Here is a 71,221-nt window from a genome sequence, read left to right as displayed (position 1 = left end):
TTCACCAGCGGCCTCATGCCACCCAGAGGAGCCTCCTTCCCGGCGCACAGCGCCATCCTCCTGGAGACCCACACATCCACAGCCAGCAGCGAGCGCAGCGCCACGGCGGGGAGAGACGGACTCGGGCGCGCGGACAACACGAGCGCCGGTGGCGCAGACGAGGACACTGCGCAGGTAATGCTGGAGGATGACCGTCGGCGTGACACCGAGTCCAGCACGCGGGACCGAGAGGAAGACGAGGAGGAGGAGGATGAAGAAGAGGAGGCAGGCAGCTCGAGCCTTCCGTTACCTGCCACCACTACACCGCTGTTCCTGCGCATGGCGAGCGAGACTGAAGCGCACAGCTCCGGTTAGTCCTGCTTCCTCACGTCCACGCAAGGGCACTAAAACTTTATTTTCTTTCTTTTTTTAAACTCACCTGGCTATTTATAACCTGTGCGTGCGTAACGACAAGCTGCTGAGAGGTCAGAGGGTCAGGTGACCAGAGAGAGAGAGAGAGAGAGAGAGAGAGAGAGAGAGAGAGGTTAAAAAAGGAAATCTGCCTTTTAAAGTATTTTTACACAAAACACAATAACTAATCGTGGCACAATAAGTTCTGGCCCCCTTTAACCCATGTCCATCAATGGGAACTGACCAGATGGTGTTAATTCTCACTGACACTATGCTTCATTTAATCCCTATAAGTATTTACATTTATTTAGATGTACAGTAAATACCTCTACAGATTATTCCTGCTATAAGGTGATTAAGAAATTAAAACATAATCCAGGATACTAGTTGACTGACATCTGGAGCAGAAGGTTAAAGATCCAGTCCAAGGATTCAAGCATGGCAGTTTAACTGGGAGTGCTGGGATCTGGTGTGAACTCAATGCTTTAACCAGTCAGACTCCAGTGCAGAGAAACTGTAACGCATACTGTATTAATATACTGTATTATCGAACTCTGAGGAATCATCAACGCGCGCATCTGATGGTCAGGTGCATAAATGAAAACACACACAATAACTCAAGCTGGCATCAACAACTGTGATATTTACATAGTTCCATGGCGACACGTAAACTCCTGTACACGTCAAACCTGTGACGAGGCACGAGGAGGCGTGCGGGGAGCGCGCGCTGCATCCCTTCTTCCTTCTCCTCCTCAGCAGCAGCAGCAGCACCACCAGCAGCAGCAGAAGCATCATGCCGGCTCCTCTACTAGGAGAAGTGTTCCCTAACTTTGAAGCCGAGACCACCATCGGGAAAATCAGACTCCATGACTATCTGGGAGACTCGTGAGTGCTTTTTTTTGTTACACCGCAAGCACGGGCGCTGTTTAGAAGCGCGCGCACGCGACTCGTGAGCTTGATTAGTCGATATAATTAATGCAATTCAAATATCAAACCAAGACAATCATACACAATAGGACATGCTTTCTTATACATAAACCCAAAAAAATAAAAACGTGATATAATGTGCTTGTTATATTCCAGACAAGCCTTAAAATAAATAAATAAATAAATAAATAAATAAATAAATAAATAAATCCCACATTCTTCATTTACAGTTTCCATTGAACAGTGTTAGAAAAACTGTATTTGTTTTTATTTTACTTTTAATGTTTTATCCACCGGGAAATTTGGGTTTAAAGCTGCACTAGATAAAGCTTTCTGTATACACTGTACGCTGTTGTATATACAGTATATCTTTTTACTGTGTACTTTGACTGCACCCTTTCAGCAATAACAGAAAAGTAGACACCATTTCTCTAAGGGCATGGACCCATCATTGTCATATCTCTCTCAGAAGCATGTCTCGCTGTTTCTAATCATGTAACGGTGCAGTAAATTCTGGGTGAAGGTAAAGTAACTGCTGTCTGATCTGATCTTTGATGTGGGCTTTCGAGTTTCTACTAATGTAGGTCGTGGTATGAGGGAGGAAAGCCATGCGGTGCTGTATACGCTTTTGTTCACACAGCAACTGCTGACCACATGACTTTTACTGACTTTATCTTCTGTTTGTGGCATGGGTTTAAAAAAAAGAAAAGAAAAGAAAAGGTGCTTAGTGATGCAAACTGGACTGCTTGGAATCACATCGATTGTGTAATCATGTAACCTAGATCAGATTTAGAAAAGAAACCCCTCAAGGAAATCTATTATGTATGATCTATTTCTTCAAAACAGAATATACACACATAGAAATTATCGCTGCACTTGTCCTTGTTAGAATACTTTTATGTTGGAATCGAATCGAATAGAACAAAAAGACTGAAAAGAATCAGCAGTGTAAACAGAAAAAAAGGCAGAAATATGAATCAAAAGAAACACAAGTTACACTGATCAGGCATAACATTATGACCACCTGCCTAATATTGTGTTGGTCGCCCTTTTGCTGCCAGAACAGCCCTGACCCGTCCTGCACTGTGTATTCTGACCCCTTTCTATCTATTAACTTCTTCAGCATTTTGAGCATCAGTAGCTCGTCTGTTGGATCGGATCACACGGGCCAGCCTTCACTCCCCACGTGCATCAGTGAGACTTTCACCGGTTCACCACAGTTCCTCCCTTGGACCACTTTTGATAGATACTGACCACTGCAGACCGGGAACACCCCACAAGAGCTGCAGTTTTGGAGATGCTCTGATCCAGTGGTCTAGCCATCACAATTTGGCCCTTCATCAAACTCTTCCACTTACACTCTTACACTTGTCCATTTTTCCTGCTTCTAACATCCACTTTGAGGACAAAATGTTGACTTGCTGTCTAATATATCCCACCCACTAACAGGTGCCATGATGAGGAGATCATCAGTCTTATTCACTTCACCTCTCACTGGTCACAATGTTATGCCTGATGGGTGTATATAATCGTGCAAACAAGTAAATAAATAATAGTTTATTGCAAATAAGCAGTACAGAGTGTGTGTTGTGTCTTCCCCACCAAGATGAGAGATGTGTGCAATCCAGGTCCAGGTGAAGTTACCACGTAGTAAGTAACACGGAATTTAAAGCTCTCTACCCTCAGTATCTCCTCACCATGTATGCAGAGGTGGCTCAAGAGGTTAAGGCTCTGGATTGTTAATCAGAAGGTCAGGGTTTAAGCTTCGGCACTGCTAAGCTGTCACTGTTTGGCCCCTGAGCAAGGTCCTTAACCCTTTCTGCTACAGTGGCACCACATCATGGCTAACCCTGTGCCCTGACCCCACAACCTCTAAAGCTGGGATATGCAAAGAATTTCACTGTGCAAAAATAAATACTTTGTATTCATAGCGCTCAATGTGCAGGTTATTGTGGGAACACCATTCTGTCAGATTCGGAACCTCCGCCTTGTCTCATTATCATTGTTATTATCATGGTATCATCAGCAAATTTGACGATGGTGTTGCCTGAGGGAATAGTCAAGGGTACAGAGGGAGAAGAGTAGGACACAGTGAACTTTAAGCCCATGTTGCTCAGTATGCCTTAAAAAAATTCAGCTTTACTCTAAACCTTAGCCACTTTAAAGGTAGCAACAGCACAAGTACTGTTCATCCATTATTACTATTACAGATATTAATTGAGTTGCTCTCGGCACAGCAGTGACATGAGGATGGCATGGTATCTATTTCCTCCTAACGTATAAAATGCCCCTGTTTTAAACAGATCAGGGTTGTGTAGCATTTTGAAGCCCTGATGTAGCAATAGAGAGGTACGGTACTCCATTATGAGGCAAATTGAATAAAAAATGATGGAAACATATGAAAAAATCCTGCTTATTATATTACAAATATCTGTGAATAAATGTAAATGGGAAAAAAGACACAATTTTTTAATAAACATTTTTCATGGCTTTGCAAAATGTTTTAACGTTTTTCAATTTAAAAATATGTAATAAATCAATGACAAATATGTAAAATATTCAAATCTTTAAAAAGGTTTTTTAATATAATTCAGACTCCTTCAGTTAGAACTAGTTTGTTTTCCATGTTGTAATGGAATTTGATTAATACATTTTCTCCAGCAGAGTAGACGAATAAACTCTCAAATAACCAACAGAGAATATTAATAATTGTATAGAATAATATTCAAGTACATGCTGGAGTATTTATCAGACGTGAAGTATCTGGTTTCACTTCGTCTCAAGCCAATGTGTCATGAGTAAAATTTACATAAACACTCGTTACTTATCTTATATCTCGTTACTCGTTATATCTCGAGGACTTTCAGTTTTCTTGTCCTTGCAGTTTTCTGTCAGGATTGAAGTTTATGTCTGTGAAACTCTTGCTAATCTTTCCTTCACTAGCTGGGGCATCCTGTTCTCGCACCCGCGGGACTACACGCCGGTCTGCACCACTGAGCTGGGCCGAGCAGCCGCCATGAGTCCACAGTTCGCTAAGCGCAATGTGAAGATGATCGGTTTGTCCCTGGACAGTGTTGAGGAGCACCACGGCTGGAGTAAGGTAGACTAAACCTCCTCAACTCCCATGTAGCTGCTAGCAGTAGAGAAACTTTTAAAGCCTGAATACTAACCACGTAGTTAACCTGAGACCTTTTTTGGAAGAAAATATGAACTCGACATATTTTTCCCATGTCCGGTCCATCAGGGGGTGTTTAGTGACTGAAGTTTTTTGTTTTTTTTTGGGAGAAAGCAACATATTACATTGTTTGCATTAGAATATTAGTACATAAGCAGCTTAATAAAAACCAAAACCAAAAATAAAAAATTAATAAAAACCAAAACCAAAAATAAAAAATTAATAAAAACCAAAACCAAAAATAAAAAATTAAATTAAATTAAATCCATCCATCAACCCACCCATCCGTCCATCCATCCATCCATCAACCCATCCATCCATCCATCAATCCACCCATTCACCTATACATCCATCCATCAACTCACCCATCCATCCCTCCATTCATCCATCAACCCAACCACCCACCCACCCGTCCATCCATCCATCAACCCACCCACCCACCCGTCCATCCATCCATCCATCCATCCATCAACCCACCCATTCACCTATACATCCATCCATCAACTCACCCACCCATCCATCCATCCATCCATCAACCTGCTCATTCATCTATAGATCCATCCATCAACTCACCCATCCATCCATCACATTACATTTTTATTCTTCTTAAACAAAGCAATGTGTTAACAATCACAGTTTTGTATTTATTAACAAAAGTAACATCATACTTTTTATCCAGTTATATTTTCATTTAATGTTTAATGTCCATAAAACAAGTAGCCAGCCTTAAAGATGTTGCAAAAGCTTTCCATCGGAAAATAAGTGTTACAAAGTGCTGACAGAAGACACCTTCCTTAAATGTGAAATAAACATCACCCAACACATTCTGTCCAATCAGGATCCAGAATTCAACAACATAAAAAACACTTCAAACATTCTCCACTGTAAGTGTTCCTGTAGTAGTTAGCTATGAGGTCTGTAGCTACAGAGCAAAATTAAACAAACTCCAGACTCCAAACGTCTTGGCTGTTCCATTAGATTTTAGTGAATTAATCAATTAAATGAAGTAAATTTGACAAATCTGATCCTTTGACAAAACCATCACGCGTAGCTGCTGTTCATCTCCAGCTGTGTTTTTCGCATCCACTCTTGATTTAAGCAGATGTTTCCATTGATGATTTTCAGGACATCCTGGCCTACAATAATGACGAGACCGTCTCCATCTTCCCGTTTCCCATCATAGCAGATGGAAAGCGTGAGCTGGCAGTGCAGCTGGGCATGCTGGATCCGAATGAGATCGATCAGAGCGGTATTCCCCTGACTGCCCGATGCGTGAGTATCCAGTAACTGCCCCTACCGTCTACCATCACTGAATGTTTAGTGCGAATAAAATGGCACCTACATGTATTCCAATCTCTCTTATGTGCCTTTCAGGTGTTTGTGATCGGTCCTGATAAGAAGTTAAAGCTCTCATTGCTCTACCCCGCCACTACGGGGCGCAATTTTAACGAGATTCTACGAGTGATTGATTCCTTGCAGTTAACGGCCAATCAGCGGGTGGCGACGCCTGTAGACTGGCAGGTCAGAGTAGACGACCTGTTGTGGTTTATTTGATTTCTAACGAACTGTTTATATTTTCAATAACATGAACCAGTTAGTCTGACCAGGATAAAGCAATGACTGAAGCCTACATCACAGTGCTTTTGACTTCTGGATTTTGATTGGTCAGGAGGCATTCATTAGTTTTCTAGAACAGTAGCTTTGACAGAAGCACAGGTTTATATAAATGTGCTTGTTATTCTATCTATAGCAACATGTATCTAGTCATCCACCCATCCATCAACCCACCGATTCATCTATACATTCATCCATCAACTCACCCATCCATCCATCCATCAGTCCACCCATCCATCCATCAACCCACCCACCAATCCATCCATCCATCTATTAACCCACCAATCCATCCATCCATCCATTTATCTATTCACTCACCAATCCATCCATCCATCCATCCATCCATCTATTCACCCACCAATCCCTCCATCCATCTATCCATGCATCCATGTTTTCTTACCATCTGTGTTTTTTTCCCCCAATAGCCTGGAGATCGGGTCATGGTTCCACCTAACATCCCTGAGGAAGAAGCCAAGAGCCTGTTCCCTGCTGGAGTTTACACTAAAGAGCTTCCGTCTGGGAAGAAATATCTGCGCTACACACCACAACTGTGAACAGTGGAACCTGGACAAACCCTCAGACGAAACCTCAGACGAACCCAAACCACCCCTCAGAGGACCAAAACCCTGGACGAGACTGAGAGACCAAACACAAACTGATGACATAGACAAACATGCAGGACACTGAAAATCTGTCGAATGATTATCTTTGTGCTAGATTAGGGATTGAACTCAACAAACTACAACGAACTTGAACGACTCAGGCATAGCTACTGACCAATCACCAGCGAGATATCTTCTGCACCTCGACTTCCATAAAGACGTGACACAAAACTCACCCTGGCTTCGGATACAGTTATACACCGGACTGCAAAAGTCTGTACACCCTTAAGACAAGATAAAAATAAGAAATTTAATGTACTGTAGAACATTCTGGATCATGTCCACCGTTCCACAACCTCAAGTTGCATTATGTTTTTGGATTGTTGCAGGACAATTAGATTGTTGTGCTACAAGTTGATCTGAATTGTCCCAGAGTGACCTTCTCTATTCAAATAAAAACACAAAGATTCCTCACTTCACATTTACCAATTATTTAAATACATTTTTTTTTCATTCAAAAATGTTCATCATTTATGTTAAGGCTGAGAGAGCATACTGTCAATCACAATGACAGCAGCCAATCCTGGGAGTCTGTGAGCTCTTGTATGTGGAGGAGGGAGGACACCAGCTGCATTTAGAAAAGATCTCTAAGCAAGCATGTGATGGACTTTACCCTTTCTGGTTAGTAGCTGTAGTTAGTAGGACAAAGGTGATGAGAGCTGGCTGGTGGGCGGGAACTGGCTAAGAGTGAGGCTACGTCTCGTCAGGGCGCTGATCAGGAAGTCAGCCATTTTAAGAGCAAAATTCAGTTGAACATTCACTCGCTGAAATGATCCCACAATGCAGCACAAGAAAAGAAAACCAGAGCATGTTCCAGTCCTGACAGGAAGTCATGATGTAGTTAGCTAGAGAGCTGATGCCTGGAAATTTCTTGAGGCCAGTGAGAAGATGGGAGGCTTTTTTGGTCTTGGTTTTAAAACTTGATGCATATTTCTTTCCTCAAATGGCTCCATGTGCATGCTGAGGCAAAAAATTATACAATTATAATGAAGGAAAAAATCCCAGAATTTTGAAATACTGTAAAGTTTATGTTTAATGTGGAAACCCTATCAAGTCCGGGGTGGTCGTGTACCTCTACCCTATAACGCGGGTCGTGTCTGTATAGGAAAACCACCAGCACAGGAAATCAACACGCATACTAGTCAAGCTGTCACTTCCTTTAGCACGTCTGAACCGGTGTCCTTTCACCTTGCTGAATAAGAACAAACAGGTGGAGAATGACCTTTATTTTCATTGTGTGGGTTTCGACATGGGTATAAAGACGTACTGGTTTACATGGGAATTAGTACAGATCTGACTCGAGCTGCTCTGATCTTCAGGATGGAAATGTCAGTGATTAAAATCAGCTCCTGAACGTGTAGGGAAGCGAGTGGTGATGATGATGAGCAGGATGTTGTGAAAACTTTCCAGCAGTGTGCTGGAAGAAAATCGCTCGCTCAGCTGTTGGTGGATTTGTGTAAGCTTTAAAAGATTTACAGAACACTGGTCGGCTTCGTGGTTTTGAGCCGGTTTTAAACACACACACACACACACACACACACCTCTCTGCTTCCGTCAGCATTCACCATGCTGAGGGTTGTGAGGTAGCAGGAATGATTTCACTCAATTATTTCATCGATCTGTCCGTCAGCAGCAGGAGGAGGAGCAGCAGGGCCTTGGATCTGATGCCTACAGAGCAAACACTAGATGTGTGTTCACTTGTGACTTTCACTTCCTGTGAGGAGAGACAGGGTGAAAAGGGCAATCGTTCATCAGCGCCACGTACTCTCTCTGATGGGCGAAGAGACGCAGGAAGACGGCGTACTTCTTCCTGTAAAAGCTGACACACACACCAATTTTTTTTTTATCAAGCAGACCACGTGACATAATTACTTAGTAGGGTGATTCAAATAAATAAATAAATAAAAAACAAACTCTGATGTCATGCTGCTACAGCTAAGTGATCTGAGAGCAACGGCAACTTTCCTCTTAGACAACAGATTTAACTGAATGACACGTTATCCTTTTTATCCGTTTATTGTTACATATAAAGTCGTTGAACCAACATGAAGCAAGTAGGATCCTGTAAACAGTCCTCTCATGAACAAACCCACAAAGCACTGACACTGGAGACTCCTTCCCTAAATTTACAATTTCAATTCAATTTTATTTGTATGGCGCTTTTAACAATGGACACAAGCAGCTTTACAGAACATAAGAAACATAAAAAACATAAAAAAAACCCCCCCAAAAGTCCTAGATGTTAGACAAAATCATCCCTAGTGAGCGAACCTGAGGCGACTGTGGTGAGGAAAACCAGGAGGAACCAGACTCCAAAGGGAACCTCATCCTCATTTGGGTGACACCAGAGAGTGTGATTATAAATGATTATAAACACAAAAAACTCTCCGGTGTTTATAATCATGTATAATCACACTCTCCGGTGTTTATAATCATGTATAATCACACTCTCCGGTGTTTATAATCATGTATAATCACACTCTCCGGTGTTTATAATCATGTATAATCACACTCTCCGGTGTTTATAATCATGTATAATCACACTCTCCGGTGTTTATAATCATTTATAATCACACTCTCCGGTGTTTATAATCATGTATAATCACACTCTCCGGTGTTTATAATCATGTATAATCACACTCTCCGGTGTTTATAATCATGTATAATCACACTCTCCGGTGTTCATAATCATGTATAATCACACTCTCCGGTGTTCATAATCATGTATAATCACACTCTCCGGTGTTCATAATCATGTATAATCACACTCTCCGGTGTTCATAATCATGTATAATCACACTCTCCGGTGTTCATAATCATGTATAATCACACTCTCCGGTGTTCATAATCATGTATAATCACACTCTCCGGTGTTCATAATCATGTATAATCACACTCTCCGGTGTTCATAATCATGTATAATCACACTCTCCGGTGTTCATAATCATGTATAATCACACTCTCCGGTGTTCATAATCATGTATAATCACACTCTCCGGTGTTCATAATCATGTATAATCACACTCTCCGGTGTTCATAATCATGTATAATCACACTCTCCGGTGTTTATAATCATGTATAATCACACTCTCCGGTGTTTATAATCATGTATAATCACACTCTCCGGTGTTCATAATCATTTATAATCACACTCTCTTTCCGGTGTTTATAATCATTTATGACTCCGTGTCACTCAGATGAGGATGAGGTTCCTGGCCACAGTCTCCTCAGGCTTGTTCATTACAGATGATTGTGTCTAACATTAATTAGACTTTTCTACTATATTTCTTATGTTCTGTGAAGCTGCTTTGAGATAATGTCCATTGTTAAAAGCGCTATACAAAAAAACTTGAATTGAATTGAATGAAACGAATCGTCAGCCAATCAGAGAGCTCAGAATACGAGGACAAGGGGCGCTTCAGTGAAGCGTGTGAAGGTTCGTCTTGGGGGGTGGGGGTCATGCCGCAGGGAAGCAGAGGGGTTTACTTAGAGGTGTGAAAACCACAGGTGAGTTTTATCTCAGCTGAATGCAGCCTGAGCGTCCGACTAAAACCACAACACCAAAGCACCTGAAATCTTCATACACTAAGCTGTTGCTTTTTATATACCGCAATTCAACGCGCGTATCTCTCAGTGTTTATTTATTCTAATTTAAATATTAATTTAAAAAATAAAAAAATATATATACTGAAGTACACGAAGAAGGGGATTCATATTATTTAAAGAGAAATATAGAGAAAAGTCATATTATTTTAGTCATAAAAAAGAAATAAATAATAAATAATAATATGTAATAAATAAAAACTGAACAGAATTTTTTATTAAATAAATAAATACAAGCATAATTAAATCAGTTTCAGATTTCAGCATCTTACATCATCACACAAGGAGAAAATGTTAGCGGTGGTAGCTCAAAAGGCTTTGGGTCGTTTACTGGAAGATCGGGGTTCAAGCCCCAGCACCACCAATCTGCCACTGTTGGGCCCTTGAGCAAGGCCCTTAACCTCCTACTCCAGGGGCAGTGCATCATGGCTGACCCTGTGCTCTGACCCCAACCCACCAGGATGGTATATGTGAAGAAAGAGTTTCACTGTGCAGTAATGCATATGTGACAACTCAACTTAAAAGGTAGCAATAGTGTGTGAATGGAATTCTTCCCTCTGATTGGACGAGACATCGGTTACTCAGGATGTACCGGAGGTCCAGCAGTAGAAAGTGTATTGGTGTGTGTATGAACACAGCTCTGCTCTTATAGCGCTCCTTACATCCTTTAATCTGGAACATACCTGCGTTCTTCAGGTGTGTTTAGACATCGCAAACTAATGATCAGGATATCTGTCAGTAAATCTGTCACTCAGGATATACAAGCAGTAAGAAACTGTGTATCTAGATGTATCGTACGTTTTGGAGTTCTTTCGATCGAAGAAAATAAACATATATATTTACATATTTCTAAGAAAATGGAATTCATTCAGCGCTACTTTGAGGAAGGGCGTTATCATACAGCGTGATTTTGGATATCCTGATAGCGTATCATGGAGTAAAGGTTAGTCTGCGATCTCTAAACACACACCTGAGGAACGCAGGTATGATTGGAAGACCAAACTATTCCAGATTAAAGGATGTAAGGAGCGCTGTAAGGGCAGAGCTGTGTTCATACACACACTAATCCGCTTTCTACTGCTGCAGCTACTGCTGGACTTCCAGTATATCCTGAGTGACCGATGTCTCGTCCAATCCAAGGATTCCATTCGCAAAAACTATACCCAGCTTTTCCGCTTTGTCTGAATCGTTGTTGTGTTTTCGGATTTGTTATGTTGTTTCTCGGCCATCGTACGTTTCTGTAGCTAAGCGACACGGCGTTGTGTCACACTGAAGCGAACACTGTAAAACATAGTGTTTTATTCCAACATAGAAATCTAGAAATGATGTATAATTTACTGAAGTAACTGTAGACTGATCGTCAGATGGATCAAATCTGATTGCAGTTCTGTTAGTTAGTTAATTAGTATGTACTCATTCTCACCTCTCGAGCTCGAGGTTAGGTCGAACCACATGTCCTACTTTGCCCATTTTCTCCATGGCTTCCTGAAAAACACAAAACAAAACCCACACACGTGTGATTTAGCTCAGCAGACGTTGCTACACGTCTTTGATCTTTGTTTTTTTTTCCGTCAGCACGATTCAATGATCCTCAGCAGAAATCTGCTCCCTTCGCTGACCTTTATTTAGATTTAGGACGCTGACCCAATAAAGGTGGTTTGGGATGTGGGTTAGTGGTGTCATGAATAAAGCACACATGCTCCATGCTGCACGTCTGTCTGACACGACAAGCCCGAGAACGTGAAGCACAGCTTACACTGAAGAACATACGCCTTTAGAGACAGAGAGAGAGAGAGTGCTCGAGTGAGGAGAATAAATAAAAACTGAACAAAATATTAAAAACTCCTTAAAAAAAAAAAAAAATTAAATAAATATTTCTTTTAAAAAACGTGATAAGTAATAAGAAATAAAAATTAAATGGGATATTAAAAAAAAATGATAAAAAACTGAATGAAACACTTTTTTAAAATAAATAACAATGATTAAAAAAATAATAATAAAGAAAAATTAAACAGAATAAATATGACATCAATTCACAAAAATTACAATAAATATAACAAAAAGAAGTAATAAATAATGAAAAAAGAAAAATGAAAAGGAATGTTTAAAGAAAATACATAAAAATAATAAATGAAAAATAAGAACTGAATAGAATATTTATTTAAAAAGTAATACATGATTAAAAAAATAAACAAATGAAAAGGAATATTTAAAATAAATAAATTATTAAAAAAAAATAAAATAACAAATAAGAATGGAAGATTTCCAAAAATGTAATAAATAATAATAAATAAAAATAAAATGGAATATTTAGAGAAATAAATAAAAATAATACATAACAATTAAAAACTGAATAGAATATTTCTAAATAAAAAGTAATGAATAATAATCAATAGAAATTAAAAGGAATATTTGAAAAAAAAAAGAACTGAATGTAATATTTCTTAAGATAGAGATAATAAATAATAAAGATTAATTAAATTGAACATAATAATAAATTGAATTGAATAATAATAATAATAAATAGATAAACAAATAAAAAAAAATGGAATCTTTATCTTTCAAAAATGATACATAAATAACAAGAAATAAAACCTGAATGGAAATTTAGAAACATGAATAAATACTGAATATATAATGTAGGATTTTTTTTTTCTTTTAATCTCTGACCATTATACCATTATACAGTGAGCACAGAGTCACCGCTGAAGACTGGAAGGGTAGTTATGAGCTGCTTCTACATGATTGGCTGTGAAGTGTGTGCAGGTGGACACTGAGTGTGTATCAGAATGATGATGATGATGAAGTTTTTCAATTTTTAACTTTACCTGAATGGAGGTGTAGTCGTGTGAGGCGCAGGCTCCCAGAACAGCAGCACCGACCAACACGGCCTCTCTCTCTGCAGGCAGGACCATCGGCAAACCTGCACATCATTACACAGAGAGAGAGAGAGAGAGAGAGAGAGATAGAGAGAGAGGGAGAGAGAGAGTGAGAGAGTGAGAGAGAGAGAGAGAGAGAGAGAGAGAGAGAGATGAAGGATTCTTCTACCCAGTCTACAATCAGCACAGTGTAATCTGCTGGTCAGTATTTTCTCTCACTCTGTGCTTTAAGGCTCTTACCCGTGACGTTGGCGTGCATCCTGACGAACAGAGGGTTCTTACTGAGTCCTCCACACAGGAACACGGTCGTGATGTCATGTCCTGCTTCTCTCAGTGCTTCCAGGATGTGTCTGGTGCCGAGCTGCGACCAGCAACAATCAGAAATCACGGAGAAAAAAAAACACAGCGAGAAATAAAAGCGTGTGGTCAGTGCTGGTGTGTCACGGGTCAGAAGAAACTCTCAGTGGAACTCACAGCGGTGGCTTGGACAGTAGCGAGGTAGAGAAGAGCCAAGTCTTCCAGTGTGTGAGATAAAGACAGACCAACAACCTGCACACAGCAGCAACACCATACAGGAATCATTAACTGAACGCAGGAGAAAATAAATCAATCAAGAAAATATATAAATTATAATTTATTAAAAATAAATAAATTTAAAAAATACTTAAAAAAACAAAAATTATTATTATTTATCGTAGTGGTGGTCGTAGCAATAAATAAATAAATAAAATAAAATAAAATAAAATACATTCCTCATAATCACACTGCTGAAAACAATCTAAACTCTGTATCTGTAAATGTATAAAAATCACCAAACTTATTGTAAAACAATAAAAAAGTAAAAAGAAACAAAAACAAAAAACATACAAATAATACAAATTAAAAAAATCACCAGATTTAAAAGTTAAAATAAAAAAAGTATTTATTTATTATTATGCTAGAAATTATATATATATATATATATATATATATATATATATATATATATATATATATATATATTAAGCTATAAATAATTTTGTCTTATTTTTATTATTAAATATAAGCCTAATTTAAGCCCCATTTGCTTGCTATAATTTCAGTCTCTGTCACCAATTTTTAAACAAAACATGAATTTTTTATTATTGTTTGTTTTGTTTTGTTTTTTTTAATTAAATGACTTAGACGCTTACCATGCCCTTTAAGCTCTGGTCAGCAAGAGGGGATCGGTTGCCGTGGAAATCGGGCCAGACGTGCAGGCCGGAGGTCAGTTTGTCGGGGTTCTTCAGGTCTTTGGCCATTTCCTCGAGATATCCGTTTAGGAAAGAGTAAATATTCACTCCACTGAGAAGAGAGGGGAAAAAAAACATTAAGTATCAGTACATTCCCTTTAAATCTAACCCTGTAGGTAATAATAAATACTGTTGGACATTCCACTGACCATTGAGTGAAGAAAAAACCCTGTACCTTTTCTCTGCTCGCTCCTTCAGCTGAGAGAAAGCAGCGTGTCCGGTCACCACATGGTCAATCTGTGGGGAAGAAATCAACAGGAAAAAACATCCAGACGCTCTGTTTATAGACTATATGACCAAAAGTATGTGCACCCCTGACCTTCACACTGTCATCAGTCTCCATATTGGATTACACACATAACAGAGAGGCAGAAATCAGTACATCCGTCTGTTTGCTGTAATTCCCCTTTAATGGAACTCAAAGCTCCAACCCTGCCCGAGCATGACAATGCAGATGTGCACAAAAAGCGCACAGCTGCATAAAGACATGGTGTGGAGGTTAAGGTTGGACTGGAAGAGCTCTGATTCGGACTCAACCCCACTGAACACCTCTGGGATGATCTGGAACCTCAACATCCCAAGTCTGATCTCACTCATGCTCTGGTATCTGATTACGCACCAGTTTTCCTGTAGCGCTCTGACCGCCTTCGTTAAGCCACAGGTCTGGAACCATGGCGGACAGGTAGGGACCCCACACACCTGGAACAAACAGAGGCGTCTGGCTCACCTGCAACACACACACACACACATACATACACACACACACATACAGCCTACAAGGTGTGTCTTTGGACTGAAGGAGGAGGAAATCGGAGAACCCTGAGGAAACCCCTGAATCATGGGGAGAACATGCAAACTCCGCCCACACAGGATGGAGGCGGGATTCGAACGCCCCAACCCTGGAAGTGCGAGGCAATCCACAACATTAACATAATTATCAAGAAATAAAACTCACAGCCATGTGACAGGAAGAGGTTCCACAGATCAGAGCAAGGCGCGATGTGATTGGCTGATTTTCACACGGCAGGTGATGGCCGCTCACGTCCGCTCCGATAACGCCTAAAAAAAATCACATCATTCAGCTGCACTTCATTACACATTTCCCGTGATGCCTCAGGGAGCTTTCATGAACAACCCTGTAGAGGTTAATCAGCAGAAAGGGCAGTTCTGGTATAACTGACCCAGTCCTCCCGCGTGGGCGTCGATCAGAGACGCTCCCACGGCTGTTCCCGCCTCCAGACCCAAATCCTCTGCTGCCTCCGGAGTCAGTCCTTGCTGGAGTGGGTTGCCGGGACGACACGTGTACCGTCCTACACATACACACAGGATGTGTGACACAGACAGGAACACGTGACAGTTACGGCTCCTGAGAGGAGCAATACAGAAGCCTTCAGAATCTCACTGAGAGCAAGGGAGAGCGCGCTCTCTCTCTCACTTTACTTTTCTTTTATTATGTATGTCTCTCTTTTTCTCATTAATTTTCTTTCATTATGTCTCTCTCTCTCTCTCATTACTTTTTTCCTCATGTCTCTCTCTCTCTCTCATTACTTTTTTTCATTATGTCTCTCTCTCTCTCTCATTACTTTGTTTCATTATGTCTCTCTCTAGGTCTCTCCATCACTCTCTCTCTCTTTCTTGGTTTCTCTCTCACCCTCTCTCTTTCTCTTAGTCTCTCTCACACTTATCCACTCCTTCTTTCTTGTTCATTCTCTCTCTCTCTCTCTCTAGGTCTCTCCCCTGTCTCTCTATCACTCTCTTTCTTTCTTGGTTTCTCTCTCACCCTCTCTCTTTCTCTTAATCTCTCACACACTTACCCACTCGGCTCTCTTACAAACCCATCCTCTCTCTCTCTCTCTCTCTCTCTCTCTCTCTCACTAGTTCTCTCCCTTTTCTCTCTTTCAGTCTCAATCCTTCTTTCTTGCTTTCTTTCTCACCCTCTTTCTTTCTCTTAGTCTCTCTCGCCCTTACCCACTCCCACTCTCTCTCTCTCTCTCTCTCGTCAGTTAAAACTGTAGATCCAGTTTTGACTCATATACAGAAACACATGTTTGTGGTTTATATACAGTGTTTTTTTGTCTTACCGATTTTTGAATATTTATTCTCAGTCAAGTCCTCAAGTCCGATGCCGGCCCAGAAACTGTCGTCCCAGCCGTCTAGAGGAGAATAGGTCCACTTACACACCAGAGTACACAGTGATCTAGGACACAGTGAGACAGCAGAGAGGTGAGACGTCTAGGGCTTTAAAGCAGCAGTGAGTAACCTGCCACTGTGTGACAAACACTTAAGAGACGGAAGCACAAACCTGTACACACTCCAGACCTCCACAGGTTCAGGTAGGGGTGTGTGTGTGTGTGTGTGTGTGTGAGAGAGAGAGAAGAAAAACTCACCTTGCTAATGAACCTGTTGCCTTCCAGGATAAAAAGTCTGGCAGGTCGAAGAAGTGTGCAGCTTCCTTCCAGCAGCTCTGCCTCAGATTCTAACAGAAACATATATACATATAAAAAGGACAGAACAAACAAACAAATAAATAAACAATCATCCAGATTTATTGTCTTTTCAAGATGCCCCCCCCCCCCAAATAAACTCTTCCCCCAAAAGGTTACTGTGTTGTATAAAGGGAAATGTATTTATCGATAATATAGTGGAATTGCTTTAATGTACAAATAAATACATAAATAAATAAATAGAATTTAAACAGATTTAGACACTTTATAGCATATCTATTGCTGATATCTATATCTATAAAGCCAGCAAAATTTTAAGTGTCTCTATTGGTAGAAACGAGGACCATTAATGACTTCAAACAACAACAACAATAATAATAATAATAATAATAATAATAAAAATAAACGTGAACCTCTTTCAGCCACAGTAACTTTGGCGGCTGCATTTCAGGAGACATCACTCCTCCCACGGCGCTCAGGACTCGGTGAGCTGTGGCTGTGATGCGAGACGCCTGTTCTGTGGCTCTGTGGTCCATCCACATCACCACGTTCCTCCCTGTGACACCTGCAGGAGAACGGAAAAGAGGCGTTGAGGAGACAAAAAGGAGATGTGGAGGAGACGTAGAGGAGACATAGAGCAGACATGGAGGACACGTAGAGGAGTCAGAGCAGACTTAGAGGTGACATAGAAGATGAAGAGGAGACATACAGCAGGCATGGAGGAGACGTAAAGGAGACAGAGAGCAGATGTAGAGGAGACCTGAGGGAGACATAGAGGAGACATAGAAATGACAGAGCAGATTTGGAGGAGACATAGAGCAGATGTGGAGGAGACGTAGAGGAGACATAGAGCAGATGTGGTGGAGATGTAGAGGAGACATACAGCAGATGTGGAGGAGACATGGAGGACACATAGAGGAGACGTAGAGGAGACATAGAAGAGACATGGAGAACACAGGAGATAAAGAGCAGACATGGAGGAGACGTTGAGGAGACAGAGAGCAGACGTAGAGGACACATGGGGAGACATAGAGGAGACATAGAAATGACAGAGCGGACTTGGAGGAGACGTGGAGGAGACATAGAGCAGATGTGGAAGAGACATGGAGGAAACATAGAGCAGATGTGGAGGAGACATGGAGGAGACGTAGAGGAGACATAGAGAAGACATAGAGCAGATGTGGAGGAGACATGGAGGAGACATAGAGCAGACATGGAGGAGACATAGAGCAGATGTGAAGGAGACAGAGGAGATGTAGAGGAGACATAGAGCAGATATGGAGGAGACATAAATGAGATGTAGAGGAAACGTAGAGGAGACATAAAGGAGACATAGCACAGACGCAGAGGAGACATGAATGAGACACAGAGGAGGTGTAAAGGAGATGTGGAGGAGACATACAGCAGATGTGGAGGAGACATAGAGCAGATATGGAGGAGACATGGAGGAGACAAAGGAGATATAGAGGAGACATAAAGGAGATGTAGAGCAGAAGTAGAGGAGACATGCATGAGACATGGAGGAGACATAGAGCAGATGTGGAGGAGACGTAGAGGAGACAGAGCAGATATGGAGGAGATAAGGAAGAGATGTAGAGAAGATGCATAGGAGACATGGATGAGACATAGAGGAGGTGTAGAGGAGACGTAGAGGAGATGTGGAGGAGACATGGCGAACATGTAGAGGAGACATGGAGGAGACCTAGAGAAGACATAGACCAGATGAGACGTTTACAGTAACAGCAGTAAATGTAACGCAATGCATTTTCACACACGGTGCCTACCAGATAGAGCCAAAAGTTTCAGGATGAAGAACCCAAGCACACTCTCATGTCCTGAGCCACTCACCATCTTTATTAACAGCTACAGCCTGAAAATTCTCATCCAGAACCACCAACGAGCACGTGGCATCGAACCCAATCCCTCTTACACGCTGCTTCACTATGCCTTCAGTCACTCTCTACACAGACAGAGAGAGAGAGAGACACACACACAGAGAGAGACACACAGAGAGACACACAGAGAGAGACAGAGAGAGAGATAGAGAGACACAGAGAGAGACACACAGAGAGAGAGACACAGAGAGAGAGACAGAGAGAGACACAGAGAGAGAGAGAGAGAGAGACAGAGAGAGACACACAGAGAGAGAGAGAGAGAGAGAGAGAGAGAGATAACACACACAGTAACAGTCAGAGTGTATGAACAGTGAAGGTAAGCTGTAGGTATTAAACCACTTGTGGGCGGAGTTACAGAGGAGTCACCTGTGCTCTGTCTTTATACCTTCACGGTGCTGCAGCATTTCCTCCAGATGTCGTCTGAGGATTGTTCGTAATGGTCTGTCTGAGGCTGCCAGATGTGTATGGCCTCCTCTGCCGTGGCTATAACGCGTCCATCATGAGAGACCAGCGCGGCTCGAACGCTGCTGCTGCCCACATCCACGCCCACATAACACCGGTCCTCTACTGGAGCAGGGCTCGTCATTTAACCTCCTGTGGATAAAGAAGAAAGAGACATGTGTGTGTGTGTGTTATCAAACAAATAAATGGTTCATTTCAATTTCCTGGAATGATTGAGCTCTCGATGCTGATTGGTCAGGAGGGGTTCATTCCTTTTCGTTTCTATAGTAACAACCTACACATAGCCTCTAAGGACACCATAAATAGATAAAAAAAAAACAAAAAAAAAAACATGACGTGTCATTATTTAATCGATTGAAATAAAAATTATTTCAATTATAGTGGGTGACATTAAATGATGAACGGATTAAATGCTGAGATTAGAGATTAGATTAGAGAGTTCAGTCACATCAAAATGAACGATCACCCATTTTCAGTCTGTTAAAGGTTTCCTCCTTTTTTTTGTCTCCCTCTTCAAAATATTTTACAAAAACCTTTAAATATTTTTTTTACAGATATCTAAGTGAGCTGGTCTTAAGCAGCATGATTTATTTCAAATAAATAAATAAATAAATAAATAAATCTTCACCTTTCACTTAAATTATACCCAATACTATATATTTTATAGACCATAACTGAACAAACAAGACCAGTTTGTAAAGTTTTAAAACAGTAAACATTTACAGTAAACAAAACTGAAATGCAAAATTAAACATAAAAACAATTTTTAAAAAATTAATATAAAAGTATGTTTTCAGTAGGCGGTGCCGGCTGGTCACGTGACCAAACCCCTTCGGTTCTACATGCAGGTTCAGGATCAACATAAACAAAATAAACACGAAAGAAAAATGTATAAATATATATTTTCTTTTCTTTTCAGGTTCACTACAACTCTGAACATTTTATTCATAGGGTTAGAAATCCCAGAAATCTCATTAGTCAGAGTTACAATAACGGAAGTACTGGTTTAACTTTTTTTAATGTAGCTCAATAATCAGATAAACGCAAAAAAATAAAGATCTTTTATATATATGTTTTAATAACAGGGTTATTTCATAAGAATTGGTTTAAATTATTGTTTTACCCGGAAATGGCACGCGCTGGTTTTAAAACACACACGGCATCAATAAACTGTACTAAACTTTGAGCAACGGAAAGAGAGAAGGTGCAAACCGCGAAGCGTAAAAAAACCCACAACGCGCTGACGTCAGTGAGCCAGCGTCAGGGGAAATGAAAAAAAAAATTAAAATAACATGATGTGAGCTTTATTATTACACAAACATACAGATAAACAAATAATAGATAGATAGATAGATAGATAGATAGATAGATAGATAGATAGATAGATAGATAGATAGATAGATAGATAGACAAACAGACAGACGGATAGATAGATAGATAGATAGATAGATAGATAGATAGATAGATAGATAGATAGATAGATAGATAGATAGATAGATAGATAGATAGACAAACAGACAGACGGATAGATAGATAGATAGATAGATAGATAGATAGATAGATAGATAGATAGACAAACAGACAGACGGATAGATAGATAGATAGATAGATAGATAGATAGATAGATAGATAGATAGATAGATAGATAGATAGATAGATAGACAAACAGACAGACGGATAGATAGATAGATAGATAGATAGATAGATAGATAGATAGATAGATAGATAGATAGCCTTTAATGTTTAATAATACAAATCTATAAACAAAAGTGTGCATTAATATTGAACTATAGTACAGCTACTAATAATAATACTAAAATATCTAACAGTAAAATTGTATTGTATTAAATTAAAATAAGTAAAAAAACAAAGTTAAAATAAAATAAAATTAAATTAGATATAACGAATTCAAAAGTGAATAAAAATAACCAGATTTTTAAGCTACTGTCCACACTTTCATTAATGTACTATGTACACATATTTCCCACTTTTACTAGTTTTTAATAATAATTTTGAATGAATTTAATAATAAACACTTTATTTAATAAAGATTTGTTGATTTAGTTTAATAATGAAGCACTGATGTTACAGTGTAGGATAAACCCTATAAATATCTGCTCCATAAATACTGAAACTGATTCAGTGAGTCACTTTTAAACCAAATCACCAGAACATGATGATAATCTACTTAGGTTGAAATATTTTAAATGAAACGAAAGTTCACGTCCGACACGTGAAGAAGGCCACGTGATTTACATTTAGAGTTTTCCATATGGCAGACGTTCTGATGGAGAGAAACCTGCCAGCACACGAAGTCGTAGGCGTTCATAAACAGACGAGTCGTCTCAGTGATTCATCAGAGTGATTCATCAGAGTCATTTATCCCAGACATGCAGTCAGTCTACAGCAGGAGTGTGAGAAAGTCTGGGCATCACATCACAGAGCCGAGCAGTGTGTGTGTTACTGTGTGTGTTACTGTGTGTGTTACAGTGTGTGTTACAGTGTGTGTTACTGTGTGTGTTACTGTGTGTGTTACTGTGTGTGTTACAGTGTGTGTTACTGTGTGTGTTACAGTGTGTGTTACTGTGTGTGTTACAGTGTGTGTTACAGTGTGTGTTACTGTGTGTGTTACAGTGTGTGTTACTGTGTGTGTTACAGTGTGTGTTACTGTGTGTGTTACCGTGTGTATTACTGTGTGTGTTACTGTGTGTGTTACAGTGTGTGTTACTGTGTGTATTACTGTGTGTGTTACTGTGTGTGTTACAGTGTGTGTTACTGTGTGTGTTACAGTGTGTGTTAGTGTGTGTTACAGTGTGTGTTACTGTGTGTGTTACTGTGTGTGTTACAGTGTGTGTTACTGTGTGTGTTACAGTGTGTGTTAGTGTGTGTTACAGTGTGTATTACTGTGTGTATTACTGTGTGTGTTACTGTGTGTGTTACTGTGTGTATTACTGTGTGTTACAGTGTGTATTACTGTGTGTGTTACAGTGTGTGTTACTGTGTGTGTTACTGTGTGTGTTACTGTGTGTGTTACTGTGCGTGTTACTGTGTGTGTTACTGTGTGTATTACTGTGTGTGTTACTGTGTGTATTACTGTGTGTGTTACTGTGTGTATTACTTTGTGTGTTACTGTGTGTTACAGTGTGTGTTACTGTGTGTATTACTGTGTGTGTTACTGTGTGTGTTACAGTGTGTGTTACAGTGTGTATTACTGTGTGTATTACTCTGTGTGTTACTGTGTGTGTTACTGTGTGTATTACAGTGTGTGTTACAGTGTGTGTTACAGTGTGTATTACTGTGTGTGTTACATTGTGTGTTACAGTGTGTATTACTGTGTGTGTTACAGTGTGTATTACTGTCTGTGTTACTGAGTGTGTTACCGTGTGTGTTACATTGTGTATTACTGTGTGTGTTACTGTGTGTGTTACTGTGTGTGTTACAGTGTGTATTACTGTGTGTGTTACTGTGTGTGTTACAGTGTGTATTACTGAGTGTGTTACTGTGTATATTACTGTGTGTATTACTGTGTGTGTTACATTGTGTGTTACTGTGTGTATTACTGTGTGTTACTGTGTGTATTACTGTGTGTGTTACATTGTGTGTTACTGTGTGTATTACTGTGTGTGTTACTGTGTGTGTTACTGTGTGTGTTACTGTGTGTGTTACATTGTGTATTACTGTGTGTGTTACTGTGTGTAATACTGTGTGTTACTGTGTGTGTTACAGTGTGTGTTACAGTGTGTATTACTGAGTGTGTTACTGTGTATATTACTGTGTGTTACATTGTGTGTTACAGTGTGTATTACTGTGTGTATTACTGTGTGTGTTACTGTGTGTGTTACAGTGTGTATTTCTGAGTGTGTTACTGTGTGTATTACTGTGTGTATTACTGTGTGTGTTACATTGTGTGTTACTGTGTGTGTTACAGTGTGTGTTACTGTGTGTAATACTGTGTGTGTTATAGTGTGTGTTACAGTGTGTGTTACTGTGTGTGTTACAGTGTGTATTACTGAGTGTGTTACTGTGTGTTACTGAGTGTGTTACTGTGTGTAATACTGTGTGTGTTACTGAGTGTGTTACTGTGTGTGTTACAGTGTGTATTACTGAGGGTGTTACTGTGTATATTACTGTGTGTGTTACATTGTGTGTGTTACAGTGTGTGTTACTGTGTGTAATACTGTGTGTTACAGTGTGTATTACTGAGTGTGTTACTGTGTGTATTACTGTGTGTGTTACTGTGTGTGTTACAGTGTGTGTTACTGTGTGTATTACTGTGTGTGTTACTGAGTGTGCTACTGTGTGTTACAGTGTGTGTTACTGAGTGTGTTACAGAGTGTGCTACAGTGTGTATCACCTGTGTGTGTTACAGTGTGTATTGTAGTGTGTATCAGTGTGTGTTACAGTGTGTATCAGTGTGTGTTACAGTGTGTATTGTAGTGTGTATCAGTGTGTGTTACAGTGTGTATTGTAGTGTATGTTGTATTGTGAATCAGTGTGTTACAGTGTGTATTGTAGTGTGTATCAGTGTGTGTTACAGTGTGTATTGTAGTGTGAATCAGTGTGTGTTACAGTGTGTATTGTAGTGTATGTTGTATTGTGTATCAGTGTGTGTTAGTGTGTATTGTAGTGTGTATCAGTGTGTGTATTACAGTGTTTATTACAGTGTGTATTGTAGTGTGTATCAGTGTGTGTTACAGTGTGTATTGTAGTGTGTATCAGTGTGTATTGTAGTGTGTATGAGTGTGTGTTACAGTGTGTATTGTAGTGTGTATGAGTGTGTGTTACAGTGTGTATTGTAGTGTGTATGAGTGTGTGTTACAGTGTGTATTGTAGTGTGTATGAGTGTGTGTTACAGTGTGTATTGTAGTGTGTATGAGTGTGTGTTACAGTGTGTATTGTAGTGTGTATGAGTGTGTGTTACAGTGTGTATTGTAGTGTGTATTAGTGTGTTACAGTGTGTATTGTAGTGTGTATGAGTGTGTTACAGTATGTATTGTAGTGTGCATGAGTGTGTGTTACAGTGTGTATTGTAGTGTGTATTAGTGTGTTACAGTGTGTATTGTAGTGTGTATGAGTGTGTGTTACAGTGTGTATTGTAGTGTGTATGAGTGTGTTACAGTGTGTATTGTAGTGTGTATGAGTGTGTGTTACAGTGTGTATTGTAGTGTGTATGAGTGTGTGTTACAGTGTGTATTGTAGTGTGTATGAGTGTGTGTTACAGTGTGTATTGTAGTGTGTATGAGTGTGTGTTACAGTGTGTATTGTAGTGTGTATGAGTGTGTGTTACAGTGTGTATTGTAGTGTGTATGAGTGTGTGTTACAGTGTGTATTGTAGTGTGTATGAGTGTGTTACAGTGTGTATTGTAGTGTGTATCAGTGTGTGTTACAGTGTGTATTGTAGTGTGTATGAGTGTGTGTTACAGTGTGTATTGTAGTGTGTATGAGTGTGTGTTACAGTGTGTATTGTAGTGTGTATGAGTGTGTGTTACAGTGTGTATTGTAGTGTGTATGAGTGTGTGTTACAGTGTGTATTGTAGTGTGTATGAGTGTGTGTTACAGTGTGTATTGTAGTGTGTATGAGTGTGTTACAGTGTGTATTGTAGTGTGTATCAGTGTGTGTTACAGTGTGTATTGTAGTGTGTATGAGTGTGTGTTACAGTGTGTATTGTAGTGTGTATGAGTGTGTGTTACAGTGTGTATTGTAGTGTGTATCAGTGTGTGTTACAGTGTGTATTGTAGTGTGTATGAGTGTGTTACAGTGTGTATTGTAGTGTGTATGAGTGTGTGTTACAGTGTGTATTGTAGTGTGTATTAGTGTGTGTTACAGTGTGTATTGTAGTGTGTATCAGTGTGTGTTACAGTGTGTATTGTAGTGTGTATGAGTGTGTGTTACAGTGTGTATTGTAGTGTGTATGAGTGTGTGTTACAGTGTGTATTGTAGTGTGTATCAGTGTGTGTTACAGTGTGTATTGTAGTGTGTATGAGTGTGTTACAGTGTGTATTGTAGTGTGTATGAGTGTGTGTTACAGTGTGTATTGTAGTGTGTATCAGTGTGTGTTACAGTGTGTATTGTAGTGTGTATGAGTGTGTTACAGTGTGTATTGTAGTGTGTATGAGTGTGTGTTACAGTGTGTATTGTAGTGTGTATCAGTGTGTGTTACAGTGTGTATTGTAGTGTGTATGAGTGTGTTACAGTGTGTATTGTAGTGTGTATTAGTGTGTGTTACAGTGTGTATTGTAGTGTGTATCAGTGTGTGTTACAGTGTGTATTGTAGTGTGTATGAGTGTGTTACAGTGTGTATTGTAGTGTGTATGAGTGTGTGTTACAGTGTGTATTGTAGTGTGTATCAGTGTGTGTTACAGTGTGTATTGTAGTGTGTATGAGTGTGTTACAGTGTGTATTGTAGTGTGTATGAGTGTGTGTTACAGTGTGTATTGTAGTGTGTATCAGTGTGTGTTACAGTGTGTATTGTAGTGTGTATGAGTGTGTTACAGTGTGTATTGTAGTGTGTATGAGTGTGTGTTACAGTGTGTATTGTAGTGTGTATGAGTGTGTGTTACAGTGTGTATTGTAGTGTGTATGAGTGTGTTACAGTGTGTATTGTAGTGTGTATGAGTGTGTGTTACAGTGTGTATTGTAGTGTGTATCAGTGTGTGTTACAGTGTGTATTGTAGTGTGTATGAGTGTGTTACAGTGTGTATTGTAGTGTGTATTAGTGTGTGTATCACAGTCAGTGCCACAGATGTTTATTGAAGTGTGTCTCATGGTGTGTATCACGGTGTGTATCACTGACTCGTCTTGAGGACAGAGGAGATGTGGAATGAAGACGTCACCGCTGCGGGAGTGAAAGCTCACTTACTTTCCTAATTTTGGTCATTTTTTTGTTTCATTTCTATCCACAGAGCATTTTTCATGTGTTTCACTTCCTTTTACCTCCTGACCCTCAGCTGACTCTTTAATTCACACCTGTGATTTTTTACACACAATTCCTTTATTTATTCATTTCCCTTCTTTTTACATGCACTTTTCATTTCACTTACATTCATATTATGTATGTAGTTCACTCGTCTTTTAACGATTCACTTCACATGGCATTTTCACAGGATTTGTGTGAAAGAAAGAAAGAAAGAAAGAAAGAAAGAAAGAAAGAAAGAAAGAAAGATGGAGAGAACAAGTAAGGGAGAGTGAAAGAAAGAAAGAAAGAAAGAAAGAAAGAAAGAAAGAAAGAAAGAAAGAAAGAAAGAAAGATGGAGAGAACAAGTAAGGGAGAGTGAAAGAAAGAAAGAAAGAAAGAAAGAAAGAAAGAAAGAAAGAAAGAAAGAACAAGTAAGGGAGAGTGAAAGAAAGAAAGAAAGAAAGAAAGAAAGAAAGAAAGAAAGAAAGAAAGAGAAAGTGAACTTGGCATCGCCATCGGAAACGCGCATGCGCACGTGTGTTTACTCGAGTTCAGTTTCAGCGGGTATAACATGACTTAATGCAGCTTTTTATTTATTTATTTATCTCGGCGTGATTCCAGTCGTTGTGTCTGGCCGTCAGGCGGATGCGGTGAGGTAAGAGAACACTTTGGACCTGACATCATTCACAAATCAGAGAAACTTACAGTAGATTCCCCTAAACGCCCTTATGTGTGTGTGTGTGTGTGTGTGTGTGTGTGTGTGTGTGTTTGTGTTTTGGAGTCTGGGAGGAAACGGGAGATCTCAGAGGAAACCCAGACGGAAATGGGGAGCAAAGAGAAGATGTGAAATCTGTACAGAAGTCGGGTCCGAGCTCGCATTTTCACCCCAGGACCCGTGAGCTTGACGATCAGCCCTGGCTCAGATGTTCCGAGCTGAGATTTCGCCTCCACGTGCCAAATACCTCCACGTGTTTGTTGACGTGCCGCCGGGGCAACTGCTGAAGCGCTTCCATGAGCGAGGAAAAACACACAGTTCTCTCATCAGGATGAGACACGAGGACTTGAAAATAGCAGAAAGTTGACTTTCCACACTGCTCCTTAGACTACTGCTTCATCATCATCATCATCATCATACACAGGCACGCGCTCATACTGATCTTATTATTCCTTTTTATTTAGCCTTTACATTTACCCCACGTCTGATGTAAACACTTCTCCGTCCATTGCCTCTGCAACCCCGAGTAATCAGATCCACCAGTGCAATACGTAATCCCAAGGTGCACCGCTCAATGAATAAGAGCATTACCTCATCCCATCAAGCATTGCGGTGGGCGGCGGCTGTGGAGAGCTGGAGCCCCGCCCACCGCGGTCGTGCGGACCAGTGGGTTCCGTTTGACATGACATCATCTTTATTTTCAGTGCTCGAGCTGCGCCGTGCCTCCGAGAGAGAGAGAGAGAGAGAGAGAGAGAACAAAAAAAAAAAACAAAAAAATAACAACCCACCAAGAAACTTTGTTTCCACGTCGGAAGTGAGAGAGAGGATGTTTCAAGATCTTGTTCGGAACGAAGGAAAACTTTCCTAAACAATAGTTGTTGTTGTTGTTGTTGTTTCCGTTACCGGATGATCAGTTTGAAGTTGTGAACTTTTTTTCTTTTCACGGTGCGCAAGTTTTGCGGGTTTGTTTTTGCTTTACGCGCGCGCTTTCCATCTTTTCACGGGCACTGCAGAAATAAAACAAAAGGAAAGAAATGGATGGTTTGTTTTATAATGAAGCTCTGGATGCTGGTTTAAATCATCATCATCATCATCATAATCATCATCATAATCATCATCATCATCATCATCACGGCGAGGCTGGAGGGAACGGATACGAAACCCTGACGCGCAACATGAGCCTGAACCTCGCCGACACGCACGACGCGCTCACGCTCACGTCCCCCGACCTCCAGCTACTCAAACTCACCTCCCCGGAGCTCGAGCGACTCCTCATCCAGTCCTGCAACGGTCTAGCGCCTACGACCCCTGTTTCCGGTCCAGCGCGCGCCTTCCCCGCTCCAAAACACGCCGCGGACGAGCACGATGCCTTCGCCCTGGAGGAGTTTCAGTGCCACCAGAGGATGGCCAATAACCACGACGACGTCCCACCCGTGGCCACGGCGACGTCGTCTCACGCCTGCGGCTTTGCGGAGCATCTGAGCCACACGTGGGACGCGTACACCGACGCGCCGCCGTGCGCGCCGCCGCAGTTCGGCTGCGCGCCGGCGCTCAAGGACGAGTCGCAAAAAGTCCCGGAGACGCCCCCGCTGTCTCCCATCGACATGGAGGACCAGGAGAGGATCAAAGCCGAGAGAAAGCGCATGAGAAACCGCGTGGCCGCCTCCAAGTGCCGGAAGCGGAAGCTGGAGCGTCTCGCGCGGCTGGAGGAGAGAGTGAGCCGGTTAACGGGGGAGAACGGGGAACTGCGCGGCGCCGCGGAGACGCTCAGAGACCAGGTCACGCAGCTCAGGCACCAGCTCCTGGATCACATCAAGAGCGGCTGCAAACTCCTCAGCCAGCAGCTGCAGACTGTTAAAGAGTTTTAAAGCTGTGGTACGTCTTTTTTTATTTTATTTTTTTTTTAAACCGAAAACAAACACACCATGCCAGTTTTCCCTTTTTTTATTTCAGGATGCGGTTTACTTTTTATTTTCCCCCAGACCCAGAAATTCGTTTATCGCCCCCCCCTTCCTTCTCTAAAATGCACCTTACTCTGCACATGTACTGTAATTACTCCACAGCATGCTGGGTTTGACCTGGACTTAAAAAAATGTTCACTTAGAGAAGTGTCTAAAATGACACACAGCTCCTTTAATCAGATTTGCACTGTGAGTTTTTAAAAACAACTTGTCTTCCAATGTGCAAAGGAAGTTCAGGGGTTCCTTTCTGGTTTTCTCACAATATGCAGGTGACTCTAAATTACCCCTAGGTGTATATATATGTGTATGTGTGTATGTATGTGTGTGTGTGTGCATGCATAATGTCCGATCCTGGATGTATTCCCTCCTCAGGCCTAGTTTTCCCAGGATAGGGATACTCCAGATCCACTGCAACCCTGACCGAAGCACTTACTGACCATAAATGAACAAATTTTATACTCTTGGTTTCATCTTTTCATCACCCCCCCCCCCACACACACACGTCTTTTTGCTAATATACAGTTTTGCACTGTTTATAGGTTTTCTATGATCTTTGTCCTATACATTGTAAAGTAAAATAAATAAATAAATAATGTAAACATATTTTATACTATCATTCAGCCTGTACGCAGGGTTTGTTTTATTTTCTTTTCCCATCTCACGTCCCGTTCTGATGATTAGACGGCGACGTGATGCTCCGTGTACAAAAGCGACACACTTTTCAGTGCAATGAAATAAACAGAGCTTCTTCGAACTTCTTGAAGGCGTACGTGTGTTTATAACCTTGTGGTAGAATGCTTGCAAATGCTCATACATAAGTTCATACACTAGATGTGTCTTTAAACAAGAGATTCTAGAAAAGTCCCAGATTGAGCATTAATTATAATTAAAAAAACACCCTATCAGATCACATAAGTGCTAGAAAAGCATGTGAGAATCACAGCTTCTTGCCCTTTATATGCAAGGCATGTGCATTGTTAAACATTTTTAACACATCTAGCAGAAAGTAGCATCAACCGGTTAAATCTTGTGTCTAGGTGTGGTGAAAAGCTTTTGCTAATTCCTCTTCCTATAGTTAGAAAAAAAAAATGTTGCACACACACCAAGACACAAAATTATATATTTATATATAAATATATAAAGGTACATTTCTAACCAGATGTAGGTTTTAGCTCTCAAGTCCAAGAGAGCAGGAAATCCATCACTTCTCTTCCTGTCCTTGGGTTAAAAGGGGAACTGAAACAAGAAATGACACGATTCTGTCTGCTGATTCAGGTTAGAAGGAACCGCAGGAATCATACGGTAATTAAGAGCGATAATTACTCCTTCTATTACAGACAATAAGAAGAATAAAGATTGATGATTGAGATGAGAGAAAAGTCACTGAGAATCCAGGAAAGCAAAATTGACCATTTTAGGTGGGAGGGGTGCCATTACTTTCTCCCCCCTGTGGATTACAGGAGCACTTTGAGGTTGTGTAGACGACATGAGGGCGGCTCTTGTGGAGGAAGTGCGCCTCACAGGTGGGCTTGTCGTGTAACAGGTGAGAGAGCTGAAAAGTGGGCCGGATGTAAATAAGGAAAAAGGACTGAACGTGAGACGAGATTTATTTCCTGTATTTGCAAACTTTCCATTTATAAAGTAAACGTGTAGGAACGTGACTTCATAAGCAAATATTTACAAGGACCAAAAAAAAAACAAAAAAAAACAGAGGGATGTTATATAAATTGTCCAGCACGGACACTAGCTATGTAAAACCATAACTGGCCTGTGAGGGACAATTCTGAGCACTGAAGCTGTGTTTAATGAAAATAAATGTACTGGTTTGTTGAAGTGGATGTATTTCATTACACTGCAAACCGTTAAAATAAATACAAACCATTTGAATAAAGTGTAATAGTTTAACAAAACATCTGGAAGTCCACACTGTCCATTATAATGTTTATATTTATATATATATATATATATATATATATATATATATATATATATATATATATATATATATATATATATATATATGGTCTAGGTGTTCTCCTTGTGCAGAAGCAGGAAGCTGTGTTGTAGGGGTAACCAAAGGACATGGGCGGAGCTTCAGCAGAGTGACAGGCCCTCTTTGGCGGCCAGCCGCTGTCTATGGATGTTGTCCTGCTCTAGTTCCTCGTGACTCGGGTGCCAGAGCCGGGCGAGGATGCGCTCCATGTTCAGAGCGTACACGGTGTGAGACGGCATCACGCTGCGGTGCACCTGATCACAACACACACACACACACGGTTTGGTTTAAAATCAGTCCTGGACAGACACGAGTGTGATGTGCTTTTAAGCGCAAAGCAAGATTGCATTTATTCTGCAAACGTGGACAGTTTGTGATGCTTTGTTCCTTTGAGTGGAATCTATCTAAAATGTACAAGAACATTAAACAACTAATCTCAGCCTGTGAACTTGGTCCAGAAAAATACAAGTATGTTTCTTCACGTATCGTATGCTGAAGCTCCTCGTTTGCATTTTAGGACGAGAAATACTACCTAAGCATTATTATTATTACACAACGTGACGCCTGAGGTTACGGAGTGAAGTCAGGAGGGTGACTAAGCGAAACTGACACACGTCAACAGTTTAGTCTCACCTTTTTTATTAAGAAATGACAGGAAAAAACGTGCTGTTAGACGAAAATAATGGGTGGTGTGATGTGGTAGTGTGCTCTTCATAGTGTATGACTTTTATATAACAGCGGATGGAATGATAATGTTTAATTTATTCATGTGTGCTAACTGGACAGTTTAATAGTGAGATTTATTGCTCTGGATCATCTAGAAAGACAAGATAATAGTCTTCGATTAGGTGGAGCGGCTACATAAGAAGTCTGTGTTTATGAGCTGTTACTATGGAAACAATAACACATCAAAACGAGTCGTTCTTGTTCGTGTCACAGCCGGAACGAGTGATTACGAAATTACCAAAACAATCACCTGGAGAGAGAGATAATGGCTAACATTCTATTCTTATATACAAAGTGCATCCACAATTTGCCGTCTTGTTATCTGTTACAGAATGATGTATGATATTTTTATCCATTTATAGATACATTTAAGTTCCTTAAACAGTCTTTCCCTCATCAGCCTCTCTTTTTTCCTCCTCTGTTGAAAACTTAGTCACAGCTTTACCACTGACACTGGAGACTCCTTCCCTAAATGTTACATGAACACATTTCTCCTCACAGACACTTTTTTTTTTGTCTGCTGTACAAATAAAAGCTACATTCCATAGAAATATGACGTGACTATAGTGTAAGGCATTAGGGAATGACAATACACTGATATTCCTGCCTGAATAAACTGATAATGTGGTAAAAACAGAGGGCTGTAGAGAGTCAGATGTCACCTGTAGAGCCTCCAGGAGATCATACGTGTTGATGGGAGGTAGAGGGGCGGGGGCACTGGAGCCGGAGCAGGCCAGTAGGAAAGCAGCCTGCTGTTCGGCATCATCCGGAGACACCTGAGGGAGCGGAGCAGCCGGCAGCGAGGCACTGGGAGGTGGGCTGTGGGGTAGACGGAGACAGGACTATAAACATCACAGTCACATTATTTACACACACACACACACACACCACGGTAAATGTCTAATAAAACGTCATTTAAGATTTAACTTTCCACTCCAACACTTGAGGAACACAAGTTTACACAAAGGGATGACACTATCACCATGACAACAATCCCGGAACACAATTCTGCTGCTTTGTATCTGAGAATCCAGAAATCTAGACTATACAGCCAAAAGTATGTGAATACCTAAAAGAAGAATGTGAGATTTTAAGATATTTAAAACTGTGAACATGGAGTATACACCGATCAGGCATAACATTATAACCACCTGCCTAATATTGTGTTGGTCCCCCTTTTGCTGCCCTGACCCTTTGAGCCATGGACTGCACTAGATCCCTGAAGGTGTGCTGTGCTATGTTAGCAGCAGGTCCTTTAAGTCCTGGAACTTACAGGGCTTAAATGATACTTTTGATAGATACTGACCACTGCAGACCGGGAACACCCCACACGAGCTGCAGTTTTGGAGATGCTCTGATCCAGTGGTCTAGCCATCACAATCTGTCCGCTGTCAAACTCGCTCAAATCCTTACGCTTGTCCATTTTTCCTGCTTCTAACATCAACTTTGAGGACATTGCTGTCTAATATATCCCACCCACTAACAGGTGCCATGATGAGGAGATCATCAGTCTTATTCACTTCACCTCTCACTGGTCATAATGTTATGGCTGATCGGTGTGTATTGAATGTGAAAAACCCATCTGGTCAGCTCAGGATGCTGAAATCTAAAGACAGTGAAGAGACTCACTACTCTGTGACCGTGTGATATGCAGCCTGGCTGTTCTTGAGGTAGGGCTGCGGTGCGACGTCGCTGCCGAAGGCGTACTGGAAGTGTCCCTCTCTCAGACGGTAGGCTTTTCTCCGCGACACCACTGCAGTGATGAGGTCTTTTAAATGCACCTGAACAGGATGGATAAAGACATAAAAAGTTACTGTATCTTTATTCTCAAATACATACTTTCCTGTATTGTTCCCAACTACATGATGCTACATGTCTTTGTGATCACACACACACACCTCAAGAGCACACACTACAGTGCTCACGGCATCCTCTGTGACGTTATCAAGGCCCATCTCGAAGGCGGTGACCATCATTCGGGCCTCCAGCTGCCCTCGTGTGGGCAGTAAGAGTGTGTGAGCGCTGAGCTTCATCATCTCTTCCTCCTCTGCTCCAGCCTCGCGGGGGCTGAAGGTCTGAGCTCCACTCAGCGGGTTCTGAGGCTGGAAGCGATGCTGAACAGAGATGAACCGAGAAGATCAGCGTACACATACACCAACTTAAACGAGAGCAATGAGAGACGGAGGAAGGACTTACGTCGAATTTCTGCCGCACCGAGGAAAATTTCTTTTTTCCTTTTGGCTTGGCCGGCTTTGAGGCAGAACCACTGGACCACTGCAGCGAGCCGGGGACATCAGCTGCAAAAAAAAACAATGAAACAAAAACTGACACACACCTTTTTTTTTCGGGGTCTCTGAATATTTACTTTAGAGCAGCTTTTGGCTGTAAAATTTGTAGCCATACCTGGTGTGGACACAATAATCTGGCAGCGTGTGAGAATGGCCAGCAGGAAGTCATTGTGGACATGAACTACAAAAACAAAACACACACACAAATAAATACACCGATCAGTCATAACATTATGACCACCTGCCTAATATTGTGATTTGCTGTCAAAACAGCCCTGACCCATCGAGGCATGGACTCCACTAGATCCCTGAAGGTGTGCTGTGGTATCTGGCACCAAGATGTTAGCAGCAGATCCTTTAAGTCCTGGAAGTTGTGAGGTGGGATCAAGTCATGGATCGGACTGTTTGTCCAGCACATCCCACAGAAGCTGGATTGGATTGAGATCTGAGGAATTTAGAGGCCGAGTCAACACCTCAAACTGGTTGTTGTGGTCAACAAACCATTCCTGAGCCATTTCTGCTTTGAGGCACGGTGCATTATCCTGCTGAAAGAGACCACAGCCATCAGGGAATATTGTTTCCATGAAAGGGTGTACATGGTCTGTAACAATGCTTAGGTAAGTGGTACGTGTCCAAGTAACATCCACATAGACGGCAGGACCCAAGGTTTCCCAGCAGAACATTGCCCAAAGCATGACACCGCCGGCTTGCCTTCTTCCCATAGTGCATCCTGGTGCCATGTGTTCCCCAGGTACGAGACACACACGCACCCGTCCATCCATGTGATGTAAAAGAAAATGTGATTCATCAGACCAGGCCACCTTCTTCCATTGCTCCGTGGTCCAGTTTTGATGTTCTCGTGCCCATTGTTGGTGCTTTCGGTGGTGCACAGGGGTCAGCATGGGCACCCTGACTGGTCTGCGGTTATGCAGCACCATACACAACAAACTGTGATGCACTGTATATTCTGACACCTTTCTATCAGAACCAGCATTAATCTAGTGGAGTCCATGCCTCGACAGGGTCAGGGCTGTTTTGGCAGCAAAAGGGGGACCAACACGATATTAGGCAGGTGGTCATAATGTTATTCCTGATTGGTGTAAATAAGAAATGACCGTGTCTCTATATCCATTAGCCAGTTTATTCCATTCACTTATCATGTACAAGGTTACCGACTGTACATGATAAGTACGTTATGATAAGTAAGTTATCGACTGTGTGTGTGTGTGTGTGTGTGTGTGTGTGTGTGTGTGGGATGAGTAGCTCTGCACCATGACAATCTGTTGTTGATTAATTTCCAATAAGAGAACAACACTGAGTGTTATTTCTTACATATACACACACACAGACAGAGGAGAGACACACACAGACAGAGGAGAGAGACACACACAGACAGAGGAGAGAGACACACACAGACAGAGGAGAGAGACACACACAGACAGAGGAGAGAGACACACACAGACAGACAGACACACAGACAGGCACACAGACAGACAGACACACACAGACAGGAGACAGACACACAGAAGACATGCACACAGACAGACACACACACAGGAGACAGACAGACAGACAGACACACACACAGGAGACAGACAGACAGACACACACACACACAGGAGACAGACAGACAGACACACACAGACACAGGAGACAGACACACAGAAGACATGCACACAGAAGACATGCACACAGACAGACACACACACAGGAGACAGACAGACAGACAGACACACACACAGGAGACAGACAGACAGACACACACACACACAGGAGACAGACAGACAGACACACACACACACAGGAGACAGACAGACAGACACACACACACACAGGAGACAGACAGACAGACACACACACACACAGGAGACAGACAGACAGACACACACACACACACAGGAGACAGACAGACAGACACACACACACACAGGAGACAGACAGACAGACACACACACACAGGAGACAGACAGACAGACACACACACACACACAGGAGACAGACAGACAGACACACACACACACAGGAGACAGACAGACAGACACACACACACAGGAGACAGACAGACAGACACACACACACACAGGAGACAGACAGACAGACACACACACACACAGGAGACAGACAGACAGACACACACACACAGGAGACAGACAGACAGACACACACACACAGGAGACAGACAGACACACACACACACACAGGAGACAGACAGACAGACACACACACACACACACACACAGGAGACAGACAGACACACACACACACAGGAGACAGACAGACACACACACACACACACACAGGAGACAGACAGACACACACACACACACACACACACAGGAGACAGACAGACACACACACACACACAGGAGACAGACAGACAGACACACACACACAGGAGACAGACAGACACACACACACACACAGGAGACAGACAGACAGACACAGGAGAGAGAGAGAGACACAGACAGACAGACAGACACAGGAGAGAGAGAGACACACACAGACAGACAGACACAGGAGAGAGAGAGACACACACAGACAGACACAGGAGAGAGAGAGACACACAGACAGACACAGGAGAGAGAGACACACAGACAGACACAGGAGAGAGAGACACACAGACAGACAGACACAGGAGAGAGAGAGACACACAGACAGACAGACACAGGAGAGAGAGAGAGACACAGACAGACAGAAACACAGGAGAGAGAGAGAGACACACAGACAGACAGACAAACACAGGAGAGAGAGAGAGACACAGACAGACAGACAAACACAGGAGAGAGAGAGAGACACAGAGAGACAGAAACACAGGAGAGAGACACACACACAGACAGACAAACACAGGAGAGAGAGAGAGACACAGACAGACAGACAAACACAAGAGAGAGAGAGAGAGACAGACAAACACAAGAGAGAGAGACACACAGACAGACACACACACACAGGAGAGAGAGAGAGAGAGACAGAGAGACACACACACAGACAGACAGACAAACACAGGAGAGAGAGAGAGACAGACAGACAAACACAGAAGAGAGAGAGAGACAGACAGACAAACAAGAGAGAGAGAGAGAGACAGACAAACACAAGAGAGAGAGACACACAGACAGACACACACACACAGGAGAGAGAGAGAGAGAGACAGAGAGACACACACACAGACAGACAGACAAACACAGGAGAGAGAGAGAGACAGACAGACAAACACAGAAGAGAGAGAGAGACAGACAGACAAACACAGGAGAGAGAGAGACACACAGACAGACAAACACAGGAGAGAGAGAGACACACAGACAGGCAGACAAACACAAGAGAGAGAGAGACACAGACAGACAGACAAACACAAGAGAGAGAGAGACACAGACAGACAAACAAGAGAGAGAGACAGACAGACAAACACACAAGAGAGAGAGACAGACAGACAAACACAAGAGAGAGAGAGACACACAGACAGACAGACAAACAGGAGAGAGAGAGACACACAGACAGACAGACAAACACAGGAGAGAGAGAGACACACACACAGAGACAAACACAGGAGAGAGAGACACACACACACAGACAGACAAACACAGGAGAGAGAGAGACACACACACAGAGACAAACACAGGAGAGAGAGACACACACACACAGACAGACAAACACAGGAGAGAGAGACACACACACAGACAGACAAACACAGGAGAGAGAGACACACACACAGACAGACAGACAAACAAGAGGAGAGAGAGACACACACACAGACAGACAGACAAACAAGAGGAGAGAGGGACACACACAGACAGACAGACAAACACAGGAGAGAGAGAGACACACACACAGACAGACAGACAAACAAGAGGAGAGAGGGACACACACAGACAGACAGACAAACACAGGAGAGAGAGAGACACACACACAGACAAACACAGAAGAGAGAGAGAGACACAGACAGACAGACAAACACAGGAGAGAGAGAGACACACAGACAGACAGACAAACACAGGAGAGAGAGAGACACACACACAGACAGACAGACAAACACAGGAGAGAGACACACAGACAGACAGACCCACAGGAGACACAGACAGACAGACACACTTTACGGCATCACATCTCACCATTATCGTGTCCCAGAAGTCGGCGAGCCTCAACATCAAACTCCTCTTTACTGATTTTCTGTTTAAACCACAGCTTTAAATTCGCCCAGTAACTAATAAACAAACAAACAAACAAACATTGGTGTAAGCGCTGCATTAGAGACCATATAAATATAAATAAAATTCAGAAACCAGAAATATGTCCACGTATCTCTATTAGTATATATTTATAGGCGTTTTGGATATAATTAATTAACAAATTACAGGTTATTTGTTTGTTTTTTTGTTTTATTTCTATTTTTTTTAGCCTGTTAACTAGCCATCTTAGCTAAACATGCAATTCCGCTAGCCAGCAGCTCACGCGCTCCTTTCACATGCATTAAGAAAACATTTTATTTTAATAATTGTTTTAAATGTAAAGATGAAATAAAACGCGGACTGTTTGATGTTGTCCCCGATAGCGTCCGTTAAGTTCTTCTTGGCCAACTCCAGTTCGCTCGCGTGAGCTGCCATAGCGACATCGGCGCCAACCATCGAGCTAAACACAAAGGGGGGGGTAGCCTCTGAATAACGCTGATCTTCAAATAATATCAATATCCCGTATGTATTATGATATGTAGATCACAAAAGCGCCACACGTTGTAAGTCTGATAGCGTTGACATGCCACACTAGGAGATTTAGGCTTCTTTTACACCTCTGGAAAAAAAGTCCACCGCCCCCTGTTGTTCAGGAGTGGTACAGAGCGACACAACACGGTTTGTACTGCGCATGCGTCTACTTCTTTTCTGTTGTTTTTTTTCTTTTTTAACTGTTAAATTACTATTTTATTTACTTTCAGTAATGACTGTTTAACTGAAAAGTTTAATTGTTTAAACAAGTTCTAATACATGCACAAAAAATCTCAGTTATTTATACAGGGAGTAGGCCGGGTCACTACTCGACCCGCACTTGAAGCACGACCCGCACTGCGCATGCGTGGAAACTCGGGTTTTGTGTTGCGCATGCGCGAAATTGCTGCCATCAGAAGTAGATAGACTAAAATACCCAAATTAGGGTACAAAAATATAACAAAAAAAAATAGATCAAATAACAAAAATATAAAATATTACCAAATATAGCAGAATATAACAATATAAGAAAATATATCAGAAAAATACTAAATACAGAGATTTAGGAATAAATATGGAGAATGCAATGAAAAACAAGTAATGTGCCAGACAAGTGTTTAAGGTTACAGACCTATTCGATGTGCAAAAAATGTTATGTGCAAAAACTGCGTGTTTATGAGTCCTGTGCAAATCTCAGTTTATTGAGAGTTCTGTATAAACCGGAGTGTATTGTGTGTAGTGTGTAGTGTACTCACACGTGCAAGGAAATTTTTTTGGTGCTTTAGAATACACAGAAATAAATTATAATATAGAAAAAATATAGAAGTACCGATATAAGTAGGATGGAAATATAAATAGGGTACTTATGTACAGTATTGCACTTGTGCCTATATACATACATGTATATATAGATTATTATTGCACTGGAGGAGATGGCAGACAGATTAATTGTTTAGGAAATGAATGGCTTGAGGGAAGAAACTGTTCTTGTGTCTGGATGTCCTGGCGTTTACTGCTCTGTAGCGCTGTCCGGAGGGTAAAAGTTCAAAGAGGGGGTGGGCCAGGTGTGTGGGGTCCAGAGTGATTCTACCTCCACGTTTCCTCATTCTGGATGTGTAAAGTTCTCGGAGAGTGGGCAGGTGGGCACCAATAATCCTCTCAGCAGTCCTGACTATCCGTTGTAGTCTTCTTATATCAGATTTGGTGGCTGAGCCGAACCAAACCGTAATAGACTCAATGACAGCTGAGTAGAACTGTATTAACAGCTCCTGTGGCAGGTTGAACTTCCTCAGCTGGCGAAGAAAGAACAACCTCTGCTGGGCTTTTTTGACAATGGAGTCAATGTGTGTTTCCCACCTCAGGTCCCGGGAGATGGTAGAGCTCAGGAAACTGAATGACTCCACAGTAGCCACAGTTCTATCCATGATGGTGGTGGGGGGGGGGTAATGGGGATGGGGTAATACTGGAGGGTTCCTCCTGAAGTCCACTACCATCTCTACTGTTTTGACCGTGTTCAAGCTCTTCAGACTGTTATAATAATGGAAGCAATTTCGCAAGCCAGTTTCCGCACATGCGCAGTACACATCGTGTTTCCTGGTATGGATCGAGTAGCGGTTTAAAAACAAAATGGTGGGAGCTGCTAATATTTAACAATATTTTTTTCCCCAAAATGTGAAAGTTGTAATTAAGTACTTTTAAACATCTATATAAATCTTTTTAATGTAGCATACATATTTGGCCTCAGTATTCAGAGACACATTTTCTAAAACACCCTACAGCAACTGAACACTTAAAACATCCAATAAAGAAAAGAATATCATTTTTCCTAACAGTGTAAATATGCTATTTAATTACACCACCTCAATCTCTTTATATTAAACCATGAGCCATTTAGGGCTGAATATAATGTCACATGACTCTGAGAAAGGATTTGATTGGGTAACAAATATTCAATTGTGGCAAATTTATATTTAGAAAATGTTCATGTTGTTTTATTTATTACCATTTGGACATTTCTTGGTTAACCCTCACATCATTTCTGATTGAGTCATTGGGTGCATGTACACTCTTTATCTACAATATTAATTAACGTGAATACTGTGACCCAGACCTTCTCGTCCAACATCAGTGCCTTCCCAGAAGATCTGAAGCTGTTATAGCTGCAAAGGGGTGGGACAACTCCATATTACATTCATGTGTATGTAAAGGCAGATGTCCCAGTTTTGGCCTGGCTCACAGTCTCCTCTCTAATTCATCCCAAAGGTGTTCTATGGGGTTGAGCTCAGGACTCTGTGCAGGCCAGTCAAGTTCCTCCACACCAAACTCACTCATCCATGTCTTTATGGACCTTGCTTTGTGCACTGGTCATGCACTGGTCATGTTGGAACAGGAAGGGGTCATCCCCAAACTGTTTCCACAAAGTTAGGAGAATGAAATTGTCCAAAATGTCTTGGTATGAAGCTGAAGCATTAAGAGTTCATTTCACTGGAACTAAGGGGCCGAGCCCAACCCCTGAATAACAACACCTGATTTGGAAGGGTGTCCCAATACTTTTGGCAATATAGTCTATCTATCTATCTATCTATCTATCTATCTATCTATCTATCTATCTATCTATCTATCTATCTATCTATCTATCTTTTAATTCATTCCTTGATTCATTCATATTTCTCTCTCTCTCTCTCTCTCTCTCTCTCTCTCTCTCTCTACCAGCAGAGGGCAGGATAAGTTTGTGTAAGTTCCTGTATTCATTTACAGAGATCCCAAACATTGCCTCTTTCAAAGCCAGGCATCACAATAAAAAAAACTATTTTTTGGTATTTTTGTGATAATTAAATGATACAGACTGACCACAAATGTCCTTTACTGATGATGATGATCGGGTGATAAAAAAAAACCTATTATCTGTCCTCAAATATGTATTTGGATATTGATGTTTATATTCAGTATAATATCTTGTGCATGACAGTGATTATCATCTTTTGTCTGTCCTCTCTATTATTTCTGTTATTCTATTCAAAACAACAAAAATTAAAAACACAATCAAAAGGCCACCTCTTTGTATGTTTTGCTTTTACTTTTGTGCTTAGTCTCATTGGGGATTTTAATAATAAAATTAGCCTCAGTAGTCATAGTCCCTTGTGCTCTATTTTACCATCCAAAAAACCCAAACCGAGCAGATTGTCACCTTTTCCATAAAAGCAGACAAAGTAAACAAAGTCAATTCATTCCCCATATATTCTAGTTCACAAACAGGTTAAAAATATGGAGACTTTTTTGTGGCGTCTTATGTTCCAAAGCAGCATTAAAGCCTCGCAGCACTTTTAAGAGTGACCCAGATGTCTGGCAGTCTGTTCTTCTTAAATGGTTGAGTGAAAAAGAAATCCATAAAACTCCAAATGGAAGGCAGATGCTCACCAGGAGAAAAATCTGCACCGCAGAAGTTGATTAACAGGACAGCCATGTTTATTTATTACTCAACAAGTCTGTTTTGTTTATGACGAGAGACTCTGCTGTTTGGAATTAACGGTATAGATACAGTTTCATGGATCACGGCAGAAGCACTTGAGGATTTTGGGATTTGGAGTTAATAGATGATGTGCTTGTATATTTTCCAGCCGGAATGAAAAGGACAGATGAATGATGGAGACATGCTGGGGGATAAATTCATCAATTCGGGCATGTTGGTTTCCTGGCTTTGTGTTTGTTCCAGTCAGCCACCAGCAGTCCATGAGCATGGATTAAATATATAGAGGGGACGAGTGATTTGGGTTGTGCTGCATGACGCATGGCAGCTGGGGTCCCTCAGGATCACTGGCCCTGTTTCTGTTCTCATTATATCCCAGGTTTGGATGGCAGCATGGCAACACTGATTTAAATCAGGTCTCATTCCAGGGCAAGGAGGCCGCACGGGTGAGTAATGCTGACCCCGGTAAACGGCTCTGACTGGGCATCTTTTAGAAACAATAAATGGACGTGGAAAAGTATCATGGTCCTTATTTAGATGTTTCAAACTTCATAGCCAGACTCGCCAGGAGAAATGAACAAGCTGTGACACACAGAGAGCTCATTCAGTAGTGGGAGAAGGTTAGAGAGTAAAAACAGTGGGAGCAGAGAACAGTAAAAACCCAGAGAATCATATTAAAGAAGAATAAAGACCAGATGAGAACATTAGTAAATCAAAAGAAGAAAATAATGAAGAAGTCTAAACAAGACAGTAAAGAAGAAGAGAGATCAGAAAGAGTAAAATAAAGTGAAGAACAGTAGAGCACCATAGTAAAAGAAATTAACTCATTCTGCTCTTGGAGAAAAATAAATGAAAGTAGAGAAGAGTAACTATGAGTAGAGAGCAGTAGATAACAGTAGAAATAGCATTTAGAGAGCAATAGTGGACAGTAAAGATTCATAGAAAACTGTACACAACATTAGAGTACACTAGGGAATAGTACAGAAAATAAACAGTACAGAAGAGTAAAGTAATATAGAGAAGAATAGAATACGGTAATATTTATAAGTGAAGAGTACACACCATCAGAGTACAACAGAACATACTATGAGCAGTAGCATACAGTAGAGAACAGTACACAGCAGTAGAGAACAGTACACAGCACTATTGAATAATAGAGAACAGCACACAGTAGTAGAGCAGTAGAGTGCAGTAGAGAACAGTACACAGCACTATTGAATAATAGAGAACAGCACACAGCACTATTGAAGACTAGAGAACAGGACACAGCAGTAGAGTACAGTACACAGCAGTAGAGTGCAGTAGAGAACAGTACACAGCAGTAGAGAACAATACACAGCACTATTGAATAATAGAGAACAGTACACAGTAGTAGAGCAGTAGAGTGCAGTAGAGAACAGTACACAGCAGTAGAGAACAATACACAGCACTATTGAATAATAGAGAACAGTACACAGTAGTAGAGCAGTAGAGTGCAGTAGAGAACAGTACAAAGCAGTAGAGTATAGTACACAGCAGTAGAGTGCAGTAGAGAACAGAACACAGCAGTAGAGAACAGTACACAGCACTATTGAATAATAGAGAACAGTACACAGTAGTAGAGCAGTAGAGTGCAGTAGAGAACAGTACACAGCACTATTGAATAATAGAGAACAGTACACAGTAGTAGAGCAGTAGAGTGCAGTAGAGAACAGTACACAGTAGTAGAGCAGTAGAGTGCAGTAGAGAACAGTACAAAGCAGTAGAGTACAGTACACAGCAGTAGAGTGCAGTAGAGAACAGAACACAGCAGTAAGGAACAGTACACAGCACTATTGAATAATAGAGAACAGTACACAGTAGTAGAGCAGTAGAGTACAGTACACAGCAGTAGCATACAGTAGAGAACAGTACACAGCAGTAAGGAACAGTACACAGCACTATTGAATAATAGAGAACAGTACACAGCACTATTGAAGAATAGAGAACAGTACACAGCACTATTGAAGAATAGAGAACAGGCACAGCAGTAGAGTACAGTACACAGCAGTAGAGTGCAGTAGAGAACAGTACACAGCAGTAGAGAACAGCACACAGCACTATTGAATAATAGAGAACAGTGCACAGTAGTAGAGCAGTAGAGTGCAGTAGAGAACAGTACACAGCACTATTGAATAATAGAGAACAGTACACAGTAGTAGAGCAGTAGAGTGCAGTAGAGAACAGTACAAAGCAGTAGAGAACAGTACACAGCAGTAGAGAGCAGTACACAGCAGTAGAGCAGTAGAGCGCAGTAGAGAGCAGTACACAACAGTAGAGTGCAGTAGAGAACAGTACACAGCAGTAGAGTGCAGTAGAGAACAGTACACAGCACTACTGAATAATAGAGAACAGTACACAGTAGTAGAGCAGTAGAGTGCAGTAGAGAACAGTACACAGCAGTAGAGTACAGTACAAAGCACTATTGAATAATAGAGAACAGTACACAGTAGTAGAGCAGTAGAGTGCAGTAGAGAACAGTACACAGCAGTAGAGTACAGTAGAGAACAGTACACAGCAGTAGAGAACAGTACACAGCAGTAGAGTACAGTACACAGCAGTAGAGTACAGTAGAGAACAGTACACAGCAGTAGAGTACAGTAGAGAACAGTACACAGCAGTAGAGTACAGTAGAGTACATTACACAGCAGTAGAATACAGTACACAGCAGTCGAGTACAGTAGAGAAGAGTACACAGCAGTAGAGTACAGTACACAGCAGTAGAGTACAGTAGAGAACAGTACACAGTAGTAGAGTACAGTAGAGAACAGTACACAGCAGTAGAGTACAGTAGAGTACATTACACAGCAGTAGAATACAGTACACAGCAGTCGAGTACAGTAGAGAAGAGTACACAGCAGTCGAGTACAGTAGAGAACAGTACACAGTAGTAGAGTACAGTAGAGAACAGTACACAGCAGTAGAGTACAGTACACAGCAGTAGAGTACAGTAGAGAACAGTACACAGCAGTCGAGTACAGTAGAGAACAGTACACAGTAGTAGAGTACAGTAGAGAACAGTACACAGCAGTAGAGTACAGTACACAGCAGTAGAGAACAGTAGAGAACAGTACACAGCAGTAGAGTACAGTAGAGAACAGTACACAGCAGTAGAGAACAGTAGAGAACAGTACACAGTAGTAGAGTACAGTAGAGAACAGTACACAGCAGTAGAGTAGAGTAGAGAACAGTACACAGCAGTAGAGTACAGTAGAGAACAGTACACAGCAGTAGAGAACAGTAGAGAACAGTACACAGCAGTAGAGTACAGTAGAGTACAGTACACAGCAGTAGAGTACAGTACACAGCAGTAGAGAACAGTAGAGTACAGCACACAGCAGTAGAGTACAGTAGAGAACAGTCCACAACAGTAGAGAACTGTACACAGCAGTAGAGAACAGTAGAGAACAGTACACAGCAGTCGAGTACAGTAGAGAACAGTACACAGCAGTAGAGAACAGTAGAGAACAGTACACAGCAGTCGAGTACAGTAGAGAACAGTACACAGCAGTAGAGAACAGTAGAGAACAGTACACAGCAGTCGAGTACAGTAGAGAACAGTACACAGCAGTAGAGAACAGTACACAGCAGTAGAGTACTGTAGAGTACAGTACACAGCAGTAGAGTACAGTAGAGAACAGTACACAGCAGTAGAGAACAGTAGAGAACAGTACACAGCAGTAGAGAACAGTACACAGCAGTAGAGTACAGTAGAGAACAGTACACAGCAGTAGAGTACAGTACACAGCAGTAGAGTACAGTAGAGTACAGTACACAGCAGTAGAGTACAGTAGAGAACAGTACACAGCAGTAGAGAACAGTACACAGCAGTAGAGAACAGTAGAGTACAGTACACAGCAGTAGAGTACAGTAGAGTACAGTACACAGCAGTAGAGAACAGTACACAGCAGTAGAGTACTGTAGAGTACAGTACACAGCAGTAGAGTACAGTAGAGAACAGTACACAGCAGTAGAGAACAGTAGAGAACAGTACACAGCAGTAGAGAACAGTATAGAACAGTACACAACAGTAGAGAACAGTACACAGCAGTAGAGAACAGTAGAGTACAGTACACAGCAGTAGAGTACAGTAGAGAACAGTACACAGCAGTAGAGAACAGTACACAGCAGTAGAGTACTGTAGAGTACAGTACACAGCAGTAGAGTACAGTAGAGAACAGTACACAGCAGTAGAGAACAGTAGAGAACAGTACACAGCAGTAGAGAACAGTACACAGCAGTAGAGTACAGTAGAGAACAGTACACAGCAGTAGAGTACAGTAGAGAACAGTACACAGCAGTAGAGAACAGTAGAGTACAGTACACAGCAGTAGAGTACAGTAGAGAACAGTACACAGCAGTAGAGAACAGTACACAGCAGTAGAGTACTGTAGAGTACAGTACACAGCAGTAGAGTACAGTAGAGAACAGTACACAGCAGTAGAGAACAGTAGAGAACAGTACACAGCAGTAGAGAACAGTAGAGAACAGTACACAGCAGTAGAGAACAGTACACAGCAGTAGAGTACAGTAGAGAACAGTACACAGCAGTAGAGTACAGTACACAGCAGTAGAGTACAGTAGAGAACAGTACACAGCAGTAGAGTACAGTAGAGAACAGTACACAGCAGTAGAGTACAGTAGAGAACAGTACACAGCAGTAGAGAACAGTACACAGCAGTAGAGTACAGTAGAGAACAGTACACAGCAGTAGAGAACAGTAGAGTACAGTACACAGCAGTAGAGTACAGTAGAGAACAGTACACAGCAGTAGAGAACAGTACACAGCAGTAGAGTACTGTAGAGTACAGTACACAGCAGTAGAGTACAGTAGAGAACAGTACACAGCAGTAGAGAACAGTAGAGAACAGTACACAGCAGTAGAGTACAGTAGAGAACAGTACACAGCAGTAGAGAACAGTAGAGTACAGTACACAGCAGTAGAGTACAGTAGAGAACAGTACACAGCAGTAGAGAACAGTACACAGCAGTAGAGTACTGTAGAGTACAGTACACAGCAGTAGAGTACAGTAGAGAACAGTACACAGCAGTAGAGAACAGTAGAGAACAGTACACAGCAGTAGAGAACAGTACACAGCAGTAGAGAACAGTAGAGTACAGTACACAGCAGTAGAGTACAGTAGAGAACAGTACACAGCAGTAGAGAACAGTACACAGCAGTAGAGTACTGTAGAGTACAGTACACAGCAGTAGAGTACAGTAGAGAACAGTACACAGCAGTAGAGAACAGTACACAGCAGTAGAGTACAGTAGAGAACAGTACACAGCAGTAGAGTACAGTAGAGTACAGTACACAGCAGTAGAGTACAGTAGAGAACAGTACACAGCAGTAGAGAACAGTAGAGAACAGTACACAGCAGTAGAGTACAGTAGAGAACAGTACACAGCAGTAGAGAACAGTAGAGTACAGTACACAGCAGTAGAGTACAGTAGAGAACAGTACACAGCAGTAGAGAACAGTAGAGTACAGTACACAGCAGTAGAGTACAGTAGAGAACAGTACACAGCAGTAGAGAACAGTAGAGTACAGTACACAGCAGTAGAGTACAGTAGAGAACAGTACACAGCAGTAGAGAACAGTAGAGTACAGTACACAGCAGTAGAGTACAGTAGAGAACAGTACACAGCAGTAGAGAACAGTAGAGAACAGTACACAGCAGTAGAGAACAGTAGAGAACAGTACACAGCAGTAGAGAACAGTACACAGCAGTAGAGAACAGTAGAGAACAGTACACAGCAGTAGAGAACAGTAGAGAACAGTACACAGCAGTAGAGAACAGTAGAGAACAGTACACAGCAGTAGAGAACAGTACACAGCAGTAGAGAACAGTAATAAATTGAAAGAACACTAAATCCTGGGTATTAGGTGGAGATCTGTTGTATTTCATGCAAAATTTGAAAGCTTCATGGTGTTAATGGCCACTGGAAATCCCTGAGTATCCTTACTCAGTCACACACACACACACACACACACACACACACACACACACTCTCTCTCTCTCTCTCTCTCTCTCTCTCTATCCACTCAGTACTACTGAGAGCCTCCTACAGGTTATATGCTTCTGCATTTTTAGGTGTGTGTGTGTGTGTGTGTGTATGTCCGTGTGTCTGTGTGTGTGTGTGTGTGTGTCCATGTGTGTGTGTGTGTGTGTGTGTGTGTGTGTGTCCCTGCGTGTGAGACAGAGCAGTCAGTGAGCAGAAAGACTGTATGTTCGAAGCTGAACACAAGCTCTACACTCTCAGAGGTAAGAGACGTTTTTTCTCTTCTACCTTTAAGCATTCTCTAGTTCATTGAGAAGTTCTGAACTGTTTTAGGAAATAAATGATACAGAATGTTCCACTTTAAAAGAGTATTATGTATTAAATGACAAGTCAGTACCAGAAAGATTTAAGCCTGTATATTTCTGATCATCTTTATAATGTGAGCTTGGAGGAAATAAATCAATCAGTTTGTTTAATTCGTTCCAGTTCAGGTTTCTCTTTATTCTGCATATTTTTTTGTGTAATAGTGCATTATCAAGCGTAACCACACAACAATCTCTCATCGATAAAAATGCTTGAAAAAGTGTGACCACTTTTGGGGAAAAAATCTTGGAATTTTGGGGAAAATTGTAGTTTCAGTCAATAGCTAACCAAAAAAAAATCTAGCTTATAAAATACAGTAGAAAAATTAATTGAAATTGTCTATATAATTAAAGATTAAATACAGCAATTTTAAATATTAGTTAATAGTAATTATATTAAATATCAATTTAATTAATTAAGTATTAAGAGAAGAACCCCAAATTTACTGGCTTATGAACATATTTTTTTCCATTCGCTCTGTGCGTGAATCCTAATATAAAAGGAAATAAACATTTAATCATAGCCCTCTTAAGCGGAATAACGTCTTTAATTTGACGGAGACGTGCAGTCCGCTGACGGAGGCAGAGGTGGAGTTTCGGGACCGGAGAGACGGATTCGGGTTACAGCCTGAAGCCAGAAAGCCTGATGTTCGTGGTCATGGTTCTAATTGACAAAGTGTTTGCATGTGCAGCATCTGAGGAAATCAACTAGTTTGTTTTGTTAGATTTGCAATGAAAACCATAAGAGTCAGACTCTGCGAATAATACAATCAGCTTCTGGATAATTGCTTGCTCTACCATACAGTAGGTTATATATTTATACATGGTTACTCAGAAAGATTATTAGAGACACCGATTTATTTTCTTTTGCCACAAAAGAATTGGAATTCAATTGGAATTCAGCGTATCAAGGACCAACTCGAACCTGCTGCAAACACCTAGCAGGTTGTAGGTGCTAGGAAGAAAATAAAGAAGAAGCCTTGAGGAACCATTGAAGAACGTTTTTTTCTAAGAATGTGTGCATTACCTGGATAGGCGTGTGATATGAATACAACTTACTGACGGATATTTTCATCTTAATGCCTTTCAATCTGTTTAAACTGGGGAGGGGAAAAAATGATGATTTGATCATTAAGAGTTCTCAATTTCCAAATAAGGAACAAATTCTACTTTCCTTTCTGATAGGAAACACTTGGTTGTAGGGTTCTACAAAAAAATTCTTTGAAGAATTTTCTTTTTTTTAAATTAAAGTGTTATTTAAAAAATAAAAATTCAAATATATACATATAATATTAATCCAATATATATTATTATTAATATATATATTAAAGAAGGAAAATTAAAAAAGTGTAACTGGTAACTGGGTAGATAAAAAACTATTCTGTGAAAGTGTTATTTAAAAAAATAAAAAAATATATAAATTAAAATATATATATATATATATATATATATATATATAAAAGAAAAATTTTAAGTGTAACTGAGTAGATAAACAACTATTCTGTGAAAGTCTTTTTTAAAAAATAAAAACACAAAAAAAATTCAAATATATATATATATGTATGTGTGTGTGTGTATTAAAGAAATCGAAAAAATTTTAAAAATTAAAACAGTGTAACTGGGTAGATAAAAAAACTATTCTGTGAAAGACTCTTCTTGTCATTAAAAAAACTAAACCAGAAAAGAAACTAAACACAGGAAAATGATATTCAGTAACCTTTCTCTACCGCATGCTAAGCTATGCAAAATAAAGGTGCCAAGAGGAACCAACAAAGGAGTAATGCCATAGAAGAACCATTTTTGGTTCCCCCAAAAAATCCTTCAAATAAACGATCCTTAAAAGAACCGTTTTTATTCAGAGCCATAAAAAACAATAATATATACAAAGGACCTTTAGTGCAATGAAAACCTTCCATGGATGCTAAGGGTTCTTCACAGAACCACACACCCTGACAAAGAACCACTGAAGTCCCTATGAAACATAATAATAATAATAATAATAATAATAATAATAATAATAATAATAATAATAAAAATAAATAATTATTTATTTATTCCATTAATATTGTACTTGTGATTTGCAGCGGTGACACTGTTCAGAGCTGCTCTTATAGTAAATATCATAATATAAAAATTCCTTCCAACCAATCAGAATGCAGAATCCGAACTTCAACAGTACAAAAAAAACCCCAACAACAAACACTTAGCATTTTCCTGCTGCTCAGGAACAGTGAAGGGTTTTGGGTGGCTGTGATTGAGGAGATTGAGAAAATTCCTCATTTGACAATCAAATGACTCTGCGAGATTATTTTTCTTCTTTAGACGCTGAAGCACCGTACTCAGGATTTATAACGCTCTCTGTGTCTGCAGCCAGCAGCGTTTGAGCTTCTCTTTCCAAGTACAACTTTAACTGCTCTCATTCGAGCTTGGAGCCAAACATTTTCTTCCTGCCAGACTTTAGATCAGGGCTTTGAACTTGTTGATGTGCCCTTGTTTCCATTTAGTCCAAGCTTTGGCAATTATTTATTTGGCATTCCCAAGACTGCTAACATTTAATCTGATTTCAGGAACTTTTCTCACATTTTTTGCCCAGACATATATATATATATATATATATATATATATATATATATATATATATATATATATATATATATATATACATATTTTCATTTGATAGTGTCTAAGACATTTTTAGGTTCATTTACAAGCATGGCTGAAGACTCTTGGCTGATAACACGCACAGAGTTTTTAAGTGTACTTCCACAGGGATTAGGTTTGGGAACACTTTCAACAGATTTCCCCAACATGTACATGTGGAGCTCTTGGAAGAGGAAAAACCAGCTCCCACTGATTACAGCTGAAACACCAAGGCAAAGTGACAAAGCATTGAAAACGAGTGAGCCGTGCTTTCTTTCCAGTCTCCTACCAGAGCTGTTATTCTGCTCTCTCTTCTTCCTTCTCTCACTCTTTCCCACAACATATCAATTTAAAGTAATTGAGAGGCAGGGAACAATTATATATGTAGAGAGAGAGAAAACAATGGTCGCTCAAGTGGCTGCAGATGAAACCACAAAACAGCTCAGACTTCCTATTCAAGCAACGGTTCTTGTGCGGGTTAGAACATTAGAATAACACAGTTTTCTATTAGAAAGCGCGCCATTAAAGAACCCTTTAAACCTTGTAGACCTATTATATCTCAAAAGTTAAGTTACATTTTAAAAGTATGACTGATTTTAATAGAAGGAGAAAATACCGTCCAGTCACAGGGTTGGTAAAATTGGTTCTTCAAGAGTTCCGTATGGGTTTTTTTTTTATTTATTTTTTTCGCAAAGTAACAGTTCACAGGTTCAAAAACAAGAGTTCTACTGGGGAAAAAAAGAATATAGAAAACAAAAATGTAAATGTTTTTCCAGATGGACAATCACAGAACAATTTAAGAACCTGAATTATTTTTTTGCAAAATGTTAAATATCTGACAGGTTTGAAGTAGTAAGGAGAAAACAATGACCAGTAATTTGCTGTTTGTCCCACAGTTCTACTTGTAACCGTAAAGTGTGGTATTTTAGGATTCTACAAAAAAATCGTTAAGGTTTTCTTAAGAGAGTAGAGAGCATGGTGGTTTGAACGTTTGACTCGTACCTCTGGGATTTCTGCCTTTGCCCTGTGTATGGAGTTTGTGTTTTGTGGTTCGAGGGTTTCCTCTTGGTACTGCGGTTTCCTTCTCCAGTCCAAAGACTGAATTGTCCTTAGTGTGTGACTGTGATTGTGCCCTGCATTGAGTTGGCACCATGTCCCCAACCTCGTGCCCCGAGTCCCGTCGGATAGACTCCATGTTCCCTGAGACCCTGGTACAGAAAATGGATGGACTGACAGCAGGGTCAACCAAAGAAGCATTAAGAATCCCTATCTTTTTAAACTTAAGGGTAAGTATGGGGTAAAGACTTAATAACTAGAAGGTACAACATTAGAAAAAGGGTTCTTTATGGGTTTGTGATATAATAAGGCGAGCATAGGCTTCTAAAATGTTCTGCTTGGAACCTTTCTGACAGGAAAATACATTTATTGTAGGATTCTAGGGAGACATTTTGAGAAATTGCTGAAAAATCCCAAACAAACTCCAAAACATTAGTCAGTATTTTCTTAATAATAACTAAAACATGTCTTGGTACTTGGCAGACTGTTAGAAAAAAGGTTGCTCAAGGGTATATCTGAACAAAATTCTGTCTTAACCATCACTCCAGAGAACCTTTAACGGGTTAAAGAACAGTTCAGGAAGCAGCAGCTGCCAACGATGAATCTCCACCCTGTTTATTCTACTCCCTCTTATTTCTTTCCCTCATTATTTCCCACCACATCTCTGTTTAGAGAAATTGAGAATCGAGACAGAGAACGATTACAGACAGAAAACAATAGCTGGCTCAACTGCTTGCAGACGAAACCTCAACCAAACTAAAAACCGAAATAGCTACAGCTTCTTATTTAAGAACTTGTTCCTGTTGCCATATAAGAACACAAAAATTAAACTTCCTGGAATGTGATGAATGGTGTACCACCAAGTTTCACACTATAGATACCTGGAACCTCCAAAAAGCAGCTCTGTAATCAGGTTGTCTCATAAAAATTGTGAAATAAAATTCATTGAAAATACCATTAACACAAATATACATTATTTACATATATTTATTATTTATATATACATTACAATACATTATTGTTTCTATAGTAACATCTTTACACAGTGTGTAGTCATTTATATCGTGAAGTTTTCTGTCTGGAAATTGACCATTTATCGGAGGACTCTCTAGTGTGAACAAAAGTAGGCCTTTAACAGTTAAATACTGCAGGTGGAGTTAAATAAGATTCGAATGATTTTTTTTGTTATACTCATTGAGACCACCTTCATTTCCAACTATGCTGCTCCGCCCCCAAAACTTATGGTGCTTCGGAAAGACTTACCATTAGCAAGGAAGGTTATGACATCACTATCAAGCAGATTTGGAGATTCAGCTGCTTGAAAGTTTAGTTACACGTCTAGAAACATGCATAATTATTAATGAATTATTCATGAGGAGGTGACAAGGGGGCGTGTCCAATGGCGTTGGGCTATTGGGGGCGTGTCTAATGGCGTCAATTATTAGAACTAAACTATTCTTTTTAATTCTATTAGTTGCCTTTGTTACAGCTTTAAATGTAACATTAAATTAACTGTTGCAAATTGCTGTAGTATAAAATGAATATAATACTCTAACGTGTGGTTATAATAAAATAATCGATTTTCAGTTTGCCAAAAGTAACTTCGTTTCATCTCACCAGCCGGTCACTGATTATTTTCTGAAAACATATTTCCCTCTATCACTAATATAAGCTGATCCACTCAGACTGACCAAGAGTCATCCTGAAATACATTCCAAATTCCCTGTGGTAACTGTCCAGAAAAAGAAAACCCCACAGAAATATGTTCAACATGAGCCAGCAATTTCTTTCGTGGGAAGCAAATAACCACAGAAGTGTGATGGGGCATAATTTATTACTTCTTTTCCCTTACCTATGATGTGTTATATATGTTTTTATGTTTCTCCTCGGTTCTGCTGTGAAATTGGACAGAATCCATAAACATATAAACTTAACCTCCAGAATGTTTTATATGAACTGTGTGGGGTGGATTAGCACTGCAGTGATATCATTTTTTAGGAGTATGAGAGTTCCTTGAAACCAGGACTGATACCAAAATGGGTCATTATTCACGTTTCCACAGTTTTTTAAAATAGCGGCTCCTTGTTAGCAAGTCGATTGTAAATGAACACATTAGCTAGCATGTATCTAGTTGGGTTGCATTGGAAAAAAATGTACTTCTCTACATTTGCTTGAAGAGTATGTACTTTTTTCCCTCTCCTTGCATCTGAACCCTCATTGTCAAGAACATACTGTGTAAGAGCTGTTATTTTTACTAAGCTATTTTTTCTCACCTAGCTAGCATTGTTTGTTGCGTTGTGCTGCTAGCGATGAACTCCTCATACTGTGGCCTAGATGTTTTATTTGATTAATTCAGTTAGTTGCTTTGTAGGAAGCTATTGTGAATCGTGAGTGTAGATTTTTCTTTTTTCTGACGCACAATTTTCTTCCACCAATTTGTAGTGGTTTCCAAAGTTCATTTCAGAGGAATAGAAACAAAAACTCTCATTTTAAACTGTTTTTATAAACAAGTTTGAAGGTGGTCTGTTGGTGCATTTCTTTCTAGAACATTAACTATGAGGCAACATAATGATTTATGTTACTCAACTTCCAGTGCTATTCTGTTTTTGTGAGAAACAGTGAGAAAGAAAAAAAAGAGAATTTCAGCACTTTAAGACTAGGAAATAATCCAAGAATCTTTCTCATTATAACATTGCAGACAGCTTGAAAGGCCTGGATATCTTTACAAAAGCACTTAAATCATTTTCTTCCTCCAGTCACATTGTTTATAAGCACAAGACTTTAGGTTTAGCTCTACCTGTGATTTACTCCTTCCTGATCAGTGCATATTTGAATCTAGAATGGCTGAACAGCTGGCAATACTCTGTGTCAGTCAAGTACTTACAATTACAGCGATTTTCCCACCCGAAAACCAAATATGGATCTGGCCAGTTATGTTTGGCTTGGGTTTTAAGGAAGCACAGTCAATAGCGCTGACAGACATTCGCTTGGAAAAATGAGACAGTATACCTTGGCATGCTTTTTCACATATAGCACAGGTGTTTTTTTTTACATTCAAGGCTAATTATACTGATATATAATCCAGGCACCAAAAACAGAACTTGTGGATACACGTATAGAAAGAAAAGGTATTCAGTTTGTTTCTTTTAGGAGGAGGAAAATTCTGGTCCATTTTTGGCTGGTGACGCCAATTTAAAGGGCAAAACTCTTGCAGTATAACGCCTTCACCATAGACACAAAAACACTTTCTACATAAAACACATATTTCACATAAAATTTAATTGTTATACATCAAAGATGGAACAATAACACAAAAGGGTTTTTATATTTACGCATATAACAATGCTTGTGAGTAAGAGCCAACACCAGCAGGTGCTCTATATACAGCCTTGGGCATGTGCATCAGACCACAGCTTATGAAGTCAGGTGATATAGTCAAAAGCATGCATCTCATCTTGACTGTTACACCCAACATAGTGTGAGTAGTACTTTGATTTGATACACACAAGAACCCTGAACCCTGCTCTGCATAAATAAGTCCTAACAAATGGTTGGGTTGTTGGTTTTGCAGAATAAAGCTCATTATACAACATAAACATTGCTGCTTTGAACATATTGAGGCATGGAGCATTCATTTCTGTGATTCCTTGCACTAGTTTAGTAAATACGTTGTTGTTCTTTCAGCTGCTCCCTGTTCAGGGTCGCTACAGCAGATCATCTGGTCCGCATATTTGATTTGGCACACGTTTTATGCCGGATGCCCTTTCTTACGAAACCCTCCCATTTTATCCAGGCTTGGGACAAGCACTGAGAGTTAACTCTTCAGTAGCTGGGTTAATTCCCTGCCCAGGAATCGAACCCCAGCTGTGGCAATGAGAGCATACTGCTGGACCAGGGAGTTCCTAGTTTACTAAATATAACCTGCAAAATCTGTAAATATTCAATGCACTAGACAACTCCACAGTCTGGTGTAAAATGGTACAGTGGTCCTATCTGAGGGTTTCCTGGAAGAACAGTTTTTCATCTGGATAATGTTTAGTCTACATTTGTGCATTCAATCCATCCTTAAAGCAGAGAGTACAGTATAAACTTACTCAAAAGGCCTGCACCTTGTGTGAAAGGATGGCACTGGGTTATTTTAGCATAGAGACACCAGACCAAACCACATTCTCTGGCCTAAGATCTGGTCTGAAACAGGTTTTCTTCATATACAATAGGAAAAGGGTTCATTCTTTAACTCAAAGATATGACCAAATGTTCTTGTCATCCTACTGCAGATCACAGCTTTGTCTCTAGAAAAACAAATATAGGAAGAACTTTGTAACTGTTAAATGCCAATGCCAGAGATGACAATCTGTGATGAGTCTATATTTTGTTTAAGGTGGCAGTGTTGCACAAGAGCTGAACGCAATCACTATGGGACCTAGTTCCTGGAGCCTTTGTATTCTTTTCTGTGCCTGGACATGGGGACAAAGTATGGGCCTTTCACGGAGACGGAGGGCCTGGGAGGAAAAGGGAGATGATGGTCCTAAAAAGTGCTCCTACACCTTCCTGGTCCCTGAGCAGAAGATCACAGGGCCCATCTGTGCAAGTCGTGGACCCTCGCTTCCAGACAAAGATCGGGTAACCAGGATGGACATAGCAGATGTCCGTGAACTGATGTCCAAGCAACGACGTGAAATAGACACCCTGCGGATGGTGGTGGATGTGGATGGCAACATGGTGAGCGAGATGAAACTGCTGCGGAAGGAGTCTCGTAACATGAATTCCCGTGTCACACAGCTCTACATGCAGCTTCTGCATGAGATCATTCGCAAGCGGGATAATTCACTTGAGCTGGCACAACTTGAAAGCCGCATCCTCAATGCCACAACAGAGGCGTTACGACTCTCAGCACGCTACAGGGATCTCGAGGCCCGATTCTCTTCCCTTGCTGCTGTGGTTAACAACCAGTCCGTTCTGATTGGTGCTCTGGAAGAGAGGTGCCTGCAGGTTTATGGGAATCACAGGCAGGAGCCACTTCCCCCGCCGCTGGTTCAGGTGGTTCCAGAGAACATTCCAGTGCATGTGCCCCGTTTTTCCAATGAGATCCAGAGGGTCCACAGCCGGGCTTTCCCCAGGGAGAGGGGTTCCAGAGCAGGACCAGAACCCACTGAAAGTACACTGGAACTCAAACGACCTCTGACTGGCAACTTCAGCTCTGAAGGTAAGTGCTAATCAGACTGTTAAAGTTAATCAATCATAAAAAAGAAGAATACATAATCATAGAAAATGATGATTCAAGGGTTTTTTGGGTGGTTGAGCATTCTAGAGCCCTCAAGAGAGTCTACTTTGTCTGAATTAGCCAATCCTCGTCCTTGTCTGTGTTTCTCCTAGATAAGGTTGCAGATTATTTTTCTATATTTTGAGATATAAAACCATCTATGTTCATAAGTAAATATTGGAGTCGGATACAAACAAACAAAAAAATGCTGAAGAAATGGTAAAGGTGAGTGGATTGCTCTGCAGAATTAATCAGTAATTGTAAAAAGTGTCTGTGGATGTGAAGGGGACAGTATTGTTCCGAATTTCTTTGAGATTGGGTGAAAGTGGGATTAATAAAACAGTCCAGACCTTTCGAACACCTCATGCAATTCCATTCATGAAATTAGAGATTGTACACATGTCTGCTTCTTGGCCTTGAAATCAGACTGCAGAGTTTTAGACATATTTCGAGGTCTCTGCTTTCATTCAGTCCAACAGACCACAAGGTATGTGACAGCCATGCTACTTTAGATTGCAAGGTATTTTACCAACCAGTCAGCACAATTCTTACTGCTCTGAAACCACAAGAAGGAAGTGTCCATGTTGGTTTTTACTCTCTACCTGTCTTCTGTTCACTCTCTGTTTCAGACTTGAATTAACTTTAAGAAACCTAATAGCCTATTTTGAAAGTCTTAGGAGAAACTCAACACTTCTCAACATTATCGCTAAGTAGATTTACAGAAATGGGCATGTAGATATATATTTATATTTATATTACTAACAAGCAAGTCAGAGGCAGCCCTGGTGAGGAAACGTCCCAAGATGACGTGAGGAAGAATCCTTCAGAGGAACCAGACGCCAGTGGGAAGCCCATTGAGATATATAAACTGTAAGCCTGGCACAGTGGCACAGTAAACCGTAAGCCTGGCACAGTAGCACAGTAAACCGTAAGCCTGGCACAGTGGCACACTGTAAAGTCAAATAGTACTAAGTGTTTTGAAAAGATATTTCTTATTAACAAGCATAGCAGCAGTTCAGCAGTACAAATCTGGTATCCTGGTGAGATTATCCACTGAAGCAAGGGTGAATTAACTGTTTTTAAGAAGTGCCATCTGTCGAGTATCTATATGGAATCTGTACCATGTAATCTGTATTGAATAGGATATTTATGTGTTGTTCTACCTTTCTTGATTTTGAGGTCCTTTTCGCGACTGCCTTCATGCCATGCAGGCTGGACACGCCACTAGTGGAATGTACCTTCTTAAACCAGATGGCAGTGACAAGCTGATGCAAGCGTGGTGTGAACAAGATGTGGACAATGGAGGCTGGACCATAATCCAGAGGAGAAAGGATGGATCTGTTAACTTTTTCAGGAACTGGGAGAGTTATAAGGTGAAGTGTAGACAACGTGTTCATATCATACTCAAATAAAAGTGGAAGTATCTGGCCAAAAAGTGAATGTCCAAAAACGCTACACACCTGAGTCTATCGAAAGAAAAGATCAGTTGGTTAAACAGGTGGAATCAGGTGTGGCTTCTGCTTGATTGGAATGAAAACCTATACCTACACCAGGCCTTTGCGTATAAAATCGGACAAACCCAAACTTAGGGAATAACTATCAATAAATGCCAGTTTAAAAATTTTCTAGAGGATGATATTTACTTTATATTAACTATGCTGTTTTGCCTAAAATTATTCAGTCTTTGGAGGTTTGCTGGTCACATGCATTCATAGTTTCATTGTGAATGAATCCAAAGTAAATATTTTGTAAATAACCATTTTTTACCATTAGCTTGGATTTAGATTTTAGCATATTTTGACCTGACATTAGCAAAGAACTCATGCTAACAGATAATGAAATGGCAGGATTCTTGATAGCTGTTTTCTACATTGATAAACCTGCTAAACTGAAGGGATTGGAGGCTAAACTGAAATGACTGGATACTAAACTGAAGGGACTGGATGCTAAACTGAAATGCTTGGATACTAAACTGAAGAGATTGGGTGCTAAACTAACTTCATTCAATTGATGTGTAGCATACAGACTAGCGTACTGTATGTGGATGACAGAAGAGACTGTCATGATTTGTAATATTTGTACTTGAAGGAACTGTAAATAATTTAGAGTACACATATATACTTTTCAGTAAAATGTGAATATGACAAAAAAGTAGAGTAGCAAAGGACAATCACTCAAGCATTTTCCATCCCTGGCTCCATTAGTCTTCTACATCCCTGTTAAGCAAAGTAGCTTCACTATTACAAAGTGCCAAGAAACAGAACGCAGCAAAGCAGGAAGGCACACTCTGTGCCAAACCTCTTTATGTTCTTTCCAGACTGTGGGTTCTTTTGCATGGGAATCTCTGAGGAATTTATAGATTCATGCTATCTGGACTGTCATGGGTGATTGAACGTACTGTTCAGTTTTGCCAGAAATGTGACGCTCCATTATTTCTACCTAACACTGACTCTCAGCACACTTCTCTCCTGTCTCCCACACAGCCACACATGCAAGTGAAAGATGACTCTCGAAACCTCAAGACATTTGTCATGATTCCAGGTCCTAATGGAAAGCCTCATTTTTGAACCAATAGGTTTATGTTACTTCTCTCCCTTCAGGAAATACGTTCGGCCACAAATTGCGCTCACTTGCGTAAAACGCACACAAATGACATAGTCGCTGTCCAATATTTGTATGTGGTTAAGTGCAATTCAAGCAGACTGAAATATCAGCATTTTTCAAATCAGGTTTTGTTTTAGAGAAATCAAATATATCGTGAATCAGAGAACTCCAGAGTTCTGAAGTTCAGTAATTCAAGATTTAACCAAATCCTTTGTTTACAGCAGGTTAATGAAAAGTTACTTATGTCTCTTAAACAGTAACAAGCTTTCCAGTTCCATTTTGAACCGACGTAGTAAAGCACTACTATAAATAACATCACGTTTCTTTTTATTCTGCTCCAGCAAGGTTTTGGCAACATAGATGGTGAACACTGGCTGGGTCTGGAGAATATTTACAACTTGGGCAAGCAGGGAGATTACAAATTACTGGTGGAGCTTCAGGACTGGATGGAAAAGAAGGTGTACGCAGCCTACAGCAGCTTCCATCTGGAGCCTGAGAGCGAAGCATACCGCCTGCGTCTGGGCACTTACCAAGGCAACGCTGGGGATTCTTTAACCAGCCACAATGGGAAACAGTTCACCACGCTGGATCGGGACAAGGATTCTTTCTCAGGTTATCGATTCATTATTATCGATTAAGTGCTTCAGTGATGGTTGGGCATAATATTAGAAAGGAGACTGAAATCAAGTATCTATCATTTACTATTAGTGTTGAACTGGACATTTTATTATAAGGTCTCATTAGTGGTATAACGGTGTGGGCCAAACTATTGCATAAAAATGCCTAATGACATTTTTCAAGTCTTTAATGCTCTACTGGCTTCCTGCCATCTTTCCTTGGCAAAGACATCCCTTGGCACCAGCCATATTTTCCCAGCCTCCTCTGGTGTCCTGTAGGTTACGAAGAAGTTAAGAAGAAGCCTTTATTTGACACATATACATTACAGCCTCATCTTAGGAATTGTTTGTCACAAGTTCAGGGTCAGCCATGAAAGCACATAGATAAAGGACCAACAGCTTGGTGGTACTTGAACTCCCAACCTTACAGGTAGACACCCTTATCCAGAGCGACTTACAATTTATCTAATTTTATACAACCGAGCAATTGAGGGTTAAACGCCTTGGTCAGGGTTCCACCAGTAGCATCTTGATAGACCTTGCATTCAAACTCACAAGCTTCCAATCAGTAGTCCAGTACCTTAACCACTAAGCTACCACATCCAGAGCCTTGACCATATATGCCACCACTGCCCCACTGGGTTTCTTTTTCATTGTGCAACTAAAATATTCCATTATAAAGAATTAACTCCCTTACTCATTTCTTCTTTGTCTAACTTCACTACAGGAAATTGTGCTCACTTCCATAAAGGTGGCTGGTGGTACAATGCATGTGGCCAGACCAATCTCAATGGCGTGTGGTACTCTGGCGGTGTGTATCGCAACAAGTTCCAAGACGGCATCTTCTGGGCGGATTATGGAGGAGGCTTCTACTCCATGAAAGCTGTGCGCATGATGATCAGACCTATCGACTGAAGCAGAAACAAATCAAAGCCTGAACATTGTTTGACAGTGCATCTGCAGTGACAAAACAGGAACTTTAGAAGAGCTGGGCGAGTATTCTCAAATCCGCTTTAAATCCGCTAAACTTTATCAGCTTTATGAGCCCAGATCTTTGGAGGTTCCCCTGCACACAAGGCCTTTATACAAAGTGCATCATGATTAGACACTAAATCAAAAGTACATGCTTGTATTTCTCCATGGGGAACTGTAAAAATGTCACTGTGGATAGCTTAGAGCTTGTTTGTGAAATCATTCATTCATTTTTTCTTTTATTATCTTTCCACATTTCCTACTGGGGGTTGTGGTCATGACAGCCCGAGAAGGTCATCCCAGATGTTTAAATGTAATAAAATGTTATTTGTAAAGCACTTTAAACAACAGACATTGTCACAAAGATTTAGATTTAGATTAGATCTGTATCCCTGGCCACAGAATCCAGCTCCTTCGTGGTGATCCACAGATGTTCTCATCCAGCTGTGAAATAATTTTCCCAGCAAATCATGAGTCTTCCCTGAGGTCAAAGTCTAGCCTGATAAATATCTATCAGGAGACTTGTGAGGTGCTGAAACCTCTGAAATGGGCATCACAGAGTCTTTTTCCATTAGCAAAGTGATGAAGGGTCTAGACCCTTTAAGGGCACTTTTACATAAGATTAAACCCTTGTACATTTCCCCTTTGGTGTGCTTCTTTAAGCAGGTGAGTTCACAGCTATCATTGTTAGATGTGTCTGAAAACAACCAGTCTGAGCATGTGTAAGGTAGGTGGTCTCTGTCTGCATCCAAGTGAACTCAAGCATGAAAGAAGTGAATCTAAGTTTTGTGTTTTGGGCTGGTTTTGCACCCGGCCCCCATCCTTCATCTCCCAAGACTCAAAGGCTGTATCTGGCACAATGCCTCAGTTCTGACAAAGAACATCATTGGAATACCATGAAAAATGCCAAATTGGTGATGATAGAGTACACTTTGACTAAACCCATCCACAAAGTAACTGATAAATAAAACATGTAGATAACATCTCCTTCAGCTTCTGAGACAGATTTGGAAGCTGCATGATAGTATATAAAGAAATCCAGATCTGCGCCTTAGTTTAACTTACTCTGTCTCCGTCGAATAAATACCGCTTTCAGTAATGAGGTGTATAACGGTTTATATATTATTTTTGACAAGGTTCTTCTCACATTTACCAACTCAGCCTGCTTTATGACTGGCTGGCACTGCGCTCTAGACTGCCACGGTTTATTCAGATCCAAACAAGCGCCAATGAAGTCAGAGCACTGTGGAAAAAAAAAAAAAACAACACCACCTCTTTGTGCAATTAGTTTAAATCTAATCCAGTGCTGGACATTTTGGCCATCTAAAAATACAGGCACACTCGTCAAAAAAGAAGCAAGAATTATGGCCTAATTTTGGTCGTCTTTTGAGATTTGAACAAAAAAAAAAAAACGAAAGGAAACTGCAGACCAAGCAAAGGGCCTCCGAGGGGTACGGGTACAGACAATGAGAAACAGATTGCTCAAAACCCAAACAGAACTCGGAGAGCTGGTGGAGGAGGGGGAAGGACGGTTAAAAAGGAAGTGAAGTCGAACTTTGCTGAAGGTTATTTTTTTACCCTCTTCTAAAATACAAAGCCTTTCACATTCTTTCCAGGAGAAAGAACAGTTGTGAAGGTTGTGTTTGATCTCAGGAGTCACAAAATCCCTGTGGGCGGTAATCGCAAGCGAGGTCTAAAACCATCCCGGAGACCACTTCATGGACCGCAAGGACTTAAAGGAGCCTCAAATGTCAACGTAGTTTGAATGCAAAATATTATGCATCCCTGACCTCAACTAGGCTGTCAGGAGTATCGTATTGCTAGAACCTTTCGATAACGAAAATAAAGTTCTCTTGGACACTGATCAGTGTGTTGGATGGCTATGTCAATATATTTTAGGTTATTCATACATGACCTGTAGGTCTGTCAAACACATCAGTCACCACCAAGTAGTCAGCTAATATCTGTGTGCTGACAGAATGTGGGACTGGATCCTGAATTTTTTTGCACTTTATTTAAAGCTTTTCTATGAAGCAGAACATTCTGTGGTAAAATGTTTTAGCAGTCTTGGATTTTATGGGGTGTTTGCTAGACACTCTTGAAATAACACGGATTTTCTTTCCCTTTTCACTGGAAAAGGTTCCATCGTTCCTGACACGTCGTGGAAATTTGTCATGATCGCGTTTTAAAAAGATGTCCTTGAAAAAATATCTTCAGCTGTCGTCATCATATTTCTCAAAACCTGTCACAACTAAGGGTTAAATTTAATCGGCTCAGAGTAGCAACAAATACGTTTTGTAGTAAAAAATGTTGTTGCTGACCTTATAGTGACCAATTTGACTGCAAACCACACACTCGTCAAATTAAACGTAGCTGCGCGTTTAATAGAAAAACAGCTGGGAACTGAGTCACACACACACACACACACACAGCAATTTAAACTTTAAACAGTTTTATGGAGAGGTTTATTTCTACATCAACATGTTTAAAACAGTTCACTGAAAGTTTCAGGGAAAAGCAGTTACTCTGGATTTAGAAAATGTTCCTTGACCTTAACAGGGTCATACAACATGTAAAATTTATTGTTTAGGATTAAAATTTAAAACTGTAATTTGAACACAGGAAAGTCTTTCATAAAGGAGAGTTTCCCTATAACAAGCTTTCATTTTTCTGTCTTATTACCTTCAGCAAGTTAAAACAGGAACTAATTTGTTTCACTACACTTAAAACTGGAAATCTATAAGAACTAAACAATGCAAAACAATTCCCAAAGATGTTTGTTTCCAATGTAATGACACCATTTTGATGTGAATATATTTCCTGCACCAAAAGAAACAAAAAAAAAATGTATAGCACGATTACAAAGAGAAAAGCTAAAGGGACTAAAAATACATCCTTGGGGTATACCAGTGTTGGTGATGATAGCTGAAGATATTGCTAAGTTAATCACTACAGTTTGTGGTCTGTCACCGAGGAAGCCTTATAGCCAGTGGATGATTAGTGGCGGGATTTAGGAGGGAATTGTGAATGGAGCAGACATGATATAGTTTCATCAGTTTCTATTCTGGCTTTATGGCCAAACTGGTGGTCATCCAGCTGTGGAGTGACAGCTGAAAGGATCGATTTCAGCACCAGGTTTTTTTCAGTCATTCTGCATGTTTCTTTTAGAATGATGAGGTTTCTTAGAATCTTGCATGAAGGATTTTTCCAGATGCTGGCTCATGAGGGAAAAGTAAGCACCCTTTCTTGGAGTCCATCCAAAACAGGCCTTGTCTTGACTTGCACAGCCTCTTACAAATGTCTGAGTTTCTCAAACAAAAATAAAACACATCACTGGTGTGATATGGGCCATGTGAATTTTCATGATGGGGAAATGGTGGAAGTGTTGCTAACTGTTTTCAACAGAAAGTAGTCCCTAGAAGTCACCAGAAGGTGTCATATATTAAACTGATTTTTGTTGATCCTTCATAATAAATTGCATAGCCTCCTAGTGGTCCAGCGGTGGGATCCTGCGCACTCATTCCTGCAGAGTTCGAGTCCCAGACAGGGAGCTATCCCAGCAGCTGAAGAGTTAACATTCAATGCCGGTCCCAAATCTGGATAACAACAGGAGGTTTGCATCCGGCTTACAAGGGCACCAAAACCTGTGCCAAATCAAATATGCGGACCAAATGATCCGCTATGGTGACCCTGAAAGAACAACAACTTCATAATCTATTGCGTTACATATAACAATTTAGGATAAAAACTTTATGCCCAAAATTATATGGACCCACATGTGGTTCTTCTCCACAAACTTGGAAGCACACAATTGTGTAGAATGTCTTGGTATGCGGAAGTGTTAAAATTTCCTTTCACTGGAACCAAGAGGCTCAAACCCTGCTCCAGTATGACACAAAACACACAGCTCCTTGAAGACATGCTGTGGAGGTTAGTTGGAGTGGAAGAGCTTTGATTTTGACTCAACCCCACTGAACACCTTTGGGATGACCTGGAACATCCGAGTCTGATCGCACTAATGCTCTTGTAGCTGAAGAGTCCCACAACCACCTGCTCCAACAACTAGTGGAAAACTTCCCAGAAGAGTGGAGCTTATTTTAGTAGTAGAAAGGGACTAAATCTGGATTATGATGGTTAGGTGTCCACTAAAAATACTGCACTAAAAATCACTAGATTTATTTGCTAAGCTAAAGATACAGTTGCTAAAGGAGTATAAAAAGTAACAAATCGAGCAACAGAGTCTCCAAGTTGGCTGTTGGAGGCATTTGACTGATCAGACGTTCAAGATTTCAAATCCCAGCATCATTAAGCTGACTGGAGACCATTGACTCTGAGATGATTAAAATCTTTAAAATGTCCTTGCAGCTGTCAAACATTTGATGGAAAAAAAAAAAGGTTCCGGCCAATCAAGTATAATCTTAATGTCTTACAGATGTTGGCCAGATGTTCGAATTTCTCTCTAGTAATATTTATGTTAATTGCTTTCATTTAAAGTGCTGGGAAATTATTCTGTCATTGTGTGAGATTATTTATGACGGAACAAGCCAAAAGTCAAGACCGTGCAATAGGAGAAAAGAGAAAGGGCGTTTCTAATAGACGTTCGGCTGAAGTTCTCCAGCTCTCTGAAATCCTGCTTTGTCAACAAGTTTAACAAGAACCGCTAAGCCCGAGACGGAGGAGTAAAGGAAGGAGATCTGAAAGCCAAGGAATGTTCAGCCTTATAAACAGATTTGGTTTTGATTTTCCTTCATGAAATGTGGATTAAGTACCACTGCTATGCTAAAGACAGCCACTTGATTGTAAATCCTGGCAAATCCCATACTCTCACGTCTCTCAGCTCAGATGAATGTAGTCTTTGGTGTAGGAAATGCTGTGAATGTCTATGTAGTCTATTTGTTGGTTCACTAATTTGCCTGAATTGTAATCAATAGGTTTAGATATTAATATTAATATGTAAGAATTCTCATTCAGGATCCGGTTTCAGAAGCTTACAAGCAGCAAGACGATAACTTTAATCCTTCTGACTGGATGGAGTTGAACTTGAAGGTGCTGGAGGATATATGGATTGAACTTCTGAGCCAATTCCCCCTGTTTTTGCTTCACAGACTTCCCAAATGGCTGCGTGTAAGAAGGAAAGAGTGAGACACAGGATATGTATGCCTTGTTTTACAGCGTGTGTCACAGATGGCAGCGATTGCTTATTATTCATCCCAGCAGGTCTCTTCTGACATCAAAAGTGTAGCAGAAACCAATTTTTATGGATCCGATAGTTAATGATGATTTTAATCCTTTCTGAGCAAAAATAAATCAACAGTGTTGGATCTCTGAAATGGCAAAACGTCACCATATGCAAACTTATTAACTATCGAGCGGAGAGAAATTTCATCACATGTCGAGATTCGAGAGGCCAGAGAGTCCACAATTAGACAGTTCTCAGCATGTGTACATGTGTGTGTGTATAATATAGAATCTCCATGGCCAGTTTTTACTTGGCAGCTTGGCTCTATTTAGGTTGATTTATGAAGCGAACCGTTTGGATGAGTCTCTGCTACAGCTGGACACTCCACTGAGGAACAGCACTTAGATGTAAAGCAGAAATCTCCATATTCTGTGGCTGTGATTCTAGGTTTTGGTAGGTAGATTTATCCTTAATCAAGATCAAATTTTCATCTAGAATCATTTCACAACCTCAACTACATAGAAACAAACAGGCCAAAGTGTCAGGGAAACTGAAGAAGACTCAGGGTGTCTCTGGAGACTTATGAAAAAGGATAGTTCAGCCAAATGTGAAACAGTGATGAAACCCATATTTACCAGAACAGCAAGAAGGAGGAAATATTCGATGGTGTGAATTACAATGCTGTGGGTTGTTTATTCTAGGCAAATGAACAAGGCTCTTGTTATTGTCTCAATCTGGAAAATTTTCCACTCGCAACCAAACCACAGCGCTGTCGACTTCTTGATTCTGATTGGTCAGAAGGTCAGCAGTGCTGGCTGTAATTCAAGTCGCAGGTTTGTGGTTAGGGGTGTGCAACTTCGGTGCATATGGGGTCACGCTTACGGAATAACCAGACCTTAAGTTAGCGTAACTGTATTGAAGTACATTAGCATGTCCGTGAACAGGACCCTGTTGCACAGAGATGCTTCCTCTATGACTGAGGTCTGTTCAGAAACCCCAGGTGGAAAATTTCCTTTCCCTGGTTGGCTAAACATCTCACTGAGGTCACTAAGACTCAAACGCTGCCATCACATCAGGCCACTTTTACATACAGGACTCGGTGTTGAAGTCCAGCAGCATTAAATAATAACGTCTCTCTCAGGAGGCGCTAAAGGAGCAAAGGTGTCATCTTTGGCTTTGGTCTGTTTGGCCTGGAAGACATCTGACCGGTGTGAAGGGAGACATTTTGCGGGTTTCAGGAGACTGAGTGAAGACTGAGCTCTTTCGACGCGGCATCTGCGGCATGGAAAAAGAGCGCCAACATACGTGAGGTACTAAGCTACGAGCTCTGTGTTGCAGTCTCTTCATTTTCAACGTACAGAGCTGATTTTGTGGGAAATCAGCTCTCAGAGAAGACCAAATTTAAAGCAGGCCTGGCACCAGTATCCAGAACCTTCTTAAAGAATAGAGTGTTAAAAGTCAAACTCACACTGTTACAGCTGTGACTCTGGAGTGCTTCTAGGGTTTAGACAAAGAAAAAAAAAACAAATACTGATATATGTTATGATACGAATGATTTGTCGAAGACTGACACTCTTTAGATTGTAATGATAGGTGCATTTATTATACCATGAAGCATGACTATTTATTGTAAAATGATCCTGTATTGGTCCCTTAGTGCTATGGACCCCAATATGATAATGCATCAATTCTAGGAAAAACCATCATATGTTTTGATGATTAAAAACCATATATAGCTATACGAGGTGCATCTATTAGACTGTATGTCGTGACTATTTATTGTAAAATGATCTTGTTTCACTAAGATGAGTATCTTATGTCCTTAAAATGGCCTTGACATAAAAAATAATTCATTATTGAATTATCACTGGTCCCTTGGTTAATGCCTAATAGACCCTGATATATTACAGTTCTTTTGTAGATGTTATAGTTCATCACTTCTTGGAATAACAAACGTTTTGATCATTTATATCTAAGCACAGCTTCATTAAAACATGTCTATAATCATATATGTCCATCCCTGGAGGTGGGTCTTGGACTACATTAGTATCGTGTAAGCTCTGTATTAGCACACATTGTTTGTTTGGACATGGACATGCATCTTCCTAAACTTTATTCCCATTTCTAACCATTGCTTGGTTGAAAAAAATGGTTGGACTTTTGAAGAGGAAGGAATTTGGATGTGTTGGACTACTGATCAGAAGGCTGTGAATTCGAATCCTAGGTCCACCAAGCTGCCGCTGCCTTTATCCTGAATCGTATAAAATGAAATCAATTGTATGTCGCTCTGGACAAGGATGTCTGCCAAAATCCCAGAAATGTAAATGAGATGATTAACCAACATGGTCTTTAAACAATGTCAGGTCTTCTCCATTAGTCAGAGTAAGAATCAATAACCTGCTGTCAGATTTGTTTCAAACTGGCATAGCTTGAAGATATAGAGTAGCTCAGTCCAGCAGATCAACATGAAGGATACACGGATTGACATTACAGCAAAGAACCACTTTCATGGGGCTAAATGGACCTCACCAATATCCTGTAGTTACCTCACAGCTCCAGAGTCCCAGGTTCCATCCTGAGCTTGCTTTACTGTCCGTGTGGGGATTTGCATTTTCTCCAGGTTCTCCCCCAAACATGCTATTGTGTGGATCAGCTATAATACTGTAAATTGTGTCTGCACGATGCTCGGTCATGGACTGGCGCCTCACCCAGGCTGGATTTCCACCTCCCAGATTTACTGCAGTCCTGACCACGATAAACCTCTTTCTGAAGATGAATGAATCAATAAATGAACTGCAGATGCTTTTTTTTTTTTTTTTGCTTATTGTTTTTGGACCGCTTGCCTTTGTAGCATTTGGATCATCATGTCCGATGCTATGAAAGCTGTTTATTGGACAATGTCTAACTTGGATGGCAGTCTGGAATGAGCTGATCATTATTTTTCAGAATTGAAAGCTGGAAACTTTGTCTTCATGCCTGGTCTATTCGTTTATAGATGTGTGAGCGCATATTTTCAGGAATGAGGTAGTATATCTATATCTATATCATATCATCACAGGGAGTTTTTCCTTGCCACACTTGCCACAGGCTTGTTCATTAGGGATAAAATAGCTTAATCATTTAATTTAATAATTTTTTTCCCACCTTTCTCTGTTTCTCTACTTTTGTAAAGCTGCTTTGAGACAATGTCCATTGTAAAAGGTGCTATACAAATCTCTCTCTCTCTCTCTCTCTCTCTCTCTCTCTATATATATATATATATATATATATATATATATATATATATATATATTCACGTTGTCTTGTGTATAGATCAAGGTAAAAGCTTACGTTTTGATTACTTGGTGTTTCTTCAGCATCTTTTATTTATTTATTTATTTATTTATTTATTTCCAGCTGTGTAGAAACTCAATATTTTCTTTTTTAGGATGTGTGAAGTCTGTTTACCTGCTTCACCCTTAATGTTTGAGAGATAGTACTAATAAACATCATAAATAATAATAATAATAATAATAATAATAATAATAATAATAATAATACAAACATTGAGGCACATTTATTATAGTTTATTTATTTATTTATTTATTTATTCCTTGGAAACCATCCCAAAATGTCCCGCTCCACCATATGTTTCTGCGCAAGATGATCCCAGCAGCTTCTGACTGAGTTCTCATTCATCATTCATCATTCATCCTAAACATTTTGAGGTGAGGTCTAATGTAAGTATGCATTATTGAAAAGAAACAGAAAGGCGCTGTTCCTCCATGTTGGCCAACAGCGCTGCCAAATCCTTTATTAATCACACACTTATTCACTTTTTCCAGGAATTTCACAAAATACATATCTTGCTGATCTGCCACTGAGACTGTGCCGGATTAATGGGATTATTTTTTTTTCCAGTGGTATCTGCCATCTCGGGGTGAGATAATGTAGGATTGTGACTGAAAACAGGAAAGGGAGCATGTTTCTGTCCATCTGCTCAGACTCCTGTGCTTAAAGTCTCATGGTGCTGAGGTGAATTTACTCACTGATAACAAATACAGTGGAAAAGAAAAGAAAAACAACAATTATTTCATTTGATCTTCTGCACAATTGATACCAAAACTCAACTAATATATATATTTATATTTAATTTATTATAATTCCACACATTTTAATGTTTGTATCGAAAACAAGGATTAATAAATCCAATATCACACACTTTCCTTCCTTTCTTTTGTTCCTTCCTTCCTTCCTTCCTTCTTTCCTTCCTTCCTTCCTTCCTTAATTCCTTTCTATCTATCTATCTATCTATCTATCTATCCATCCATCCATCCATCCATCCATCCATCCTTCCTTCCTTCCTTCCTTCCTTCCTTCCTTCCTTCCTTCCTTTCCTTCGATCGATCGTCCTTCTTTCTTTCTTTCTTTCTTTCTTTCTTTCTATCTATCATTTATTCAGTAAACCTG

At 40.4% G+C, this 71,221-nt stretch overlaps 6 protein-coding genes across 10 annotated transcripts in view; 3 read left to right on the top strand and 3 right to left on the bottom strand.

Moving 5' to 3' along the window:
• The window catches only part of LOC131355782 (polyisoprenoid diphosphate/phosphate phosphohydrolase PLPP6-like), a 3,229-nt gene extending 2,794 nt beyond the window's left edge, over window positions 1–435 (bottom strand). The window contains exon 1 of the mRNA XM_058394262.1: window positions 1–435. This exon is cut by the window's left edge and continues 110 nt beyond it. Coding sequence (XP_058250245.1) covers window positions 1–320 — 320 coding nt within the window. The 5' untranslated portion in view covers window positions 321–435.
• Window positions 436–1,105: 670 nt separating this feature from the next.
• LOC131355783 (peroxiredoxin-6-like) lies at window positions 1,106–7,187 on the top strand. Its single transcript, XM_058394263.1, has 5 exons — window positions 1,106–1,275; window positions 4,261–4,417; window positions 5,618–5,764; window positions 5,867–6,013; window positions 6,532–7,187. The coding sequence occupies exons 1-5, from the start codon at window positions 1,184–1,186 to the stop codon at window positions 6,658–6,660; spliced, it is 672 nt and encodes a 223-aa protein (XP_058250246.1). The 5' UTR covers window positions 1,106–1,183; the 3' UTR covers window positions 6,661–7,187.
• A 792-nt stretch (window positions 7,188–7,979) lies between these two features.
• fggy (FGGY carbohydrate kinase domain containing) lies at window positions 7,980–20,533 on the bottom strand. 5 transcript variants are annotated; one of them, XM_058394257.1, is made up of 16 exons: window positions 20,446–20,533; window positions 19,246–19,454; window positions 18,814–18,925; window positions 17,379–17,530; window positions 16,909–16,997; window positions 16,603–16,718; window positions 15,703–15,831; window positions 15,477–15,580; window positions 15,141–15,248; window positions 14,697–14,758; window positions 14,423–14,573; window positions 13,725–13,799; window positions 13,491–13,611; window positions 13,200–13,294; window positions 11,795–11,856; window positions 7,980–8,587 (listed from the first exon to the last, which is right to left on the bottom strand). In XM_058394257.1, the coding sequence occupies exons 2-16, from the start codon at window positions 19,444–19,446 to the stop codon at window positions 8,476–8,478; spliced, it is 1,689 nt and encodes a 562-aa protein (XP_058250240.1). In that variant the 5' UTR covers window positions 19,447–19,454; window positions 20,446–20,533; the 3' UTR covers window positions 7,980–8,475. The 5 variants fall into 5 exon arrangements, 3 of the variants coding, with proteins under 3 accessions (XP_058250240.1, XP_058250242.1, XP_058250241.1); XR_009204942.1 differs by lacking the exon at window positions 20,446–20,533 and adding an exon at window positions 11,991–12,143 and having other exon boundaries at window positions 8,512–8,587; window positions 19,246–20,435; XR_009204943.1 differs by lacking the exons at window positions 7,980–8,587; window positions 20,446–20,533 and adding exons at window positions 10,567–11,652; window positions 11,991–12,143 and having other exon boundaries at window positions 19,246–20,435.
• A 7,406-nt stretch (window positions 20,534–27,939) lies between these two features.
• LOC131355781 (transcription factor Jun-like) lies at window positions 27,940–29,666 on the top strand. The gene has a single exon (XM_058394261.1). It carries the CDS (start codon window positions 27,968–27,970, stop codon window positions 28,799–28,801), a length of 834 nt encoding a protein of 277 aa, XP_058250244.1. The 5' UTR covers window positions 27,940–27,967; the 3' UTR covers window positions 28,802–29,666.
• An 817-nt stretch (window positions 29,667–30,483) lies between these two features.
• Window positions 30,484–38,678, bottom strand: tada1 (transcriptional adaptor 1). The gene is made up of 8 exons (XM_058394260.1): window positions 38,423–38,678; window positions 38,005–38,096; window positions 34,017–34,082; window positions 33,810–33,910; window positions 33,512–33,727; window positions 33,243–33,394; window positions 32,276–32,432; window positions 30,484–31,141 (listed from the first exon to the last, which is right to left on the bottom strand). The coding sequence occupies exons 1-8, from the start codon at window positions 38,515–38,517 to the stop codon at window positions 30,989–30,991; spliced, it is 1,032 nt and encodes a 343-aa protein (XP_058250243.1). The 5' UTR covers window positions 38,518–38,678; the 3' UTR covers window positions 30,484–30,988.
• A 9,510-nt stretch (window positions 38,679–48,188) lies between these two features.
• Window positions 48,189–63,457, top strand: angptl1b (angiopoietin-like 1b). Its single transcript, XM_058395406.1, has 5 exons — window positions 48,189–48,342; window positions 56,519–57,343; window positions 58,580–58,773; window positions 60,346–60,616; window positions 61,349–63,457. The coding sequence occupies exons 1-5, from the start codon at window positions 48,306–48,308 to the stop codon at window positions 61,534–61,536; spliced, it is 1,515 nt and encodes a 504-aa protein (XP_058251389.1). The 5' UTR covers window positions 48,189–48,305; the 3' UTR covers window positions 61,537–63,457.
• The last annotated feature ends 7,764 nt before the right edge of the window (window positions 63,458–71,221 follow it).

The sequence above is a fragment of the Hemibagrus wyckioides genome, linkage group LG07 (genome assembly GCF_019097595.1).
Source record: "Hemibagrus wyckioides isolate EC202008001 linkage group LG07, SWU_Hwy_1.0, whole genome shotgun sequence".
Lineage (NCBI taxonomy): Eukaryota > Metazoa > Chordata > Actinopteri > Siluriformes > Bagridae > Hemibagrus > Hemibagrus wyckioides.
The sequence above is the reverse complement of the archived record's forward strand: the minus strand, read 5'-3'. Positions and strand labels throughout refer to the sequence as shown.

What these genes read in the sequence shown, in the direction of transcription:
- LOC131355783 (XM_058394263.1), top strand. Translation starts at nt 1,184, where the DNA reads ATGCCGGCTCCTCTACTAGGAGAAGTGTTCCCTAACTTTGAAGCCGAG. An exon ending in AGCACCACGGCTGGAGTAAG is followed by an intron (nt 4,418 to 5,617) that starts GTAGACTAAACC and finishes GATGATTTTCAG; the next exon opens with GACATCCTGGCCTACAATAA. An exon ending in CGACGCCTGTAGACTGGCAG is followed by an intron (nt 6,014 to 6,531) that starts GTCAGAGTAGAC and finishes TTCCCCCAATAG; the next exon opens with CCTGGAGATCGGGTCATGGT.
- fggy (XM_058394257.1), bottom strand. Translation starts at nt 19,446, where the DNA reads ATGACGAGCCCTGCTCCAGTAGAGGACCGGTGTTATGTGGGCGTGGAT. An exon ending in CCTCTTCCTGTCACATGGCT is followed by an intron (nt 15,249 to 15,476) that starts GTGAGTTTTATT and finishes TGTGTGTTGCAG; the next exon opens with GTGAGCCAGACGCCTCTGTT. An exon ending in GATGCACGCCAACGTCACGG is followed by an intron (nt 13,295 to 13,490) that starts GTAAGAGCCTTA and finishes AATGATGTGCAG; the next exon opens with GTTTGCCGATGGTCCTGCCT.
- LOC131355781 (XM_058394261.1), top strand. Translation starts at nt 27,968, where the DNA reads ATGGATGGTTTGTTTTATAATGAAGCTCTGGATGCTGGTTTAAATCAT.
- tada1 (XM_058394260.1), bottom strand. Translation starts at nt 38,517, where the DNA reads ATGGTTGGCGCCGATGTCGCTATGGCAGCTCACGCGAGCGAACTGGAG. An exon ending in ACTTCTGGGACACGATAATG is followed by an intron (nt 34,083 to 38,004) that starts GTGAGATGTGAT and finishes TTGTTTTTGTAG; the next exon opens with TTCATGTCCACAATGACTTC. An exon ending in ATCTCCTGGAGGCTCTACAG is followed by an intron (nt 31,142 to 32,275) that starts GTGACATCTGAC and finishes TGTTGTGATCAG; the next exon opens with GTGCACCGCAGCGTGATGCC.
- angptl1b (XM_058395406.1), top strand. Translation starts at nt 48,306, where the DNA reads ATGTTCGAAGCTGAACACAAGCTCTACACTCTCAGAG. An exon ending in GGAACTGGGAGAGTTATAAG is followed by an intron (nt 58,774 to 60,345) that starts GTGAAGTGTAGA and finishes ATTCTGCTCCAG; the next exon opens with CAAGGTTTTGGCAACATAGA. An exon ending in GGACAAGGATTCTTTCTCAG is followed by an intron (nt 60,617 to 61,348) that starts GTTATCGATTCA and finishes ACTTCACTACAG; the next exon opens with GAAATTGTGCTCACTTCCAT.